General features: G+C 35.3%; 1 long non-coding RNA gene across 1 annotated transcript; it reads right to left on the bottom strand.

Moving 5' to 3' along the window:
- Nucleotides 1–34631: 34631 nt before the first annotated feature.
- Nucleotides 34632–44098, bottom strand: LOC135293944 (uncharacterized). Its single transcript, XR_010356064.1, has 4 exons — nt 43825–44098; nt 43387–43452; nt 39964–40064; nt 34632–37909 (listed from the first exon to the last, which is right to left on the bottom strand). It is a non-coding gene; the product is annotated as an uncharacterized LOC135293944 (long non-coding RNA).
- Nucleotides 44099–72089: the final 27991 nt, after the last annotated feature.

Here is a 72089-nt window from a genome sequence, read left to right as displayed (position 1 = left end):
GCATTTTTAGAGTAAAACAAGGTTAGCACATATATGGGACTTTATATAAATTTGGAACAATATAAATCCATATGCTTTCTAAGAAGAGACACTTTATTATAGCAAAGAAAAATGTGTTGATCTACACTGTAGTGATTAAACCATTTGTCAAATACTGTTACTGTTTGTGATAACATTTACAGGTCACACAAAAAAGTTTTCATCTCCCAACAGAATCAGTTATGTGAAATGGAATTCATTCCCTTGAATTCAGGAGACTGATTGAAATTATTACATTTGTCAAATTATATTAAACTTTTCCAGATTTCTTCCCTTTGTTCCACCTTCCAAAAATACGATATTATTGCCAACCCTTCCCACCAACCCCCCCCCCCCCCCCCAAAAAAAATACAATAGAATAATCGTAGACCTATGGAATACCCTGAGTTGGAAGGGACCCACAAGGATTATCAGGTCCTTGCCCTGCACAGGACCATCCCCAAGAGTCAGGACCATATGCCTAAGAGTATTGTTCAAATACTTGTCTCTGTCAGGCTGGTGCTGGGACCACTTCCCTGGAGAGCCTGTTCCAGTGTCCAGCCACCCGCTGGGTTAAAAACCTTTTCCTGATGTCCAGCCTAACACCACCGCTGCCCCTGCCCTCCTCCTCCTCCTCCTCTTCTTCTTCTTCTTCCCCTTCAGGAAAGCCACTAAACATGGTATCTGTTCAGTACAGCTGATGGCATTGTATTTTCCAGGTCAACATGAATGTTGCCCACACTCTTCCTCTTTCACTTCGTCTTTGCTTTCTGAGTCAGAAGATGAGCAACTGTGTTAGAAGTAGGGACCACTTACCTAAACCAATAAATTACTGCATCACACCCACCTTGAACCTCTATATCTACTTTCAGCAGAAGGAATTAGAAAGTCAGGGTGATGAATCTTGGTGCTTAACTTCCTGGCACTGCAGTATCAAGTGTCACAAAATCTGAAATTCATTGCTGAATTTAAACTGTGACCTTTAGAAAGTCAAATGTTCTTACATTCGCTGCTGCTGAGTGCATGAGTGTAAGCTCTCTGATGAAAATGTGGTTGCCTGTAGTTCAGAGTAAAACTTGACCTCTAGTTTTACAGTGACAAGCTTGATGCTCAGTTCCAAAATTCTCCTATGAGACTTCTGGATTGATTTTATTGATTATCTTTTTCGCTTTAGCAACAGGCAAATTGGCTTCAGAAAGTCAAAAATAGTTTTTTGTCTAACATACTAGAGTAGGAAAATACCAGATATTTTATAAGAAATGTGATTTATATTGAAATACACAAAAAAAAGTGTTCTACTAATGTGCAAAATATACACCTGATGAAAGTAATTAAGAGATTTGAAATATTATTGCAGAATAAAAAATACTGAAGCATTAAAATTTATTGAAATTCTCTCTCCCCTATTTATTACCATGCCTCAAAAAAACCCAAAACCAGAAAAAAAAAGTGAATATGTTAATATGTTCCTTATATGTTATACCTGTGCTCCATATTACCTTAGATAGATGACTGAATCTGTAACAGTTTAGAACTATGGAAAATTACCTAGCATGTTTGCTAATTATGAGGAGTATAAACATGAACATTTATAATTTCAGGCAACAGACAGTGCATGACTCTCCAGAACCTGTAAGGTACTAAGGCTTTGAAGACTAAAAACAATCAGCACACAATTTCAGTGGAATACCTCTTACCTATCGGTAGACATTTCAGTGTGAATGTGTTTGTCTGATGGATATGCACTATTTTTTTCCCCATCAGGAGTAATTTTTAATCCCGCTTTGGGATTTCATGTTGTTGTTTTATTGGGGGGGGGGGGGGGGGGGGGGGAATTGGTTCGTTTTTTGGGGTTTTTTTCAGTTCAATTCAACCAGTGTATTTTACATGTCTGCTTTAAAACAATGCATTTTGTGCTTTAGCAGTGCCTATTTTCCCTAACAGCTAAAAGTAACCTGGGGTACTACCTCAGATGTCAAAATCAGCATATGATCAGTGAATTCCTAACAGAATTTTAGTTAAACAGATACATGGACTTATTAGAGGAAATTTGTTTCCCTTTCCTTCCTATCTTTTACCCTGTGAAAGACCAGAAGACAGTTTAGTGTGTGTACAGACCAATTCTTTATCCCATTTACAAACTCTGATTAATAATAGACAAACCATACCGACAAGGTGACCATTCTGTGCACTCACAGTGAAATCACTGCATATCAGACATTCTAGAATTACTGCCTTTTCACAGATTAATTGTCCATGCACAATAGATCTCTCTGAAGTACCAGGCTTCTACAGCTTTTGTAACCACATAATATGGTCAGTTTGGATTTCATGAAGGAGATCTGTGGAATTTGCTGCCTTGTTGACAAAAGACAATGTCTTTTCTTTGCCTTTTGGAATTAATGTTTTAGGTCCTTTACTCCAGATGTTAAGACTCCCACAAAAATACACTTTTCTTCCAAGTTTTTTCAGTATGAGTCAGAGTTTAATGATGACAAAGACAAGAACCAGTCTGTAAAAAAAAAAAAAGTTACAGCAAGCAAAATTTATGCTTTAATCAGCATCTCCTTCATCTGCTGTGATTCACACATTTTGTTTCTGTAAAGCGCAAAGCAGTTTTACAGTAAAATAAAATATCTGTTTTTCACTAGCTGAAAACCAAGTGTAGATGCATTGCTGAAAAGTGTTCCTCCCTTTCCCCAGCTATTTCATGACACCAGACAAACAAAACAAAATAAAAGGTGAAAGAAATGCTTATAAACTTTCCTTATTTCCTTCAGATAACAACAATTCTGTGTAGGTCTAGGTCTGCTTCAGTGCTGATTCCCTGTGACTTGCAATGCTCTGCTATCTTAAACCATGCTCAAGGAAGTTAACAGGAAACCAGGACTTCTGTTTGACATATGAGTTAAAGCAAAAAAACACAAGACTGAGACAAACTGGTTTTCCACGTAGATAGTTGAAAAAGTAATATCATATCAAATGAGACAACGTGTGTTTATTCATATAGAGTTGGGTTTTTTCCAGGATCTGCATGCAAGCAGCATCTGCAACACAAGTGGATTAGAGGTTTTCTGCCTTTCTGTTTTCTTCTGCCTGCATACAGGTAAAATGTTTCTGTTAGCTCAGTACACTCCATCCAACTTGGTTTAGTAGATCTGTGCCCATTGCAGACAAGGGTAAGTTGAGCATACAATGAAGGAGTATAATCTCAGTAAGAAACTATGCCCTTTATTTTAACAACCTGAAAACTGCTTTGGAAAAATGCAGCTAAAAATCATAGTTTTTTCAGATTGATTGAGGAAGATTGACAGTATGATGGATTAGTATGTAGAAGATAACTAGGCTTCCTGCAATGCTATTTTAAGTTCTAAAATTCTGGTTTATTAATCCAGAATTGTAGGTAACTTCACTCTTGCCTTTAAATTGCAGTTAAGGAAGGAAGGGAGGAGTCAATAAAGCTTTATAGGTATAAATCCATAAAGATGACAAGATAGTAAAATAATGATGGTATCTAGTGGCTACAGTTAATAACAATGACACTAATAATAACCCTTATATCTCTTAAATGAAAAAAAACTATGTGTAGCATGAAGCTTATCTTTGTAATTGTCAGTTAAGTAAGGTCAAGACAGGTATTGAGCCAAGTCTTTCTCATTTTCCTTCCAAATAGATAATTATACATCCAGGAGAAATATACAGGAACTAGGGTCAAGATTTAAAGAGAATTTTAAAATCAGATTGTGAATGTTTGATTTTTTTTTTTAATCTAACTGTGGAATAATGATCTTTCCTATGACAACAATTGCCATGAGGACTCCTTGTTAATATGAAAGATATTATCAAGTGGTAGGTAATTAAGAGAGTCAATCTTTTACTGAAATGGACTAAAGTTGAGTTATTATCCAACTGGAATACAACTCTTTCAAAGATAGAATTCAGAGTATGTTATCTATAATGGGACAATCAAACTATTATTCTCAAATACTGCATTTCAGTTTTTATGTATATTTCATTCTTAGGAACATGGGAACCACCCTACTGTGCACTGATCTCTCACAGAGCTGGTTGAGGCATTCAGTAATACTGGTGCATCCAAGGAGGGCAATATTCCAAGATATGGACAAGAAATTATATTGGTTGCAGGAGAGGTTTGAGAGGATTAATATATAAGAACTAAAAGGAAAAAGTGCTTTGAGTTCTCTTCAAACAGTTGCTTTAACCTGAGGCTTTAAACCCTGAGGCAGAATGCCAAATATTAACACTGGCAAAATTCAAATCAGCTCAAAGAAATTTTGATAAGCTCCTAAAATTGCACCTGTCTCACTTGCATTTTATCTCAATCGTAGCACCTCAAACAAATTGTCTGGCAACGCAAGCACCTTTTAGGTTTTCCAAGCACCAGCCTTTACGTGAAGGTCACAAACACAATTTTAGACTATCTTAACTACAGGTATTACCAAAGAACAGAAAGATTAAGAAAGTTCTCTCTGTTTACTTCTGTGTTAAATAGGCTCACAGGGACACAGAAAAACCTTACATTTAACCAGTTTTTTGTCTAATTTACTTTTAATCGGAACCAGGGAAAGGAAAGGAAAGCTATTATTTTCCTTTTCTGTGCACAGGTGGTACGTTTTGAGACACAGCGATTTGGAAAGGATGGAAAAACACTTCAAAACTTAGCTTAGTGATGAAGGATTTTCTCAGTAAGTGTGATGTAGGAGACATATAAAAAGCACTTCCTCACAAGCATAGAATGTCTTGGGATACAAAGCATTATTGAGATTCAGTACAGCCTTCTGATCCAAAGGAAAATTCAGGAAAGGCATTGCAATGCTAATTGTCCTTTACAGCAGTTTGTTTTTGGTGGTCTCAAAGGTACCTTTGAGCTAATCAACCCCTTCACACTTCTGCTGCATCTGCTGGTTCATTCATGCCTGTTAGAGGTGCAGCACTGAATTTCACATTTATGCTTACAAGGTCAACAGAGTTGTTATCATGCAGCCAGTTCATTAGACACTTGTAAAATCTATTTCAGAATGTAATCCAAGGTAAATTCACTAAATATAAAAGACCGGGGAGAGAGAGGGAGATGTATATGAACAGGAAAGATAGCATTATGAAAAATTATGCGCTGTCATGCTGGGGGGCAAAGCTGCTTGCAAGTGCATCTGGACATCAGCTACGGGTGATAGCCTCTAAAAATGCAGAGGCCAAATTAAGAATAAGAGTACATTTACATAAATGTATTATTAGCCAAGAAATATATTGCAAATATTTTAAAATCTAATGAAGTTTGGTGAAGTCAGAAAAAGCAGCTTATGATTTTCAGTATGTTTATCTAGATTTATTTGACGACCCTGAAATATTTTCTTGTATCACAAAACACATTTAAGTAGAGTGGTGAAGCATTTTCAGACTCTTGTCCTCTTTTTAAAATCTTTCTCATACAAAATTTATGTTCTTAATAATTCCAACATTATTAATTTTAGGAAGATGCGCAAAGTTAGTTTATGGGGTAACGTGAAATAAATCACTCACAATGAAATTTCAGCTTAATATTAATAAACTGTAGGGAAAAAAATAGTCTTTTGAAAGGATCACATTGCCTTTGCTAGATTTTGAACAGATTCCTGAATAGATTGCATGAAGTTAAATGTCTCCTTTCTGAACAAAACCTTTCAGTTGAGTTGGCTTATTGAGAAGACTAAATTACTTTCACTCATGAAAATACTTGATCTTAGAATTTTTCTAAAGGACTACTAATTTTACATTCTCAAAGAAGTGTATTTAGTAAAAAAAAAAAACAGAGTACTGTTTTAGGAATATTTTTTACTACTTACGGACTCAAACAGCTTACTAGCATTATCTTATCAAAAGCTCACAATTCCCTTGTGAGAGGTAAGCATTAGATTCTAATTTACAGATATAGATAGTGACCACAAAAACCTTTGCTTTTGCCCAGAGCCACAGATGCAGCTTAAATAATAAGAGCTTAAATAATAAGAACAATGTTCAGAAGTTTCTGGTCTCTGACCATAAGTTTTTCTTTCTTCTAATAGTATGCTGACTCAGATGGGAAAAAAAAAAAGTACTTCTTAAAAAAAAATTGGTGATTTTCTTTCACTTTTTTGATGGTAAGAGTTAGTTAATTTCATAGGAAGTTTATATGAAGCTCAGATATAAGAGTAGTGTACTTATTTTCTCACAGTTTGTAATTTCACTGAATTGTGAATCCTCTTCGTCTTCAATAACGAGGGAAAGATTAACTTTTGCAAGCAGAAGACATTGAAACAGATTAAATACTCTGAACTGTACATTACTAGTAATCCATTCAGTCTCTCACATCACTTATTGTTCTCTGTGACATTTATACCTCACCCCTGTGCCTGAAATTCTGTATGAAGTAGAGGTCAGAAAAAAGAAAATGCAAGAAACAGGGAGTAACTGTAGCATATACATCCTTCTAGGGTTTGCTACTTGCTCCACTTGAATATAAGAGAATGTGACAGATCATCAGAAAAGCAGTCCTGGCTCTATTCACAAACTTGCTGGAACCCCAAGAATATTAGGAAGCTGAAAAGATATCCTTAAAACAGGTTTTAAAGTTCCATTTTGCAGGTTGAATATCTTTGAGCAGTTTGAATAAGTCTTAAAAAACTCTCCATTCAATCTTTTGTATATGTCAATAATATACAGGTCAAAACCAAAATCTTTTCATTGAGTTGCTGCCTGGCAAAACAGACCTAGACAGTTCTGGCCATCTTTAACTTCAGTCTAGGAAAAAATAACCTAATCTAAGGTAGGAAAATGAAAAATTGAAAAAAAGTGTGTCTCTAGATCAGGAGTTATCTTATACCTGCAGATGGCATTGTTGATCTTCCGCAGTTTTGCAAATTGCCTGAGTATCCCAAAATGAAAATGCACATCCACACACTCAGAGGCAGCTGGGCAGAGGTACCAATACATAGATTAAAATAAAGATCTACAAAAACAGTGATAATGGCTAGGAAAAAAAATTGCACTAGAAATCTGATTGGCATGTTAGTTAATTAAAATTAACAAGAAGGAAGAGCTTAAGGTCACATTAGGGATTACTTTCTGTGACAACTTTTCCAGAGGATTTCACTGTGGGAGGAGGGTAACACCCAATTTATTCATAGTCAAATAACTGTATTTAATCTATTGATGACACGAGCTAATGAAGGACAGGGTGACACAGCAAACTGATGAATGGATAAATTAGGTAAATGCATGAGGCTAAAACTTAAAGGCATATAGGTCTTGTATGACACTGAATACCTGCTTTGTGAGTACAGCAGTTAACAGTTTCCTCTCACCAGCAGTCTGACAAGGTCAAACTTTGATTACTCTGCTTTTACAAGTTTATGCTGAGGGAGATGTTAGCTTGCAGGAAGTTTAAAAACTGGAATATTGGACATTTAATGGTAATCTTAAAAATCCTGACTGGATACATCTGTTCACTATTTTACAGCTTGACTCACTATTTTACACTATACTGGGCAGTTCTAAACTGTTAACAAATCAGGCCTGCCTATCAGGAGACAAGATGCGCTGTAAAACATCTCTCATCCTCAAAGCATCTCTGCAACAACTTCAAAGTTAACAAATTGTTTTGTGTTGTTTTTTTTTTAAATACTATCCCCAAATGTAAGTGTTAGTATTTTTTCTTGTAGCAGACGATAAAAGAGAAATTATTTTTCCCCTGTCTGACAGGAGGATGAAGTTTCTGGTTTGGATTTACTTTGAGAATTGCTGGTATCTTATGTTTCAGGAATTCTTATTTTTCAATATTTTATCCTAGAGAAACTCCCCCTAGTCTCTAGAAGACAGAGGCAACTTCGTGCCTCAATATAATTTTTGCAGTGTATGTTTCATTAATTAGTATTCTACCCACATTGGTACTGAGAAGGAGTGCTTTAAAAAATACTGATAATGACACATAAGACTAAACCCAAAAATAAATAGAATTTTATTAGACAGTTCACTACATGAATATAATTCAGAAAATTAAGAAAGAATAATAGTTGACTTTGAAGAGGCAATTTTGCAGAGTGATTTGAAGAGTAAATTTTGAACGGTTATCTGCCACTTAAAGTCTTTGAAAGCCCCTTAATTCTTACAACTGCTGGCATATACCACAGAACTTGCAACATTTTACTTTTTAGGTAAATACGAGAAAATGACCACTCTACAGAGAAGAAACTTTACCTGAATTAACATATCATTTGAAGACAACTTTTCTCATGATCTAGTCATTTTTATAGATATGTAGAGGCTGAGGACATAGACTAGTACACTATTCAAACTCCCTGCATTAGGTACATTCCTGAATATACAAATGGACTGCATAAAGGTGCCTCGAATTTGCAGAGAACTGTGGAGATACTTGCATTTCGCATTGTCTTTAGCTTATTTTCTTTCTCCTTAGCAAGAATTCTTCATGAGAAGAGAGGCAGAGCTACTGTGCTGGAAATGTCATTGGTACCTATGGGGTATTTTTGTTGGGAAGGCTCTCAAAGAACCTTATTGATAGACTCCACTGTAAAACTATAATAAAGAAACTCACCAGATTGCTCAGCCTCTGCTATTTGCCAAGTAATGATATTTATTTGCAGATTTATGCAGAGTCACTAGTAAAAAGGTGATTATATACAGTCTGTCTTTTTACCCGGTCTTTATTTGTACATGGTTACAGTACTAAAATAAGTTAGGCTAATGAAGAGAATCATGTTTCAGGTACATTTTGAGGGGCTTTAGGCATTTAAATCAACACCTTTTTTGACTCTTAGGCGAAATCTTGGAGCACATGTTTTAATTGCAGGGTGAAAACCAAATAATACTGATTTGGTAATCCCCACTGCACAAATTCTAGAAGATGTCATTGAGAGAAAACCTTAGACATCCACATACTCCTTGAGACACAATCTCTCTTAAAAGAATCTGGAAAGGTTTTAGCTGAATAACTTTATAGAATTTGAAGTGCACACTAAAAATGCAGTGCATTATTTTGTAAATTCACTTCTGAAATGTAGTGACAAAAAGGAGAGGGTAAAGAAATTAAAGCAGTTTAGATAATGTTTTTTGTCACTTCAGTTAAAACAGCAGCACATATGTTGTGCTTTGGACATGAAAAAAATTGTAGTTCTATATTTCTCAGCCATGTGGGGAAGAGGTGATCTCTAATTTAAGAAGCAGATACTGTAATTTAAGAACGTATGATGCCATTACCAAGGAAAGTAAGCAAAAAACTGCATAACACAGAAATTGCTGCTGTGTCATGCATTGCTAGATTGTTACTCTAAGCATAAGGTCCGAAAATAAACACAAATTCTAAATGTTTCTTCAGTGTTGATTTAGGTTTCTAATCAGCCATTTTTGCAGCAAAATAGTATCAACATACACAGCACTTTTCAATTAACTGTATGGGTACATTTTACTGATTGTGCAGGTCTGCAACTGTGCCACTCTGTACTGCCAAGAAGTACTGATTCCATTGTAACACTCAATTAAGACACATGTCCAAATAGGAAATATCTGCTGTTCCACTTCATGCTGTATCCCTTTAGTATTAACAGAACATTACTTTGTCCTAAAAAATCTGATAGACTGTCTTGCAAATAAGCAGCAGAACAGAGCAGGACATGCAGTGAGGAAATATAAATCCATGTTGAGAGTTATATGCAAGTAAGCTTCAGCAGTGTAATTTTGAATGCCCTATTATTCACAATTTACATTACTGTGTAAATCTTTCCAAGTGTTTCAGGTTTTCTCCTGTGCTTGTCTACACAGTCTCAAAACCCCTGCTTTTTCTTGGGGATATAAACTGTTTATGGCTGATTTCAAATACTTTCTTGAATGGATTATGTGTTTTGGAGAAATCAGGTACAGAATTTGTTTTTCTGATGCCTTCACATTTGTGACATATGACGACTAATAATGTGTCTATGGTTCAGCCTATCAAAGGTGCATCAAACCATGACATAGCATCAAAACATAAAGCTAAAATTTTAAATATGTTCTTTGTTTTCTACAAGCTGGACACAAGTATTGAATTCCAGAGTTGACATTAATACTTCTTTGTAGTCACTGCAGTACTTTATAAATTCTTTACTTGGATTATTTAAGAAATTTAGATATGTCTCTGTAGAACCGGTATCTCTTGTTTCCCAAGGGAGCAGACAACAGTAGTGTCAATATTTGCTAAGATTTCTTTTTAATACCCTGAATTTTATGGACCTGCTGAAACAGATTATGAATTTTGAAACAAAAATAATCTACTGGCCAGTGTATGTGAAACAGTGACAGCCTTTTCAATGATTTTTTTTTCCAGTACTCCTTATTGTAAGCAAAATACAGCCAGGAAAATTAAAACCAAAAGAAGGTAGCCAACCAACAAAACAAGTCCACATAAAACCTGTGCCCAAAACAAACTAAAAAAAATAGCTGAAAAAAATCCTCTTATACTTGTGGAGAACTTTACTCATATTCTAAGCCTCACAGCTGGCTAATATATTTTTTTTGTTTAATTATGACACATGAGTTATAAGCTAATGGCAAAAGAAGTTCAGGACTACAAAAACTATTGTTCTGTAGTGAAAGATTCTTGCATTCAGAACATTCTGAAGTTACGTGTTTGGAAATTGCAGTCCTCCTCTGCCCTACTGGTGTACAGAAAATGATATTTTAAAGCTTAATCTTCTCTTTTTACTTCCTTTGCTTCCTACTGTTCCTTTAGTATTTTCCAGAAGTTTGGGTTTAAATCTGTCTTTAATAAATAGTACAGAGTATTCTTTTTACCTAGTGGTTATGATCTCATGGAAGTTAAATCAGGATATTTCAAAGATATGATTTATGAATTTAAACATCAGTACATCATAGATTGAATTTTTTTGTAAAAAAACCCCAAATGCTGTTTGAAAACCCCTTTTTTAAGCTGTACGTCCCATAAAGCAGTATTTTATCTAGTCTAAATATCTCCATCTCATCCAAATTCCCTAACACTACCCCATTTCTCTAATAAAAGTGCAAAATGTTTTTAAAAACATTTATCCCATCTCTGCTCATGCCTGATATGAATATTCAGTCATATTTACTCCTAAAGTGAGCTTGGCCCACATTAATTGTCAAAACTTTATATTTGCAAAGAAACTAAAATAGTATTTTCTCTTTTCTCTCTTTTCAAGGTTAGTCTCTTGTTTCCCTTGCATGCTATTTCCTCAGTGCTGACACCATATCCCAATGCTTATTTAATTTTCCATAAATTCACAGAAGTTAAGAAAAGACCTATCAGGTTATTTTGTCTGCCTCTGTGTCCACTTGGGATTGATCCTTATTGTTCCTTCAAAATGTTTTGAAATGTTTTGATCCATTTAAGATCAGTTAAAGTGTTGCATGTGCTGGGGTTTCTGGCATTTATTACCTCTGGGACAGTTTTTGGTTGTTTTTTGGTTTGTTTTTTTTTTTTTCCCCTGCAGTCTGATAGATTTTCTTTCAGGAAGTTTTATTAAATGTTCTTGGTTTCAAATTGGCATATTCCCTTTCACTGAAATGTGGTCCTATTTTTCTCTCTAGCTTTAGCAGAGCAAGTTAAATCAAGTCAAAGACTCTGAGTCACCTCATTTCCATTTAAACACTCTGTTTCCTTTGAACACTTAATAGTCTGAATTACAAAGACTAGATCCATGGGTTTCATTTTTTTATTTTGTAATAGAATACTCTCCTGTACTTTCTTGTATTGTCAGTTGCTCCAGTTATATTCTTTACAAATGTACTGTCCTTTATTTTCATTGATTTTACAACCACTTTATCTCATATACCCTCTGCAACTATTTGAGTTACTCAGATTCACAACTCCCAACTGGACTTTGAGAGTAAGCACTTTTGCAGTCAGTCTTAAAAGGAAAAAATGGAGTTCAAAATTCCAGAAGGTGTTAATAGGACTTTCCAAAGGTCTTGCGCTGAGCACTGTTCAAAGGCTCTAAGTAGTTACTAGAGAAAGTTAAAAATCTGGGGAAATTTTAACAGCAGAATACAAATTATATTTATCTTTTGAAAATTAGTCCTTAGTTAAATCCCTAAAGATGTTTCAGCTGCGTAGTTACACTGAAAAACTTCCTTATCTTCCTCTGTTTAATCTGTGGTCCTTTAACTGTGTATAATTCAAAAGGGACAGTACAGGTATTCCTCAAGAAAAATTGATTGACTTCTACAAGCATAAGGACCAGGACAAAAGAAACTTCATACAGTTTGTAAAGGGAATGTGCAGGAGGTTTTGCACCATGCTTCAGAATCTAAATCAACAGGTTGAGTACTGCTACTGGTGTTGGTGTTTAGGGGAGGTTTTTGTGGATGCCTGACTAAATACGAGCCAACATTATGCTCTTGTGGCCTATAACACAAATCACAAGCTGCATTGCTTTGGTAGGGCTGTGGTTTGTGCAGTAGAACTGTGGCTATTGTCCTTCAGTCACTGACAGTGAGGCTGCAATGGGAATAGCAGTAGGACACCAGCTGAAGAGAAACAGAAACTGGAAGGAATCACATGGAAGAATAGCAAGATATTTAGGAACCTATAATACAAGTCTGATGGAGACATGATAAGAGGGCTGGTCTTCTTTAGTCTGACAGAGAGGTTGAGAGGCTACGGAGTGATCTAACAGTTGCTTACATTTACCTAAAAAGTTGTTACAGTAATGATGGATCAAATTTTTTTCACAATAGTATCAGGCAAGAGATAGTAACCACCAATTATTGCTTGGGAGTTACAAAGTGGACATTAGGAAAAAACTCACCACAAGAGGGTAATGAAAAAGAAGTTGTTGTCCTGACAGATGGGTGAATCAGCCCCTAGAGTTTTTTCAAGGCTCATCTAAACAAATTTAAAGCTCAACTAGTCAGTCATTTGCAATAGGTCTCTTTCAATTAAAAGAGGACCTCCTCATGTCATATTTCATCAATGCAGAACAACCCCAATATAGGGAATAATGTGACTCCAATGATTCCAGAAGGCTAAACAAATGCTTTATTAAGCTATACTATATTACACTAATACTATATTATAACTATACTAAAGAGATACTAAAAAAAAAAAACTGAATGTCTAGAGACAGTCACGACACAGCTTTGATCCAACTGGCCAATCAATCCAAACAACCATCAGCAGAGTCCAATTAACAAATCACTCTCTGTAAACAATCTCCATAACACATTCCACATGTGCCAAACCACAGGAGCAGCAAGTAGACAGAAAATTGTTTTCTCTTCTTCTCTGAGCTTCTCACTGCCGTCCCCAGGAAAAATCCTGGGAGAGAGAATTATGTCTCTCTCTGCTCAGAGAATGTGAATACCACAATTTTTCATCTAACATTTTTGTGATTCAGAGAAATTCTGAATTCTGTAATTCTGAGAAACCTAGAAATCATAATGCAGACAGAAACAAGCTGATGTTTCCTGAGTTTTTTGTTGGAAAGTATTTTTGGTGTGTTGTCAGCACGCTTCTGTCCTGACTTATGCCTATCCACCTCCTGCCCTAAAGTAATGTCCTGAAGTCTCTGGATTGCTAAAGTGATGGTCTGCCTTGGGCATCAATGGATGTGAATTTATTTCTACTGGTTTTGTGCACAAGGTTTAGCTTAAAACAACTCAGAGAAACATTGCTGCCAGTGTGGACCTTAACCTTGAATATAACCTCCTTGTTCCTGTTGGTATGTTTAGCTTTCCACATAATTGTACAGGAAAATATCTTAATTGTGGATCATAACACATATTGTTGATAAAAAGCAAACTGATTTAAGAGACTACCTTGCTCACCAAAGTATTTTAAAGAACACTTTTCTCCCTCAAACTTATTATCCATTTCTACTATAGCCATCAAAGGTAATATTCCCATTAACTTGAATAGTTTGGGATCAAGCTCTTGTGCAGATTCATTAAAAAGTAATAATAACTGATGAAGAATGGGTCAACAAAATTTTGCCCCTTAAATTGTTTATCCTCTGTTTCTTTTCTAGCAATAAATGATACCAAATTTCCTAAACACAACCCCAAATGTCAGTGCTATCTTCAAGAAGAGAAATTTGCATTTTTTTAAATCAGGGAGGAATGTAAGAAAAGTATAAATGCTTTTCTTATTTGAGGTAGGTATGAACTTGCATGGAGCACTACAAAACCAATGGCAAGATGGTCTCCTTCATTAGCAGAGAAGTCATATGCTTAATTAATTAAGCCTGACACATATTTAGAACTCAGAGTCTGAAGAAGGTTCTGTGATAAGTTGCACAGAGCTGAAGCACATGGAAGTTGTAAACATCTGTTTGTTCTAGAGCAGAATAAAAAGGTTTGTGTTTGATAAAGAATATTTCTTTAGTGAGTTTGCAGATTTTTAATATCATTTGGAGATATTAATTGATTAGCTAAACTCCTAATTTCACTGTTTTTTGGAAATTTTATATTCCTGCTTCATGTCTGCAAATGTAAGTTAAAAATCTGGGTATCATACTATATAATGAAAAAGTGGATTTACCAGGTAAGAGAAACCCAGCATATTCTATAGTCTCAAAATGTTCTATAGGTGTTGGGTTATTAATATGCAGAAGAAACTTGTAAGGCAATAGCAAAATATAAATATATCAAGGCAGAGACTCTAAGTGACTTTCCATAAACTGCAGAGAAAGTAATTTCAAGAGCCAAGATTAAAAATGTTATAAATTTGGCTTTTTGCCATTTAGTCAGTGAACATAAGATTTGAAATTCATTTAGTATTTTATAAGGAAATTATATGTTCAAGGTTTATCATAGCAACAGTTTGAAATTACATTTATTTAAAATATAATAAAAATAAGATCCCTATCAGATATTTATTTTGAGGAAGATTTTAATAACTATAACAGAAGTTTTAATGTCTTAAGATATCTGGTAAGAAAAAACAGAATACAGGCAAAATTTTTGATAATTTCTTTCCTTTCACTTGTCTCCATCAAGCTCTAAAATAACTCCATCCTCCCAAGGAACTGTTTCTTTTTGGCAACCCTGAGAGCCCTCAAGAATTAGAGGGCTCTTTGAATTCTTTAAATTTATTAGACATTTAACATGTAAAAATATGTCCTGTTTAGAGACCATTCATATCAAATTTTCTCTTCATGCTTGCTGTAGAAAAGAAGTGGATGAGAAACTACACAAAACTGCTCCAGCATGATTCCTTTCCTGGAATGGGCTGGTGACAAAACAAGCCTGTACACAGTGTCCAGGTGGCCCTATTTGAGGAGAAAACTTGGAACAGCTGACATCCAGGGGTTTCTTTCAACTTCAATCATTCTGTGATTCCACAGAAGTGGCATTTTTTAATTTAAAACTTAAATAACATCAAAGCACCTTTGGTTTTTAGGGGGTGGTTGGGGTAGGATTTGTTGGAGAGTGAACTCTGATAATTCAAAAAAGACCACTATAATCTGTGTTTTAAGACTGATTGCAATGCAGCGGTGAAAATTATTTTGTTTGCAAAAAAATTATTTTATATATGCATAAAGGAGTAAAGAATTGGGTTGCTTGGTTGGTCATTTTTTTCCCCAGGTGGAATAGATGTTTATGTAGGTGTCATGGGATGAGGTCTTCTAAGGAAAAGCTATGTGGTGAAGTTCAAAAGAACAGAGGAATGATTCCATTGTGGAATGATTCCACAGATCACAGATCCCTGTGGAAGAAAGCAGTCACTGATTTTGTACTCTGAGAGTCCTAATGTTTTGGGGGAAGAAGTGCATGAAACAGAAATCAATCCACATCCTTTGGTATAAAGCTCCAGTGAAAAAGAGGAACATGAGAAAGTAACATTCATCTTTTCTTAAAACCATATGGTAGTAGATTTCTATTGCTATAGAATCAAAATTTAATTGTAAAATCTAATTATCAGGTTTTCAAAATGTACCTTTCTAAAGAGAGTCCACAAATCTGACATCAATATTTACAAGTTTTGCCTTCCTTCATGACTGTGATTCCTGTTTATCTTGTGTAATTTAAAGAACCAAATATAATTTGTTTATCTATGGTTACAGATTAAAGTTTATGTTCCAAAATTTGAAATTATAGTCTTTCCTTTAGAACAAATTGTCATTATGGAAGTTCTATTACACATTAGTGTTGCATTCTTCATGGGTTTTATATACACAAAATATTTTCCTATCAGACACTTTTCTTTTTTTGTCACTGTATTGGCCTCAATGTGAAATCAAGGACAGTACTTAAAACTGCAGTTAGCACTTCTAATTATTTTGATTTTTTTTCAGATCTCTTTCCAATTTTGTCAGAAGGATTTCTTTCTGTACTTCTATTTATGAAGCTGCCTGCACCAAAAGTCTGCAAGCTCTTCAAATAATAAAGTTTCCTGTAATTTTGATTCTTATTTTATGAGCTTTTGACACACATTCTTATTTTATGAGCTTTTGAGACACATTCCCAGCAAAAGTTACATGTTGCCTACATGTCATTTGTAGTTTAGATTCTCAGTGTGAAAAGTACCTTCCGCTAGCTTTTAAATCAAAATTACCACCAGTGTCAGATTCCTGGCAATCACAGCAATTCAATTATTTCCTGATAGTAGAATGACATATTCTCCTGACTATGTTTTTATTAAATACCTAAAAGCTATAAATCTCAGCAATTTGTCATTCTTCTGCATAATAATCTATAGTGTGTCAGAAAGCTTTTAGTCTTTTGTTGTAATAATAACTATATTTATTTTTCAGTACTTCATAGTAATGATCTATGTATAATGCCCTCCAACACAAAGATTGAAACTTGGTACAGTGTAATTGTAGCTGTTTTGTATTACTTAGGCACTTGTATTACTTAGGTTCATAATTTATTATCAATTTCATCCAAACATCTATGTGTAATAGTGTGCCTCAAAAACTTCGTTGGTGAACTTCCCAGACTGATGAGACCAGCAGCAAATATTGGCTTGACAGCAAAAGCCTAAGAATTCTGCTTGCATGCATGATGCCTACTCTTGCTAGCACTGAACCTGAAAACAAACCATAGACACTGCCCTGTTTGGTCCTTCCACACATGTGCTTTGCAGATGTGTCATTATCTATCTGCCATCTGCTTTTCTATTATGGAAAATGATATATATTGACAAAATCCTGGTTGTAGCCCACACTAGACATTTGAGGATATATAAAAAATGCTATTTTGTTTGAGTATTATTTTTTGGTATCCCTAGGAATTTGGTCTGTCACTTTTTTTTTGTTTGTTGGTTTTGGTGACAGCTGTAAAAGAGACAAATAATGCTCCTATCTAATAGGTAATTTGTTCTCCAGAAGGTTCTCTTATTACATGTCTTTTTGTATTTATACATAAACCTTTCATTTAGCAGTGAATTATTCTCTGTATTTTCTCCAGACTTTTCATCTTTGTAGCTGTGCAGGAAAATATTGCTTTTTAAATTTCTTAGATTAATATTCAATAACAATCTCTTCTTTTATATTGTTTATTTATTTATTTCTAAAACACTCACACTTGTATTTGACAGTGAAGTAATCTTAATTTGTTCATTTGTTCTACTACTCCCACACTATTGTAATTCAGCTCCCATGGAGCGTCAGCAGAAATCTATTTATCAGCTGCATCTTGTTCAACATACCATTGCAGGGTTCCTTATGATCAACAACAAAGATCGCATTCCATTACATTCTATCAGACATTCATTGGCTCCCAGATCACGACAAAAATTGTTTTTGTGGCATTGTCTGTGGCTTTCTCTTCTCTCACTTTTACTACCATATGTTTTTTCTTCACTTTTAATCAACCTCAGCATATTCTGAACAAGCAAAATCCAAATTTCTGTTTAGCCCCTACAGACTATTAATGAAGGTCTCATTTTTATGTAGTTTTTTCCATATAGCTTGGTTGTAAAGAAGTAGTATATATATATATATATATATATATATATATATATATAATATTGTCTATTGGCTTATGAAGGTAGATGATGCAGGAAAGAGGGGAAGAAAAGCTTCAAATGCAGAGAAAAACCTTAAGGATGAAACTGAAAGACAGGAAATATAACAAAGGTACTCTTTATAAGACCTTGCATATGAGTCTTAAACACATTAGCATGATTTGTGCTACCATTACTTCTGTCCCCAAAAAATCCTCAGAAAAAGAAATTTTCAAGCAACATCAAACAGACAGATGATTTCGAGAAGATCAAAAAGTTGTAATCAGCACATTTAATCAATGCTTCTGAGTATATTTACAATAGAGGACACTGTTTGGCACTGACAATGAGAATACTTTATCCTAGATGACTGCAGAGTCTGTGTGGCAAAAGGATTAAGTTAATTGGGGAGACTCAGAAGAAGCAAATCTCCAGGATCAGGCAGAATTTAAGCCAAGTTATGTACAGGACAACAGAACTAATGTCAGTCACAATGGAGGGAGATAAAAAATGAATGTCTCTAAAGACTAAGAAGGGGAAATAAAGAAGCAAAAGCAATATTATCGCTTGCAGCTGCAGAAATATAACTTTGGTGAGCAAAAACCAAGACTGCAAGTGTGTGCAGTGTATGAAAGGTATTTTATGAAGGGAAAACAAAAACACATTGAGGTTGGAGTTATGTTGATTTCCAAGTAATGCATTTACCAAAAATGGAAAAAAAAAGGTCATTGCTTATTTTATCCTACCTGCTTATTACTACAAGTCAGATGACTTGTCTTCCTGTGGAGACAATGTTAGTATGTACACACAGTGCCACTAAAATTCTCTGCATGAGACCTCCCATTCACCAAACCCAGCAGTACCCAGTAGTGAAGACTAGCCCTTAACACCACTTTGTTATGATGGATATTTCAAACATTATAATATGTAGGATCAAGATCTATTGTTTTTAGGCTATCAGTAGTGTTTCACAATAAGTAACATATAAGGTATTACTTTTAAATTTCAAGCCATTCAATGGAATTATTCCTCAAGGAAATCAGCTGCTGCTACAATGCATCACCATTTTATTTCAAATTCATAAATCTGTATTGATTTTCTGTGGCATATAATATTTGGGTAATAGCTCAAACAAAACCCATCTGGCATATTCAGCTGGGGATGCTGAATTTAGTGAATCAGACTGAAAAGTTACAATATGCTGTGTCAGAAACAACATGTCAGCTATTCAAGAGGTAATAAATTAAGGGCACAAAAAGGAAAGAGAAATAAAATAATAATTTAAATAGGAAAAATGAAGCAACAAAACAAAGTAAGAGTTTATTGTGCAAACACATGTACACAATAAAGGTCTAGGTTTGAGGAAGGAGAGCATGTAATAATTAATAAATATATGGGGTGGCATTTGATTTACATAGCCAAAGAAGAAATTTATTACATCATAGAAAGCAGGCAGATATTGCTTAGGTTTCCTAACCTGTATTCTACGTACTAACATGAGTGTTGCAGATATGTGATATTCATGAAGTTCCTGCAGTAGAAGGAATATCACCACATTTGCTTATCATTTAGTGTTTAGTTCAATGCTAAAGGCAGAAAAATAAAAATACATCTAGAGTACTTAAAGAACCTTCTATTAAAACTCAGAAAAATACATTTGTCAAGTATCACCCTCTGGCTTCTTTTTAGGAATGAATGAATATGTAATCTTTAATTCCTAGGCAGTTTTTCGCAAAATGAAGTTCAGCAAAATTAATCTGTTAGTAAGTAACAAGTAAGGAAAACTAAAGTACTTTTAATTTTTTCCTCTTTTAAAGCAAGTGGCACATGCCCAGTTAATTATATAGTAAGCCTGTTGTCACAACAAAAGTTGGTAATTGTGGTTTTGGAAAGGCGTAGTTAGAGGTATGAAACAATGGAGAATATTTAATCAGTCTCTTAAGTTAGGCTGGAACATGTATATAACAAATGCTGGTGTTTTGTAATGTGGAGTGCACCTCCAGATAACAGCATTTTATGACAATACAGAGAGAAATCAAGTACTATATGTGAAATAACCTATAATTTTCTTTTGTATTAGATGAGACCTACTCTGTCAGAAACATGGTTATAATATATCCATACATAACAAGTTTGGGGTTTTTATTTTGAAATTTTTGTTAGGTTGGTTTTTCTTTTCTTTTTTTTTTTTTTTTTTTTTTTTTTTTTTTTTTTCTAAAGAGACAATGAAATATAGCAGGGAACTTAGAGAGGATGGAAGCTATTTGAGAGCAATTTTTTAAGCTGTCTTAAACACTGCATAGGTGATAGCCTATATGCCTGAGCTAAATGGCAGTCAAATACAATGGGAATTTATATTACTGATTAAAGATAAAGAGATTTAAATTTGGGGAAAAATGAACCATACTTCTGCAGCCAACAAGAGTACATATCTTACCACAACTTCACTGAAGTTAGTAATTCAATGGTTAGATAAGATATTCAGACTAAGAAAAGAATACAAGTACCTTCCAAACACAACTTCTAATCCTAACACTATAAGAGCATGATATATTGGTGAATTAAGGTCTCTATTGGCACAATAGTCCTGTGCTTTTATCCTAGCTCTCAATTTATAACAATTTTTTACATTACCCATATGGTAAAAGATCATTTTTTCATCTTGGTAGCCCAATTGCATTCATTTATGTTCTTTTTAATGGACCTCCTCAAATTTTTTATTCAAATATTTTATACAGAAAAGAGTAAACCCAATACTACTGCGTTGCAACATTTAAATCAGAAAATCTTATTTAATAGTATTAATTTCAGCATCATGGTTGGAGACTGTCATCTGTCCTCTGTTTCATGGGGTTATCAGGAGCTTTTGAAGAAATATGAAAACAAGATGGAAACAATGAAGCACTTTCATTCTGAATTAATTTTGCAAGTAAAGAGCCATAGTGTTTATGATTTCTGAAAAGTCAGTTTCGTTCCTTATACATGAATAACAAATAACTGAACAGCAAGGTAACAGCAATAAAAATTCTATTTATGTCAAGAGAGAGCTTTATTACTGACTGTAACAAACATAAGATTCAACCCAGTAGAAACTGGGTTTCTCAGACTGAAAATTAGTGTGAGATTTTTGATGTCTTGATTTTTTGCTATAAAATACTTATACAAAGTTTAAACCAGATCCTCAACCTTGGAGCATGCATACTTAGGAAGAAAATTTTGTCAGTTTAAAGATCTACTTATTTTCTTTGCTGGAATGTTTCAATTGAAACAAAAATTATGTGGGAAAGTACAAAAATTTTGTTTTTCAATTTAAATTAACAGCTGGAATCCTGAGTACTCACACAGAGAAATATACATTGCTTACTAAAACCAGTGTGCTTGTTCTCATTTATTACATTTTAAATATACATCTTTGCTTCAAAACATTAGTTCAGAACTGAATGTTAACTCAAGGACCTGTTTCCCCCATTTAATTTAGTCATATGTTTGAACTGCATAAAGAATTTCTGAGCAAGCTGGTATATCCAAATTGACTAGCAGTGAAATAGCATTCAGAGGCAAAGATAATTCGCAATTCTGCAGCATTGGTTTGCTTGCAGCTTTTTAGTATTTCTTTATGATGCTTCATTAGACAGACACCAAATACAGCCTAAAAAGGTAGATAGGGTTCTAAATAATTTTTGTATTATTAAGCTAAATCTAAATGCATTGTTTGAGCACATAATTAATTTACAGTCACGTTTAGAACTCATCTCTTTTACTTTTTTCACTTTGCATTTCCTTTATTTTGGAACACATTTTCATGTACAGAATTGGCACCAGAGTCACAGTGTTAGAAATGAAGCATCAAAAGCACTGTCTAATGTGCTTGCAAATGAGGTTTTCCTCTGCTGAAGCCCAGACAAATTCAAGTGATGGTATGTGTTTATCATATCCTCATGACTGGGTCAGGATTTAACCTAGATATGGATCCAACTAGAGGGGCTGAGAAACTCTTCTGGACTCATCATTGCCAATATGTCAGAGGGCTGCTGAACCAAGAGAGCAATGGTAGCTCTGTGGCCTAAAATTTTGAATAATCAGAACCCTAATTTCTGTTAATGTGTCCCTGTTTAGTCACAGCTCTGACTTAGGTACCTGATTTTTTTAACGGAAAAAGTTGAAAATTTGGCATTTGCTGTATTATTTCTTTTGCTGTTAGCTGCTTTATTATTTTATCTATCTGTCTGTCTGTCTGTGGTCCTGTCTCTTATCTATTATCTATCTATCTACCTACCTGCTTATTATTAGTAGCACTTGCTTTCAAGTGTTAATGGCACCATGCCCATAAGGTTCCTATTTTTAAATAATTTTTAATTTCTTAAATGTACAAGGAATATATGACACATTAAAAAAACCCCAAAAAAACAAACCCAAACAAGGATAACAAAATATTAAAACTAAAATGACATATTAATATATATATATATATATATATATTAAAAGACAGTTAATTTTATGTGCCAAGGTTAGACCTTGGGAAGGGCTATTATTTTCTGAAATCCATGACCTTGATGAGCTGAAAGGACTTCTTTTCTGGAATGCATGTAAAATTGCCTCAATAGATCATGGCCAATGAAATCTGAGGTTGAAATAGGTGATTCATAACATTAGCAAAGGGAAATAGATATGTCATGTACTAGGCATAATATTAGAACTGTTACATAAAGAATTTGAGGCTAGGCTAATGTATTTCTTTACTCTTCCATGAATACAGACAAGGATTTGGTATTTTTTTTCAATTTCCCTTGTTTACCTCACTTAAAATTTTGTTTAAGAGAAGAGCAATGGGAAACTACCAAATCAAGCTACTAAATGTGTTAAAAAAAATATTTTTGTATCAGAGATATATTATTCAATTCCATTTCAGTTGAAATGAGCGAGTAATGGGACATGGCAAGAGGATAAGGTGCAAAATTCTAAAGCTTCATATGGTAATTTTAGGTTCGAAATCTAAATCAGATTTTTGTAGAGAATTATTTTTAAGGAGTTCTTCCTCTTTGCCTCACTCTTTTAGAATATTCAGTCTTATGACAGAAAAAAGAGATTTTAACTTTTCTCTGCAGGCAAAGCTAATTAAATAAAACAGAATACAAATTTCAACTGTAATAAATCTTACTGTATTAGGACTGTGTCACTTTTGTCACTCTTTCAATAAAGCCAGGAGGGATTGATCCCAAAAACTTTTTAATCACTGTGCATGACATTAGAAATATTTTTTTAATCTCACACTATCAAACTGATTGCTTAAACATGAAAATCTATGTACCCTATATTAACCAGTATGAGTTGGTTTGTTAGTGCAAAAGACAACTGAGGGACTGTCATATAAGCAGTTTCAAACGAGACACTGATTTGCACTGCTGCAATATTCAAAATATTATGAAATACAGTCACAGTATGCAACAAAGAAAATGGTGCATCTAAATATCCTAAAGATTTTATGGCATGACCATCTTAAATGTATTTATGAACAATATTTTCAGATCTAGGAACTATTTATATACAATTTTCTTATGGTATTCTTTATAGGCTTATGATGTCAACAAAGCAATGACTACAGTTTTATGTTAATTTTGTTTCTTATGAATGGCCCATCTGAGCATGGCAGGTGCTTCTTGACATGGATTTTCTGAAGATTTTAGTCCTTTAAAATCTAGATCCTGTGTCTGAGGAACTGAAGACAGAGTTATAATTTTGCATCAGGTGAAGTTGTCTTTCAAGTCTGCAAGCCAGGGTACTGAGGAGCCTTTTTTTTTTCTTTCCCGAGTGTCTATCAAGTGTTGCTCCACATGTTTGGAAGCTATAGTAGCATGGAGGTTGGAATTATATTCACACTGCTGAATCGATACTATTAGAAGTCCTTACATTATCCTGCAGGTCACTTACTATGGAGGACAAAGCTGTAAATCTGGTGAGGATCCTTTAGACACCAAGTCAAAGGTTAAAACAGGCCATAAAGAGCAAATAGCTAAACTGTTCCCATGGGAGCTTTCTATGCACAGTATGCTGCTGGGATATGAGTTTCCACAGCAACCACAGGCTCAGTATCAGAGCATAACCCTCCTAAATTATGCAATGTACTTATGATTCCATAAGCCTAGCTAGTGTATTTGTATGGCCTCCTCACCTATTACGGTAGTGAATATATTTTTCAGCTCTCCTTGCTTTACTTTAAAACTAGATTCCTAAGGAAGGTCATAAACCATAAGAGCTTTTGAAATTATGTAAGTGACTGGCATGTACGCATCAGATAAAGTAATGCACTCATGATCTTGGCAATTTCAGGAATTCATCTTTACATAGAAATTAAACAAAAAAAAAGTAAAATTAGCACTAATTTTTACGAGGTGTTGTTTTATCAATAATGGTGAGAAGAATTGGGAAAGGTTTCATTTTATTTCCTTTGTTCTTATTTATTTTTAAATCAATAATAAATATTATGTGTGGTACTATAAAGATGGATTGTTCTGCTAATATATCCTCACCTATTTCTCCATCAGCATATGGGAGGGTAGCCATATATAAGCAAATTTAAAAGACAGATTTATGGAAATGCCACTACTTATAATATTAAAAATGTGAAGATCTTTAAAAAAATTGTTGCTTCAAGCAGTATATAGTCCCAGAGCCTCATATAAATTATAATTTTATAATGCATCAATAATAAGGCTAATGACTTATTATTGTGGGACACTGTTACCTAAAGTCCTATTGTCAAAGCTGCTTTGATAAAGCTGAAGAGTTGAACTTTTAACCAGAGAGATTTAATTTTAAATAAATTTAAAAATAAAGGGGAATAAATAGGTGTGATTATTCCTGGAGCAGAGCTAAGTGAAGGAAATTTTAAAAAAATGGTTATGGTCTGTCTTGCTCCAGTTAGCAAAACAAGTTCATAAAAAAGTATATGAACTTAAACAAAATTGATTTCTACTTAAAATGCATGTCTTTAGACATGATATTGAGCATGAAGCTTACTTCACATGCACAACTCAGTTTGATGCTCCCCATATAACACAAATTTTTGTGTCAGGTTGGTGTACATTATATGGTTTGAACCATACAAATCTCAATAATCTATAGGAGATTGGCATTGAAAGCCTTACTGGGATCTGTAGAACTTGTACCAGACCTTTCCTTCACAGCTTCATTTTTGGGGGACAAAGAGAGAAATAAGTCCCATTCGGCTAAAAAGCTAAAAGGATGACTAGCAAAAAATAATTACATGCTAAATAGAAACAAGGATTCATACATCAATTCATACATCTTAAGCATATTTTCTTAGAAATCTAACTAGTAGGCAATGGGGACATTTCAAAGTTATACAATAGTTCATGTGGGCAAATTAAATGGATATACATATTACAAAAAGCAGAAGATTTGTTTTTGACCTGTTTATTTTTTTCCCCCAAAATACTTGTGTTCTACAGTTAAATAAATCTAGATCATATTTCATATATGATTTTCCTCCAAATCCTGAAAGTTGACTGGAGATCACTGGAAATCATCAACTGTAATCAGGGTACCAGAAGCACTATCTGACAAAAAGAAAGCCACAACAAAACAAAACACAACAAAAAAAAAAAAATGATAATGATAATAAAAAGAATATATAACTAAATACTTCTAACATGACTATTGGAAAAAATTAAAGAAATAAAACTAGGAGTTTTTGGAGTGCTCAGTGATTTTTTCTGACAATATACTAAAAATAAAAGCAAATTATAATGAACAAGAAAATCTAAACTATCAAAGCCAACATTCTGCTCTGTGCTGCAAGACGTTATTTAAAAGGCATATGTCAATAAAACAAATCAGATAAAACCTTGGAGGTAAGAATCAAGGAGGTTCAGTTTATGATTTCTTCCAGGACTAAGGAACTATTTAGTTTGGGAAGTTTAAATGATACCTAATTTTGGTTGCAGCTGACTCAACTTCTGAAAACCAAAGCACTGAACTTTGGTGTGTTAAATTAAGTTTGTGAAAAACCCACACAAATGATGCAACAAAAAAGAGTTATCTGTCAATTATTCATCTTTTATAAATCCCATGCTGTATTCTGTTTTAGAAAGATTAATATAACACTATAACACCAAAATATAACACTACTATTGCAAGCATTAATTTATTAAATACTGCACAAGAACTGCATTAAGTCTCATTTGCAGATGATACTGAAAGGAGTCCAGCACTAAATGAATCCGTCACTATAATCCAATATATGTTTAAGGCTTCAAAGCCACTTTTCAAAATGTCAGTCTTGCAAGCACATTGGTGCATATTTTTTAATTCAAAGAAGTTCTTCTAATTTTCTGAAATATTGAAATATCTGTTTATTTTCTGGGGTTTAGTGAAAGTTCTGTTGAATGAAGTGGCGGAAGGAAGGAAGTGGCGGAAGGAAGGAAGTGGCGGAAGGAAGGAAGTGGCGGAAGTGGCGGAAGGAAGTGGCGGAAGGAAGTGGCGGAAGGAAGTGGCGGAAGGAAGGAAGGAAGTGGCGGAAGGAAGTGTCGGAAGGAAGGAAGGAAGTGGCGGAAGGAAGGAAGTGGCGGAAGGAAGGAAGGAAGTGGCGGAAGGAAGGAAGGAAGTGTCGGAAGGAAGGAAGTGTCGGAAGGAAGGAAGTGTCGGAAGTGTCGGAAGTGTCGGAAGTGTCGGAAGTGTCGGAAGTGTCGGAAGGAAGGAAGGAAGGAAGGAAGGAAGGAAGGAAGGAAGGAAGGAAGGAAGGAAGGAAGGAAGGAAGGAAGGAAGGAAGTGGCGGAAGGAAGGAAGGAAGTGGCGGAAGGAAGTGGCGGAAGGAAGTGGCGGAAGGAAGTGGCGGAAGGAAGTGGCGGAAGGAAGGAAGTGGCGGAAGGAAGGAAGTGGCGGAAGGAAGGAAGTGGCGGAAGGAAGGAAGTGGCGGAAGGAAGTGGCGGAAGGAAGTGGCGGAAGGAAGTGGCGGAAGGAAGTGGCGGAAGGAAGGAAGGAAGGAAGGAAGGAAGGAAGGAAGGAAGGAAGGAAGGAAGGAAGGAAGGAAGGAAGGAAGGAAGGAAGGAAGGAAGGAAGGAAGGAAGGAAGGAAGGAAGGAAGGAAGGAAGGAAGGAAGGAAGGAAGGAAGGAAGTGGCGGAAGGAAGGAAGGAAGTGGCGGAAGGAAGTGGCGGAAGGAAGTGGCGGAAGGAAGTGGCGGAAGGAAGTGGCGGAAGGAAGTGGCGGAAGGAAGGAAGGAAGGAAGGAAGGAAGGAAGGAAGGAAGGAAGGAAGGAAGGAAGGAAGGAAGGAAGGAAGGAAGGAAGGAAGGAAGGAAGGAAGGAAGTGGCGGAAGGAAGGAAGGAAGTGGCGGAAGGAAGGAAGTGGCGGAAGGAAGGAAGGAAGGAAGGAAGGAAGGAAGGAAGGAAGGAAGGAAGGAAGGAAGGAAGGAAGGAAGGAAGGAAGGAAGGAAGGAAGGAAGGAAGGAAGGAAGGAAGGAAGGAAGGAAGGAAGGAAGGAAGGAAGGAAGGAAGGAAGGAAGGAAGGAAGTGGCGGAAGGAAGGAAGTGGCGGAAGGAAGGAAGGAAGGAAGGAAGGAAGGAAGGAAGGAAGGAAGGAAGGAAGGAAGGAAGGAAGGAAGGAAGGAAGGAAGGAAGGAAGGAAGGAAGGAAGGAAGGAAGGAAGGAAGGAAGGAAGGAAGGAAGGAAGGAAGGAAGGAAGGAAGGAAGGAAGGAAGGAAGGAAGGAAATTTTCTTGCTTTGTACAAATCCTAAATAGAGCTGGAATAAACTTGTATCAGTCACAAATGATAGTAATAAATTTACAGTTCATTGTATTAACTTATCACCTTTCAGGCTTCCAATCTTCCAAGCAATGTGCTAAATCCTTATATTATTGGGCACTTTAGCTCTCACTTGAATCTTTGATGCAACTGACTATGACATACCAACATTGTGAAAAATTTGCAATCAAAGCTCAAGTAAAAAGAAATTTTTTTGGTGAAAATTTGTACCCATTTTATTTGGCATGCTGTAGAAATAAGTTTCAGGAGTTAAGAGATAAAAATAGACCTTATTGTGCTCAATAAAACTTTCTGTCACAGACTTCCTTTGAGACTTGTAAAACCCCCTCTAATGCCCTTGTTCCATCCTCTCCTGTTCTGTGTTCTCTGACTTTTCTGTCATTCTTTCTTCATTTTTCCAATAAAAAGTGTCATTTCCTTAGGGCAAAAGGTTACTTTTTTCTTCTCTATTCATATTCAGTTCTTTTGACTTATGTGGGTTGACCTAATACAAAAATTGTTGGGGCAAAATGCAGAAAAAAAACAAACCTCCAATAATAATAATAGTAATAAGTTTGTATTTTTAATAAATATACCAGTTAATACAGATCTAGATTTTTTGAATTGTTGAAGCTACTCCAGATTTTCTGCAGCATTCATCTCATATATTTCAACAAAATATTTAACTTCTGAGGTCAATTTTGGGACAAAACAAAGGTTTCAGATGAGACTAGAGTATAAAAAAATATGTAACTCATATACATAAGCTGAGTACTTTTTAATATATAAGTGTTTTAATTAGGTTGTATGGAGATTTTTGTACGCAGTACCTATAATGTATGTGTATATATATGTTATTATCTTTGATTTTTTTTTTCATTGAGTGATAATGAAAAATAAAAGTAAGTTTTCCTATTAGCAGGCCCCTAAGCCCTCTGGCTTTAAGATGCTGCATTTGCAGAACTGACTTGCAAACATTACCTTAAGAAAATCTGGTTAATGATAAAGTTTGTCCATGATTAGTCACATTTTCCTTAGTTCTTATTTACAGCTGAATTTTAGGTGACTTTTCATCTATCTTTTATTAAAGATCTATGAATATGTTCAAAACAGTGCTGTAAACATTCAGGTAAAAAAGTGCTGGTTTTTTCTTCATTCTATTTTCTCAAGCTTGAAAGAAACTTAAAAGCTGATTGTCCTGTTCCTAAGGACACAAAGAACTAGAGATTTCTGGAAATGCATAGACCAGTTCTGAAAAAATAAAATTTTAAACCATAGGCCTGCATGGTGCTCATTTTCTAATACGGTATTTAAACAACATTTTCTTTTGTGATCAAATCTGAGTAAGAGATAATCTTTGTGTTCATATCAAGGGGGTGATCAGCTGGTGATGCCCACCCACTTTTGTACAGTTCTCTATGACTACCAAGTGTCAGCCAGGCAGTATGCAGTGGATATAATCTGAGTAAGATAAGCCAAGAGAAACAAAACTCCTATTTTTCAAAGTCTTTTAGAACCGGTAAAGATTTAATCAGCTCACATTGATTTTATGGCACTGTGTTCTGCTTCTTAATGACTAAGTCTGGTAGGTTTTCACTTTTTATCAATCCACACAAAGACGAGTGACATTAAAAAATAAAGGGAAAACTTGTTTTTATTCTTCATTACATACTGCAAAAAGTATTACTTTGGAGTTGGAAGAACAGAGAAAGCAGTTAAATTTATGATATCCATTAACAATCAAATTAAAAGTAGCATCACTATAAGGCAACATATAGAATCCCAAATGTATTGAAAAGTTCAATTACTGAATTTTCAACTTCTGCCTAGAATTTCCTTTATTTCATTGGGAATAGTAGCTACTGAAAAGACAAATAAAACCTGCTAGGATTTATCTCATAAGATTTATTTATTCACTTTTAACAAATCAGCAGGAATATAGGTACGGTTATTGCCAAAAGGATTTTAGACTAGAGTCTCCTGTGACAGAATTGAATTGCAAACTTTAATTATCTGTTCTGAAGTGCTATACTATCAACAAATATAACTGTAGAGACTAAATCAGTAAGTTTTTTTAGTCAAAGTTATTTTTCTCCAACTTATGGCTATTGGGATTGCTGACACATTTTTCCATGTCTGACAAAACTGAAATTCAGTCAGTAAGGTTCAGCTGTTTTCATATTTGGCTGCTAGGTGCTCCAAATTATTAAGCTATAGATAATAGTTTCTCTCTCAGATGTTCTTGAAATCTCACATGAAAACTATTCTGATGATGTACAGGAGAATTGAAATGTATGTTTTATTTTTAAATGTTCCTCTGGAAAATTATATTTGCTCCTTGATTTCTTCACCTAGTTCCCTTCACACTGATTAATTTTGAAGGTCAGCCTTGGAACAGGCATTTCAAACTCTGCAGATGAGATAGAGAAAATCTTGAGAGGGCTTCTTTACACATTTCAGAATAATTTATGCTATTCAGAGTATAGGATGTCCAAAGGTCTTTTGTGTGGAACAACTCTCAGCTCAGAAAATCTCGAGAAACAGTAAAGACATCTGAAGTCAATCCCAATTCATGCTCCATGCTCCATCTAATGCAGCTGAAATACAGCGTTTTTCAGAAATCTTCATTTTCCTGTTGGTGTGGCGTGTTCTGTATTCCACTGACACATACCAGATAACTTTCAAAATCAGCAAAGAACTGTCTCTTTCCCTGTTCAGTTTTCTGGATCTGTATATTTTATAGAGATCTTCCAGAGTTATAGGATGCAGGACAGGGCAGGGAAGGGAAAGTGATACTGCTCACTCCTGTGCACCACTGGGTGGAACCAAGGAGGAGTAGTGAAGGTGAAAACATGCATATGCATGAGCATGCAGATGACATGTGGTGCATTCTTTAAACAAATTCAAACAAACAAAAGGAAATCAGCTTGCTACATCATCCCTGAAACATTTCTTTGTAGAGCAGCGTCTCTCTAACAATGTACGAAATTCTGAGTGCTTCCCAGTGGTGTTTGCATTTCTGGCCTTTTAATTGATTTTATAGTAGAAACCTGCTCTCTTCTTGTTCCTTGCAACATGTACTCTGTTTCATTTGTTCATGTCACATTTGTTTAATGCGATTTACTTTCAGTTAAGACATTGTTTAGGTAGACTATGAATGGCAAAACTGTCCACGAAGCAGCAGCTGTTCTAGTAAAGGAACAAATATATCTTAATACAATTTCACTGAACACCAAAAACATTCAGGAGCGATATACTGGCCATTTTATATGCAGTTGGTAGAAATCTCATGAAGGACTTAAAAAAGATTGGGGTTTTTTTGACATTCAACTGTGTTAATTCAATTGTTATTACTTGCAATTTTACAGTAATAAGGATGGAGCCCCCATATTTCTTAATCCTGTGCTGACACATAAGCTCACCTCCCAAGAGATTTTTCTAAACTGTGAACATATAACAAAGATAAATTTTAAAGAGAGTTACTGTAACTGGATACAAAAGGTGTTTGTGTTTATATGTGGCTGTAATAAAAATGGAGGAATTCTGTCCTTTCAACCCCTGAGTTGCCAAATTTTGACAGTATCAAGCACCCTGATGCCTATGTTAAGGAGCATTCTCTCTCTAGATATGTAGAGACTTGATGATCTCTGTATCCATATCTCTTTGTAGAACACTGAAACTATATTTAATTCAACAAATGAAAGATTCAATCTGAAACTAAGAACAGCCCTCTGGATGAAAGAAAAAATGAATTTGCATTTTTAAGGTGGAAGATCTAGCCAGTAAAATAAAAGAGGAAAACAACAAAATTCTCTCAATCTATTGTACCAGAATGGTAATTAAGTAGTCTCTTAACCTGGGAATAAGGGTTGTCACATAGACTTTAGATGAAAACATTTCCATTTCCATGTTTAATCAATGCCTACATATTTTTTATTAGGAAATCACTGTCAGAAAAAAACAATTTAACCACCACACTTCAGAATGTCTCTTCCACAAATCAGGCATATATAATTGTTCTATGCAAATTAGTAAAACTATAATTATTGTAATTATGTCTCACACAGCTGGCATTAATTATTGGTGGAAACTCTCTACAAGCTTTCTAGCAACTGTTGTGTGCACTGAATGACAGAAGATTCCACTGAAGAGTTCAGCATAACCGCATGCTAAGGAGTCCAATTATGTGACCAAAAGTAAGACATCTATGTCCTGAGGAATGCAAGTTAAATCCTTTCCGTAGCATTGAATCACCAGAGAAATTACTGAATCACCAGAAAAATCCAAAGAAATTGCTAAATGTTAACAGAAAATAAATATTTTTTCTAATGTTTAATAAAGCATTAGTGAGTGAAAAAGTTAGGAGACGACATTAAAAAAAAGTGCATAGCTTGCTGTTTCAGAGGGCTTATCAGGTGGGGTGGATGTGGAACATTCCAGTGAAAAAATAAAGTACAGTCAAAGTCAAGAAAAGTAGCCCTACAAGAGGGCTCCCTCTGTCTCCCCTTCCCCCCCTTGCTTCTTTTTCCCTACACACTTAAAATTAGAAAATAAAGTCTGCATTCTTGAACTGGCATTTGGTTTTGCTTGCACCTTGGTTGGGGCAGAGGACGCTAACATTGAATCATAACGCTTACCTTGCATTCCTTGTCATCTTCCCTCATTACTTAAAATAGATTAATTGTGGGACTCAATGTTATGGTTGCATGCTGCCTGATCTTCGATTACTAACAATTGTGCTGCACTCTTTGAAATTGTTTCTGTCTTGAAATTGGGATATCTGATAACCCTTTTGCTGTGTCAGCCTTGTATAAACATGGATATGAAGGGTAATAAATGTTTCACCCTTGCCTCCTACTCTAGCTTTCCTTTATGGCTGATCATCTTATTTAGCTATTACATAGTTACCTTCTGGTTTAATAACATTCTTTTGTAGAATTGCCTTTATTATTTCAAGTAAAATTTGATAAAATAGAGAGAATAATTTTATTTTTTAACTTGTATTTTAAATATTTTCAAAAAAATGATGGTTAAATACAAGATGAAAAATGAAATATTATATTTGGATTTCTCATATTTGTATGGTTATTAATTGCCTTCCCATTTCCAGATACTTTAAAAAAAGCTCTTAGCCTTTCTGAAATTTAAATTTTAGTTTTCTAGTTTCATCTTCATTTTATTACTTGTTTATTTTTTTGGCTCTTTTATCTTAAAATGAGAACAATTTATTGTGTTCATTACATGCCACATTGATGAAGACAAGTAATTATTGCATACATAGTGATACATATATTACATAGCTGCATGCATTTTAATGACATTTATAGCTAAGATAACAGTTCATATTAAATTAGTATCTTGAAAATTCTATTTAGAATAGGGACTCATTGTAATGAATAATTTTCTGGCATCAAGTGTGGGAAGGTAATATATGGAAATATCTTTTGATATGCCCAAGAATATCAATGCCACAGTATGAATGTGGGTGTACTTGATTTACTTAATCTATTTTATTATGTTTACTTAATCTATTTTTGTTATATTTAGCAAATTGCCATTCCAGAATTGGTATGGAGAAATTCTGCGGGGAAAAAACCAGTTAGCTCAATTTATACCAAATATATCTTCTTGTTAGTTACTTCTAGAAGCAACCACCAGAATATAGGCAGGATAAAAAAAAATAAATGTTCTCTCAGTTTTTATTGGTAGCCTTCTCCCAGCACAGTGGGTTCATGTCCAAGAATGTGCATGTTTAACAGATTGCTTCAGACTCTAAGTCATTAATCACTTCCTAGGAAACGAATATGCTACACAGAATTTAACAGTTTAATACTATAACTGAATTATATTCAATTTCTTTAACATAAGATGACAGAACCATCAACACTATGTTCCAGTTACTATTATTCCTATTGACTCCTTCACCAGACTCTTTAGGCGTTGCATAATTTCTTAAGGCAACATGCATTATAATCAGTGAAAAGGTGTGCTTTCATTGCAATCAGAACTAGGCAAGGCCTGAATTTGAGGATCTGATCCTAAAATTGTTCAAAAAGAATACAGTATTTTCTGATCATCATGTGTTTCTGCATATGATACTATCTAATGTACATATTGGTAGATAAGGAGGATGCTAACCATTTATTTCTAATTTTGGTAATTTTTGTGGGATTTGTGACGCACTTGTTTACACTTCATTTTCCCATCACCAATCACCCTTGTCTGCTGATGCTTTGTCGAGGAAAACTTCAGTGAACTTCTCTGAAAAGTCATTCCAACCTTGACTATTTACAAAAATGTCTAGTTATCTCTACACTCTACAGTTTTTAGAAAGAAAATGAGGCCAAACTGGCAGGGAGTAATAATTTCTAACAATATTTTTTTTAACATGCTGTAATTACAAAAAATTTAGTGAACTACAAGAAGAAAGCAATCCCAAAACCAAGGGTCCTATTTGTTACCCCAGTTCTTGAGCTTATGCAGTTATACACCTAATCTATAACACATCACAGTGGAATGTTGCTGTGAAGAATCTCAGTTTTGGTTTTGCTTCAGCGAGGTCAGAACTGAAACTTTTGTTTCTTTTTGCAGCTTATGCATGGACACCTGTGGTGTTTTCTCCAACTTGCGCCACTGAGAACATGTTGAGACATACACTGCAAACGTTATTAACCTTTCCTTACAGTAAGGTGCTTATTTTATGAGCCTTTTTTGAGAAGTTAGTCACACTAAAAAAAAAAAAATCAGCCTTTAAGGATAATAACAGTAGCTTTATTATTAGACAAAATACACTTTTTATTAACAGAAAAAAACCCAAAATCCAACAGGCCTAATTATTGTGTTGGCCCAATCATTGAAGACAACATATGCATCTCATTTAACACAAGTTTTTTTTCTTTAAATATTTGAGAACTCTGAAAATCTGAAATTTCTGATCAGATAGCCTCTCTGATCACTAAACATTCTTTATAAGTAAAGAGACCCATCCATCAGAGGATCCCACATCTTTACTAGTTACACATTTCTCACTGACTGAAGCTCAGTTGCGAAATAGCAGAAGGAAGATTGTTCATCTCCTGCAAATAATTCAAGGCACACAATTTTAACTTGCTGCCTTTTTTTTTTTTTTTTTTTTTTTTAATTACTAGTTTCTTATTGTACTGGGCTGAATTGGTTAACATGGAGTGTGAAGGTAAGATATGATAGAGAGCTTTTCTTTGCTTGTCTATTTCACCATTCTAGCCAGAACTCACTTGTGCTTTGCTTTGGTGACTTAGGTCTCAAGTACCAATAGGAAGGCAGAGACAGACCACAGAAATTGACAGAGACAGACCACACTGCAGTCTGCTAACTGACAGAGGAAGAGCCAGACAGTCAAGACTAAGAAAAAAAGGAAAAAATCTCTAGTGTGAGGAGCTGGGGCACTGGGGTCAGCTACAACCATAAATTTAGCTTCTGCAGAGGCTTGCTAAAAACTACAAAGACAAAAAACATTGAGGGGATGAACTCATATTATTTCAAGCTTTTGCAGATGGTTGATTCTCTAGGTATACCACATTTATGACCACCAGCTGAAGTATTGTCACTCACCTTGAAAGAGCCAGCCTTATTCCACTAAAGGCCTTGATGATGCCCTTTTATGCTCTTTTCCAGCTTCTCTTACTTTTTTTTTTTTTCTTTTCTCACATACACAGGTAGGTATTGAATGAATTATTTGAGAGTATTGTTGAGAAAGAATTTCAGATGATTGGGAAGTAAGAAAAAGAAGTTGCTCCCCGGATGTATCCTATCTAACTTCTTCTACTTTAATTTGATATTAGGTTCAATGTCACATCAAATAACAATTCAAAACTGCTACTAACAATGTTCACTTCTATTATTTTTCTTTGGACAGCTGTTGGAGTGCTGCAACAGAGGTGCTGAGAGTGCATCATATAGTCTATGTTTTCTATTCCTTTTGAAAACTGAAAAGTATAATGAAATTCTATTCTTTTTTATTTGTCCTTTGCTGTGGTTAAACAGATAAAGAAAATGAGTGTAGAGCTCCCCTTCTGCCCAATATATTATGTAATTTCTGCTACAATTTTGGTTGTTAATATTTTCACAGACATGAGAGATTACTGTAATTACAACATACCATGGTTTGTTTACTTATTTTTTTCTTACTAGTCTCACATTTTTATTACTGCCTTGGAATGATAGAACATGGGTAATATCCATTTTAGTTCCTTCATATAATTTATTAATTTTTTTTTTACTGATGGTTTAATATTTTCCTTTTTTCTTTTATTTTTTCCAATAGCTTCTAAACTTTTGAAAATAGTTACAGTGATAGAACCAGCTTTCTTTACATCAGATGGCTACATTTAGAAAAGTTATTAGCCCACATGTCTATGTTACAGAATGGTGGGAGGAAAAAGAGGCAGGTGGAAGGCAGGCAGACATACATATGGAAAAGGAGTAAAATAAAAAAATTAAAACAAAAAACCAAATAAAACTATTCTACTGTAAAACAGATACTCTAGCCAATCACGAGGTTTTGGGAAATATTTTTAAATAATGGGAAGCGAAAAGGAGAAGATCACCATTGAACAGGGAAATGAACGAACAAAAAGAAAACATCTCTCCTTTTCCTTCCAAGAAAAAGGCTTATTCCAGCATTACCTATTGTGTTTTTCTTTTAACAACCCTTGATCTGGCAACTGGTCACAGGCATTCTTATTACAAGGTATGCACATGAGAATTATGCAAAGCTTATAAAACAGAACAGAACTGGTTGAAGTGAAGAGTTTGAAAGTGGCAATGCCTTAAAAATATATTTTTAATTACTTTTTAAATATAATTGCGCTATAGGACAACATGGAAAAGTGATTCTTTAATGCGTCATTAATATCTTTTCCTGACAAAGATTATCCATCCAGTTGTTGAAGATGTCTGAATGCTACTAATTATACATTACTACAACTTCTCCCACTACTTTTCTAATACCTGCAAGACATTTACATTCATGAGATAGATACCATTTCTGGTCAGACCTCGAAAGAAACTTGTTTCAGACATGTAAAGGTAATAATCAAGCATGCAGACAGCAACAAAGACTCATCAGTCACCTCCCATTAGCAAATACCCATAGAACTCTTCTGATTTATTTTGCCAGGCTCATTTCCCAACACATCTAAGCAACCTCACTCCAATTTAATTTCAACCTAGTAGCAGATGCTAGTCTGAAAGATGATATGGGAAAGCTATTTGTAACTCTGCCAACATGAACAATGAACGTAAGATTCTTTTTCCTTTTTCTACATACAGACATGCCTAGTCTTTCTGACCTTCCTAAAAGGACCATCAACCCCACTTTACCATTGTGGCCCCTAAATAATAAAACAGCTTTTCACATTCTCAAAATGCAATGAAATTTCTTCCACTAATTATAGTACATGCTTCATAATCAGAGATTGTTAACTGATAGGACAGCTACTGGTATCTAGTGGAAAACAGAGGCTCAGCAGACGCTCCTGGTGCCTCTCTCCTTATGAATATTTGAAACATTAACTTGCTTTCTCGGGGAAGTTTCAACAATGTCAACAAATTAAGTTCCCTGTGCCATATCCCAGCAGACAGGACAGAAAATAAACCAAGAAAGGTCAGTCAAGGGGAAAAAAACAAAGAAAATAAGTTTTTTTCGTATATTAAAATGCAGAGGCAAAAAAAAATAAATTAAAAAATCAGGTGTTAGATTAGAGTGTTCTATCTCCTACTAGCCTGATCATTTTTCCAGTGAGCCAGACAGAGTCGCCTGGTAAAGCACCTTGTGCTTGTTGCCAGGCTCTCCCCAGCCCCCCCAAATGCAGCAGTTCTTTGAGCTGCTCCCAGCTGCTGCAGTGACAATGTTCACTGTGATAATCATTGTTTCAAAGCAGCTGTGGGATTTCTGCTGGGGGACATTTAGTCTGTCCAAACATGTTCTAGATGGAAGGATTTCAAATGTCATGTCTATTCACCCAGGAGTTCATGTAGTAACTTCTGCTGCAGGCTTGTTTCCTGAGGGCTGTCATGTCATGAAACTGCCAGCACAACTGGAAGATGAAATCTTAACATGAGCCCAGCTGAACACTTCATAATCTTGAGGACTTGGTCCTGAGAGCTGGTAGCCCCAGACAGTTGCACACCATAGAACTAAAACCAAAACAAATATAGGACATTCAATAATCCTAGAGAAAATGGAAGTGGCGGAAGGAAGTGGCGGAAGGAAGGAAGGAAGTGGCGGAAGGAAGGAAGTGGCAGAAGGAAGTGGCGGAAGGAACTGGCAGAAGGAAGTGGCGGAAGGAAGGAAGTGGCGGAAGTGGCGGAAGTGGCGGAAGTGGCGGAAGTGGCGGAAGTGGCGGAAGTGGCGGAAGGAAGGAAGGAAGGAAGGAAGGAAGGAAGGAAGGAAGGAAGGAAGGAAGGAAGGAAGGAAGGAAGGAAGGAAGGAAGGAAGGAAGGAAGTGGCGGAAGGGAGTGGCGGAAGGAAGTGGCGGAAGGAAGGAAGGAAGTGGCGGAAGGAAGTGGCGGAAGGAAGTGGCGGAAGTGGCGGAAGTGGCGGAAGTGGCGGAAGTGGCGGAAGTGGCGGAAGGAAGGAAGGAAGGAAGGAAGGAAGGAAGGAAGGAAGGAAGGAAGGAAGTGGCTGAAGTAGCGGAAGGAAGTGGTGGAAGGAAGTGGCGGAAGGAAGTGGCGGAAGGAAGGAAGGAAGGAAGTGGCGGAAGGAAGGAAGGAAGTGGCGGAAGGAAGGAAGGAAGTGGCGGAAGGAAGGAAGGAAGGAAGGAAGTGGCGGAAGGAAGGAAGTGGCGGAAGGAAGGAAGTGGCGGAAGGAAGGAAGTGGCGGAAGGAAGGAAGGAAGTGGCGGAAGGAAGTGGCGGAAGGAAGTGGCGGAAGGAAGTGGCGGAAGGAAGTGGCGGAAGGAAGTGGCGGAAGGAAGGAAGGAAGGAAGGAAGGAAGGAAGGAAGGAAGGAAGGAAGGAAGGAAGGAAGGAAGGAAGGAAGGAAGGAAGGAAGGAAGGAAGGAAGGAAGGAAGGAAGGAAGGAAGGGAGTGGCGGAAGGAAGTGGCGGAAGTGGCGGAAGTGGCGGAAGTGGCGGAAGTGGCGGAAGTGGCGGAAGTGGCGGAAGGAAGGAAGGAAGGAAGGAAGGAAGGAAGGAAGGAAGGAAGGAAGGAAGGAAGGAAGGAAGGAAGGAAGGAAGTAGCGGAAGGAAGTGGTGGAAGGAAGTGGCGGAAGGAAGGAAGTGGCGGAAGGAAGGAAGTGGCGGAAGGAAGTGGCGGAAGGAAGTGGCGGAAGGAAGTGGCGGAAGTGGCGGAAGTGGCGGAAGTGGCGGAAGTGGCGGAAGTGGCGGAAGTGGCGGAAGGAAGGAAGGAAGGAAGGAAGGAAGGAAGGAAGGAAGGAAGGACGTTATTTCTGTAGCGCTTGGAACATGGTTTTTAAGAACATATTTGAATTGGTTCATTGTCTCATGTGGGAGTTATAAGAAATCATGGAAAAGCAATGAAGAATTTCATGATTCATAGAAGAATAATTTTAATGGAGAACTTCATGCAACAGCAGTATTGCTTCCTGTAACAGTGACATATATTGTTCTGGTTTTCTTCTGGAAGTATGAAGATAAATGAAAAAGAAAGTACTTGATGACATTTTGTTACACTGATGATTTTATCTATGAAGAATTTGCAGCAGCTTTGCCAGAGATCTGGGAGCTGAGACTGCCCTTCTTTTTCAGGGAGTGGTTATTTCCCATTAAAATACCTCATATGCCTTATGAACCTTAGCACTTGCTTCAACTTCAGTCTTTTTTGCAGGTGGCTGATTATTTCACTGATACGTCAGAATCTCTTGGTTAAATCCTCTTTTAGTGTCTCTCCAGAACCAAACTGCTGGATGGGATTGAGCTCTCTGCAGTGTACGGGTGGCAGTCATTTCCCAATTCCCTTAGCTTTGACAAAAACAAATTCTACTATTGCATTTGAAATTATCTGTCTTGGTACAAGACAAAGATGCTATATTTTACCCTCCTAACAGTCCATTCTTTGAGCAGAGAGTGTACAACCCTGTACAATTTTGAGGATGCTGTCAGTACCACAGGACAGGATCACTTGGATATCTTCATGTATCACAATCTTTGGATTGCAGCAAAGGTAGGACTGCAATTCAGTGAGCTTTAGGAGAAGCAGTGAAGGCAGAAAGATGGCTGCTAGCTTCACTCACCTTTGAAAGAACTCACAGTCCTTTTCCTTTTTAACCTGTCAAATGGGAAGGGAAAAGTCCAGTCCTTAGAGGTGACACCCGGGAGTATGTGGTAAATCATGCTGGAAAGGTAGAGGAAACAAAAGAATTCATTTTGTCATCTGACAAAGTCATGTGCTAACCCAGAAATGTGCCAAAACTGGCTTTGATCTTCTATTGTATTGATATATGATTTGCAAAGTTGTTTGTCATTGTTGTCTAACTTAATTAACCTTGCATATAGTGTTTTCTGCTGCCTCTCCTTGTGTTTTGTGGGCTTTTTATTTTTTTTTTCAATTCTCTTTGATCTATGTAAGCAAGTGGAATCCCTGAAGCAGTTGAAGAATACTAATGTATATACATACCTCTTCCTGCAATATTATGAGATCTGTTCCCAGTGGCCTTTTAATTCTTCCTGCTTTTTCCTCAACATAGGAATTCCTCTCTTACAGCCACTGCAACATGTTTCAGTAAGTAAATCTTGTGGCTGTGCTGTCTGGCAGGTGAATAGTGGTTGTATTCGCAGAACATCACTTCTATCCTGACTAGATAGAATATGGTGTAGGCATGACTGCTGTGAAATTCCCTGAAAATTAGGAAATTTTGCCTCTGTTTCTACAGAAGACTCATCTAACAAAGACATGAACAGCTTGTGGATACTTGAGAGTCTCAAAAACTATGTTAACTTTTAGAATTGGAATGCTGCAGTAAGCAAGGTTGCCTAATATCAAAAATGGGGTAAGAGCATGGCAATGTAAAAGTGAATGCTTAGATGAAAAGTTTCAGTACACCTAACTAGGACTTTAACATTTATATGTGCATAGCCAAGATGAAAATCCAAGGTATCTTGGAAATATGAATTCCTCACCCCAGGTTCTGGGCACCAGAATGCCATCTAAAATATTTCAAATTCCACTCTTACTATTTAAAAGTTGACAATAACTTTATTTGGACTATCTGACTCACTTCTCACCTAAGATGTTCCACTTGTAAATCCTAAGTATGCATATCACCATATTTTTTTGTTGTTGTTAATTGTGTGGTAATTTATACTTATCAAAACACACTATTTGCAAGTGGTAGTTAAAATTCACACAATGGCACTTCTATTTACGGAAGGAAAATGTGGTTACATCTCAACATATTCTGTTAATGGAATCAGAAAGCAAGTTCTATTTGCTCATAGGCTTTATGTTTACACCAAATACTTAAATGATTAAATCATCTTTTTTAAGTGTAAATCCATTCTCTTTGCCCCCTTATAAAGACAGTGATATTAATACAATGAAAGGTGAGAGGATAGCTTGTGTTTGTTGACTACTAATTCAGCAATATAGCTTCTGGAAAATTTTGTCATTTATTGCTGCTCAGGAATTTATAACCTGGAGAAGCTGGTGATAATGGGCTTTAAGCCTTACAAACTCCCAAAACCACTGGATTAAAGAATCTGCTGTATTCTGCGTTGTCCCTGAAGCACACTTTAATGGTTCTGCTGAAAGGGTATCAATCATACAGGAACCGTTCCACAAAGTTACACTGAGGCACTCCAATATTGTTAAATGTTTTCATTTTCTGTAATGCAATACATTTGTAAAACTCTATCTAGGAAGCCTAGCAATTAGAATCTTGGCAGCAAAAATCATGCAATCAGTTTTGCTTTGATTTTAATTTCTGTAACTTTGAACTCCTAAGTTTTATGGAGCTCACCTTCATTTTCAGACATTTTTGTTTCATCATTTTTTTTTCCTATGCTTTTCTATTCACAGGTGGGAATTGAAAAGCAGGTATGATTTTCTTTTCATTTATAGGTGTGATATTTTGTTGAATCTTTTTTTCCAGACGTGATCATTCATGCTGGTTATTCCTGAATGCTGGAAAGTTTTCTGCTTTTGGTTACCCAGCAGAAAATTTGTATTTTTTCAGAGAAAATACTATATAGTAAGGTATTTTCTTTATGGAACTTCCCTGACTGGGAAAGTTAATATTTTTTATATATCATTACCAGTAATAAAGCATTGAAAAGGATGAAGTCTAGAAAAAATTTATCAGTCAGTTGACTCTAATTTCAATTAAAAAAGCAATGATGTTTATGTCTTCAGCCCTTCCAAAAGCTTTTTCTGCAGTTATATTCATAGGCTACACAATTCAAAATTGCCTAATTAATGACTTTCAACTAATATCACAATCATGACAGTGAGACTATAGTCAACTATAATATGTGAGGGAAAGAAGTCAACTGTAAACATTTGAAGTGATGTATTTTAGAAAAAAAAAATTGGAAGATACCTCGTTTTACTTCTCAAAAGCTTTGCACAATGTATTTAAATATTATGAGCAGATATAAATTTTCACTTAGAAAAACTTGGAATTGAGATACCAATTTGCAACCACTAACAAGGTCTTTTCAGGCAGGTTAGCCTTCTAGTTTGTTTCACAGTCTTAAGGAGGTTTATCCTTTAGATTCTAAATTCTGCAGATTTCTAGAACATGCAAGTGTCTGCTACAGGTTCTCTCTTCTCTGACTCACATTTCAAAGAATAAATGCAAAAATAATAGGAATTAGAGCCAGTGTAATTCTATAAATTGACATTGTGCTGTCAGATAAACTCTAATCCATAAGGCTATTACACCAAACCTTCTGTTGTTTCTGAGGCCATGAAGTAAATGAAAAAGAGACGAATTCTCTTATGATGTATAAAAACAGGATAAATTATAAATGTTGGCAACAATGACTGAGGGTAAGGTTTCTGGAAAACATTTGAATTTATACAAGATGCAGTGACAAGATTATATCATTAAGATAAAGCCACTGTACTATGCAACAACATACTAATGTTTTAGTATGGCTTTAGCTGTCCCAAGATGTTTGGTCCTTTTCCATTCAGATACACCACCTTGAAGACAGAAAGTTTCACCAAAGAATTTTGCAGCAGGATTTTAAAACAACTCAGTAGCACAGGGTCAACATTCACACTGGAACTCCTGCCTCTACAAGCTTTTTGGAGGTTAAGTGTGTTTTTTCTTGGTTTCTTTTGGTTTTGTTGGGTTTTTTCCTCTAATGAAGATTTGCATATCTTATTTCTCTGTTACAGTAAACTCAGGTTTTAGAGTATAAATCTGAGATAGCTGTAATGTTGTTTAAAATTGACATAATTTCAATAACTGTATTTTATTATTATTATTATATACTATTAATTCAATACAGGTTTTCTGATTATTTGAAATCTGCATCTTTCTTCACTTAACAGAATAAAATATTGATTTATCATTATATCAAGATTCTTAAATAATTTTGTAGGAATTTATTTGTGCATATTTTAAATTATTGTTTTATTGTTCAATATTTTGAAAATGCACCATGGTTAATTTATATTTCTAAGATATAAAGTGCCTTCATCATCTTACCTCTCTCAGCTCCAACATTTCTGTTTCTCTCTCTCTTTGATTTGTTTGCTTCCTGAGGCTTCAACACTATAATGTAAGGAAATGGAAAAACAAGGCAGATGTTTGTCAGTTCTTTCTATTTTGAGATCAAGGAAAAATCCTATAATCCAGGGCTCTTGGGAGACATTTTGGAATAAAACGAAAATTTATTATTATTTTTTAATAAATGTATTTTATGGACATTTCCTTCATATTTTTAAAAATTACTTATTTGTTGACATTATAAAACGCTATTTATAATTGCTTACTTGTGCAATTCCCAGTATTTAAAATATAACTTTTAGAACAAGGAACATGAACTTAATTGATTTCAATTGAAGCTGAGAATTGCGCATGCCAAGTGGAGGGTAAATGTCATGATCATTTTTAGATAAGATGTTCACCTTCATCCCTGCCTACCTGTGTACTTAACACGATGTCCTTCCTCATCAAAGCTACAATAGCGTGGGACTTACAGGGTACAGGCACAAGTCTCAGCCATTTTTAGGTTCCCTGTTAGAACAAGGCTTAAGTTCAGCAGACACTCTGTTCCCTGATTTGTGTGGAGAAGGAAACAAAAAAATGTGTTGGAGATTGCCACATGCATGCTGTGCTCCAACATATATTTCTTGTGGACAGAGAGGGGACCAGGATCTCAGAGTACCCTGCAATCACTGCCATCCACTAAAAGCAATGGAAGAATCCTAACCCAGATGTAGTAGAATTATTCTAAAAGCAAATTTGTATAAATTATACACAGGTAAGTAGCAACAGTCCACCTTCAGATAGAAAAGCAACATTAACACTTAAAAATAAGTTTCTGCATTTAGTTAACACAGTAAAACAAGCAGAAAAAATATACAAACAAAAGAAGTTAGGATTATGCATTTTTTACTCATGTTATGGACAGTAATTTTACTTATATTCACTTCTCTTATCTGACACATGGGAGCCAGAGGTAAACTTTTATATATATTACTGAGAAGCAGGTACATCAGGAAATCCCTGGTTTGTGTTTATTCAATTAATAACTATATTCATATTTTCACCATAATTAGCAATCTAATTGCCTGTATTAAGGGTGTAAATCTGCAAACACTTGTGCATATGAACTCTACTTCAGTTAATACCCCAAGAAAAATTGCTTCCTTATTTACATACATTGTGACATTTCTATCTGATCTTCAGCTGCTTTTGCTTTGTTGTATATAAACGTTTCCATTTCAATTGACTTTTTTAAATTTGAAAAGTTTTCCGTGCTACAAATTAGGAAGTATATTAAAGAAAGTAATACATTTCTTAATCTCCAAAACATTCCTTCAAACAAACAAGCAAACAAAAAAGCCCAAACAACCCCTCCTCACATTAGCAACAACAGGAAAAGACATTATACAACATGGCCATGGTATTAAACATAGCTTGCTACTCAATTACCAGCAATTACTGTAACAGATTGCATTAACCTGGCAGGATACTAAGCTGATTAACTTCTCTCCATGTTGAAAAAGAACCATGCCTTCTGCGATCCTTATGTCTTTTTTTTTTATTTTTTAATTAACCACCTATACTACCTCTTACCTTAGCCATTAACAGTCTTTAGTGAAAGTACTTGCTAAGGACTTCTTGAAAGTCTAAATACAATATTTCTCCTGTTTTTTTTATCTAATACAGGATTACATTGGTCTATTCAGACATTCTAAGAGGACCAGAAATGTGATTTGTGATTTGTTTTGTCCCTATTCTCATTCTGTTTTATACCTATGTATTTTTTTATTGCTTCAGTCAGTTTTATAAATATTGAATCAGAACTCATTGGTTTGTAATTCCCTGATTCATCCCAAATACCTTGGTAATAAAATAGCTACATTTTTTGAATCTACAGTTTCTTTCTCTACTGTCATAACTGTGTGACTGATTGCACATCTTTTTTAGTAAATAAGGCATTTCATTTTAAGTTCCCCCAAAGAACTCTCAGGTGAGAACCATCTGCTTCTTTGAATGTTTGTTCCTTAATATATCACTTTTAGCTCCATCTGACTTCTCATTATCTGAAAACAACTCATCTTCATTACCTGAAAAGAGCAGTTCCAAATCACATATCTTCTCAACTTCCCTATGCTGGATGTTGACAGAAATCAATAATTTCACATCCTTGCAAGATGCTTCTCCTTAATTTCTCCTTAATTTTTTTTGTTAATCCAAGGGATTCAGAGGTGTATTTTTTTCCTAAAATGATACAGTCAAATTATTCTAATTTGGGGTTTATAATAATATTCATCTTCCCTCTGAATTATTTTCATTCCTACTTTTTTTTTTGGTAATATCAATTTCAAGTCAATATGCTTGACAAAACACTCAGAGACTGAACTCCAATCAGAAGAGAAATATCTACTCTCTGGTGGCTATATTTTACTTTCTGCAAAAATCCCACTGAGGACCTTTGGCAGAGTATCTCTCCAAAGCAATTACAAATCTTTATGTGGTACATATAATATGGTGACAGATTTCTATAAATAAAAGAAAAAAAAAAAAATTTTCCTGCTTTGTTCTTTGGGCCCCAGGAACAACACCATAAACATCAAAATTGAACTAGCAAACTGTAAAGGTTGTTTTTTAATGTTCATAACTACATTGTGGAAAATCAAGCTTGCCAAATATGTGTTATTTCTCACTTAAAACAAATACACTTCTTGCTAACACATATCTAACAAAATTTACACTTTTGGCTAAAGTCTCTGATCCATTATACATTTTCATTGTATGAGTCACAAATAGCACATTGTCAACCTCTTAGATGAAGAAAAAATATTCTGTTTAGTGAATTCCATTAATTTGATTCTCCATGTCCTTTAGCATGCTGAACTCTCTTACCAGGTGTTCTGAGCATAAATATAACAAGAATATATGCTAGAAATTTATTGGGTTTAAATTGTTGACATTTGGCAGAAGGAACAGGATGTTGAACATAATAGTCTGAACGGAAAAAAATCTTTTTAAATGTGAAGTTCTTTTTAAGTAGATTTTTGCCTTCAAACACTTTATTTAGTTTTGAAATATTCATTGATTGAGGTTATTTGTATGTTTGTATGTTTATTCCAGACTTTCCAGTCTATATTTTTTCTTCTAAGTTATTCCAACTACCTGTTTGTAATTCCTAGGGGTTTTTTCTGCCACTTTCATGTTCAAGATTTTATTTGCAAAATTGTCTGTATCAGGAACATGAGGATATATCCTTAATTGTATGAAATGCCTTCTGTGCATTGTAAAACACATGCATTGTGACTTGTTTTTTTCCATTAACTAATGATGCTTTTTTCCTTTTTAATGAGAACATGGGCAATGTTTGGTTTAGGTTGGTTGGTTGGTTTCATTTGTTGCCCTCCCATTTCTTTTTCCCCCAAGGTCAGCTGTTTAGTTGTTAATCCTGAGTGATAAATCATTCAGAAGTTTTCTAGTCACTAGGGAAAGCCTTTCAGGTTGGCTGTTACCTCTAAGGACATTTTTGGATAGAAATGAATGAAAGTCAGTGCAAGCCATTTTTCCAATAAAACCAGCCAACTTTTATAAACAATCTTCCTTGCGTTACTACTATCAAACATTTAGGATGCAGCAACTGTAGCTAAATAATGAGGTATTGAACAGCTATTTGAAATGTAAAATGAGTATCACAGGACTTGCAAGATGTAAAGGCAGTTAGCAGATGTCTAAGTCACTGAGGAAATCTGTAAGAGATCAAAGAGTGGAGAAACTATGTCTGTGAAACCTTGAAGAAGTTATGTCACCTCACCACTCTATAGTGATTCAAGTATTTTCTATATATTGAGTATTAATACTATTTTTAAACTCTGATGTACAATGAACTATTGGATAATAGGATTGCATGTTTATCCAAATTAAATTTTGATCACACCTGATCTAAGGCAGCCCTGATGTAAGTGTGAAGAAAGTTGTATCAGTTGACCTTCATAGGTCTGTTCCAAATTCAATTATTTTTTGACTTCATAATATGTCTTTACCTTTTTCCAAGTCTTTTCAATTCCAGTATAAAATCTGAAAATACTAATAATATTATCAACTTTTCTTGGGCTTTTCATTACTAATGACCTCCAGTATTTCTCACTAAGTTTGTGTTTTTTGGTTTTGATTTTTTTGTCATCAGTTCAAAAAGCAAAGCAAAATCAGTACTTTTTGTCTCTTCAGATAAAAATTGCAGAAACATTGAGTTATGTTGGATATACATACATTTTTTGTGTTAAAATAGACTATACACAAAGTTTATTGCTGTGGGTTCAGAACCTTTACTGCACATGTCCTAAGTCATGCAGGATGTATAATGGAACAGAAGAGAACCCAGGTCTGAGAAATCCACCCAGAGATGAGGGAAATTATAAAATCCTTACATGAGAAATGTATTTTTCAGGAGGCCAGGAAAGTATTTTCTAAAACATTTCAAATCACCACAGACATCTACTTTCAGGTGACTGCATCACATCCATGCCATCCATAATAGTTGTCACAGAACTTTTAGCCATTGTTGAAGAGGCTGAAAATCTCTGGCTGAGAAAAACAGTAATTAACTTGCCTAGTAGGTACTAAAGCTGTTTCCTACAAAGAGTATTTATTTCTGAAGGGCAATCAACTAAATGCATGAGAATTCAACAGAATAGTAAAACAAGTAAAATAGTTGCAGGTTTGTATACAAGACAAGGCTATTTTATGCAGTATTTTTAAATGCAAGTAAATAAATTAAGGAAGAAATGCTAAGATACACAATTTCTAAGTGTCCTCATGAAAACATTACCCAGGATAGACATGATTGGCAAGTGCTTCAAGTCCATGCATGTACACATGGTTAATCCCATTTCAGTAACCACCTTAAATCAGGTAGACCTCATGTGATCAAATTCATTAATTTTGCAAGTGTGATATTCCCTTCCAGCTACACTTTTGGTCAATTTGATGTGTAGAAAAGGCCTGGATAACTCTCTCCTCACTTTCATATAACAGATTCACTCTCTAAAAGCTGTAAAGCTGATGTAATATGTTCAATGGAGAATTAACACTCTTGGGAGGGGAATAATTAATATACTATGTTTCCTGCAACAGCCTATATATGTAGGAAAATAGAACATACCAAACAACCATTCTGTGTTGCTTTGCATCTTCTAGACTCCAATACAAATAGGTAATTTTTCTCCTTTCTTCCATTCTTCACTGTGCCATATGTGACAGTTATCCACTTTCTGCAGTACCTTCACACCGCAGGAATTGGAAAAGCAGTAGTGGTACTCACACTGAGGAGCTTATACTGCTTCAGTTGCTCTGGTGTATTGTGAGCCTCATTTTGCAGGATGTATGCAAATTTCTTATTTCCTTTGCTGATTTCAAATGACCTGACCCCAAATCAAAATGCTATCTGAACATTAGGCTTAATCCATTCTTTTCATGCTTATGTTGTGCTGAAATCGCATGTGGTTGCTCTCATTCTAACAGTATTGCTCTACTGAACTTCAGTACACTTACTGTTCAGTATTTTCTCCCTTTTTAAGCAAAAGTAATTAGGTACTGTCTCAGGGACAGCAGCGATAACATACTTTCAGTTAAAAAAAAGTACTGATTACATAAAACCATATTTTCCCATTATTACATGATGTGCTGCAGTCAAAGCTATGCAAGACTAACTGCTAAAAAAGCTTGAACAGTAGTAAAAAGCATGCATTTTATTTTTGTGAATGATATTTTCCAATTACAGTAATATATTTCCTTTCTTATTTCTCTACTGTCTTAGAAAACTTTGCAAAGAAAGTGTCACATGTAAAATTCAAAAGGATGTAGATTTTTTTTTGTCACTGATTATTAAATAGCAATAAAACTGGATGGCATAATCTTAAGCTGCCCTGAGGCAGGTTTAGGTTGGGCATTAGGAAGAATTTCTCCACAAAAAGGGTCATTAGATATTGGAATGGGCTGCCCAGGAAGGTATTGGAGTCATCATCTGTGGAGGTGTTCAAGGAAAGACTGGATGTGGTACTCAGTTAGCCACGTGCCGTGGTGTAGTTGACATTGTGATGTTAGGGCATAGGTTGAACTTGATGATCTCAGAGATCTTTTTCCAACCTAAATGATTCTGTAATAATTAAAAATAATTTATTCTAGTAAGCATATATTGCACAGGGTAAGTATTTAGATGTAAGGACTTCACAAGTTATAATCCAGGGAAGTTGTTGTAATAAATATAAAAAAATGTATACTACTATTACTACTCTAAAATTACACTTGCAGAGTCAACACTATAAAACAAGATATAATAAAGAACTTTTTTTTTCTTCTTTTTCTTTTTTTCTTTGCAGAATATCAGGGTTATATGATATCTGTGGGGCTTCCCTATTCCCTCATACCCAAAGTACAATACACGTCTCTAGCTCCCTTTCCACACAAATCTCTTCTTCCTTATAATGTTAAATCTTCTATTGCACTCAAATGCAACTTTTGTCTGCATGAGGGCAACAGAGAGAAGCAGTAATGACATGAACCCAGAAGCAATCAAGCGTACAGCTTACTAACTGAGTCATGCCAACATGTCAAATCTACTTTATCTCTCTCTAACACAAAAGGCACTTCAATTAATTTGTTTGTTACAGACATTCGGAATTGGCTATTGCTATTCCTTGATGTGAATCAGGAGGCAGTCAAATCTCATCTGCACATTTAAGTGATACTTAGCTAAACCATCTCATTACTGTGGGCTTTTAAACCACGCATTTTTCTTTCAAAATTTTCCTTCAAAGCAATAGCTTAATTCAGAAAGGGACATAAATAGTATATCTGTCTGGGGCTAATGCTAAGAAAGGGACTTGCTGAAATCCTAAAAATTCAGTTTCAGTTGCTGCCTAAACCTGCAAATTCTTAAATATATAAATTGATGAGTTCTGTTTCCCTTGCATTTATAGTGGCTTTTTTCCCTCCCATAATCTTCCATATTTCTGCTCCAGGATAAAGCTCCTTATCAGTTAACCAGTTTCCAAAATCCGTCAGGACTTAGAAATTTACTATTTTTATTCTAAATCAGTCTCCAATGTAAATGTTTAATGTTTAACTCACAGAAAGGACAAAGATAAGACTTAATAGTCTAGTAAGTGGATGTTAAGAACTGGTATAAAAAAATCCCAAAACAACAGATCAGAATTTATGTACTCTAGCTATATGCATCTAGTACTTACTAGAATCTAGTCACTGGGAGATAGTCTCCTTTCATAACCAGTAGAGTTCTCTTCATTTTTCAAAAGCAGTTAATCTGATCCAATTTAGATGATCACATTTAAATTAATGTAAATTGCTCCTTTGAAATAAATGAGACTCTGTCTCTAACAACCCTAATAACAGCAGTCCATAGAAAGTTCCTTTTGAACCCTCAGTTCCCAGAAGATAAGGGGTTACTGAATATGTCTCAAACACTGATAACCAGATGGCTGAGAAGCAAGCCAAAGGCTGTCAGTAACAGCAGACAAGAATTGTTGGTAAAAGTCAAGGATCGTTGGTACTAACATGCTGTGAGAAAGAAGTTTTGGCTGGAGAAGGGGGGACCAGGTGGAGATAGGGCAGCATTTTCCATGAGAAAGAAAATCAGCACAGTACAGCCCAAGCTCAGGAATGATTAGGGAAGTAGGCATAGACTATACAGTGTGATTGGGACCACAAAAGACCCCCAAAACCCTCTGACCCCTTTCCAGAAAGCCCTAAAAGAACAGACTACACATGACAACTAATTAGCATATGAAGAAGGAAACCTCTTTGGGGTGGAAAAACATGTCCTTAAAAAGGTACCCCTCATGGCCCAGGCAGTGGCCCTGGACCCTGAACATCTCCTCAGCAGGACCAAGTTAACTGGATTGCAGCTTATTAGCTGAATTGATGCTGAAACCAGAACTGGCATCCCCTTAGCTGTTTTGATGCTGCAACAAGGGCTAGGGATTTATTTTTTACCATCTCTTTTTCTCCTTCTTTTCCTCTTTTTTCTTTTTGTCTTTCTTTAATTCATCTCTCCCTTTTTAACATCTTTACTTTTTCTTTTCCCTTTCACCATATCCTTTTGTCCAAAACCCACTGCCATGGGCCCATATAGTAGATCAGAGACTAACAGAACAATATCCATGTCATGTGTGTAATTTACAAATTAAACACTCTAAGCATTTCAGGTCCCTCTGACCTTCATAACTCCTTTTGACTAATGAGCATTTTTGAATCTTAAGTGTTTCCTTCCTTTTAGGGGAGAGCCACACACTGTGATGTGTGATGTTTCTAAAGAGGAGTGTAGAAGTCAAGCCTGTGTTTAGAAATCCAAGTGCATAACAAGAACCAATGTATTTCACCTCTAGGTTTTCTTTCCTCTCTACCTTATTTGGAACAACAAAGGACATCTAGCCCATGGTGCAGATGATCTATTTATCATTAGTCTGTCTTTAAAGTACTATGATCTAAATGTCTTAACAATTAAGTTGTGTAACATTTCTCTAATAAAGAAATACAGACTGGGTAAAGTTGTAGTGGTCTTGCTGGGGAAAGTACAAATAGTCCTACAGTCTGATAGTTTAGATAACAACTGGTTGAACATCTGGACCAATTTCCTTGTTTTGCTACTCTGCATATATTCCAGTAGAACAGCTTCAAGAAAAACCATAGCTCAAAAAATATTTGGTTAGCACATCTGCTCCAAACAAGGTAATGGAAATATACACTCCTATGTCTGCTATTCCACAAGACTAGGTGTTGCTCTAATCAATAGGTTAAGCCTCAGCCCTATGTTTTCAGGGGTCTAGGAAAGAAGTCTGACCCAAGAAAACAGAGAGATGAATCCCCAGTGCTCCACACAATTAGATGCCTACTGCTGTAATGAGGTACAGAATAAATCCTTTCCTTCTCTTTGGCAGTTTGTTTCTTCCAGCTTCCCATTTGTCATAAGTTAAGAAGGAAGTGAGTTTTTTGGGAGGTTGTGGTCAAACCAATCAGTGCTTGGATTTGAATATTGGCACCTGGTTTGACCACTGAAGGTATGGACTGCCTCTGAGAACACAGGGGGTTAAAAGCAAAAAATGTCATGACTTGACTCTGGCACAGTGCCAGTGCCTCCATGAAAATACACTTTCTCTAGCGGCTTCTCTGAGATGTAATCAGGAACAGAGCAAAGCAGGCTCCAACTTAGGAATAAAGGAAACAAACTTTATTAACTACAGCATCTAAAAAAAGGAACAGACACAGAACTAAGAAGGAAAACCCTCCAAATACATTCCTCCTCCTCCCCTCCATTTTCTCCATAGCATGAAATAACACCATAGATTTCCACCCCGTCACCATCTCACATACTCAACTTTCAGTCCATCATCACCCCTCAAATAATCAACCCTCAAATCCATCAGGGAGAGAGGAGTCCCCCCTTGCACCATAGGCTTCCCCCAGAAGCACAACTGAAACCTCTTGTGCTTCCATGTCTCTCGTGGCTCTGCCCGGAGAACATCGGCCCTCGTGACTTCTTCCCCCCCAGTGCTCTCACCACTGCACATGGGCCAGGACTGCTTTTAGCCTTCCCCATTTATGCTCCACCCAGTTCCAAAAACAGCAGTCTCTCAACTTCGGGACACCAGTCCCCCCCCAAATTTACTCCCTGGGGCTGAGGGGCCTTGTGAACAGAGATCTTCCTCTCCATGGAGACAGAAGGCATCCCACACCCTCCTCAGCCATCTCTGTTCTCGCCACTGCTTCACTCTTGACTCCAAGGCATTGCCTCCCCCTAAATACAGTCTCCGGGTCACAGGAAAAACATGGGTCTGTCCATGGCCATACAAGAAAGAGTCCAGCTCAAGGTCACTCCATCATCTCTTCCCACCTAGGATTCTTCTCACCTCTTTGGACATCTCTCACATGCACCAACTTTCCTCACACTTGCCCATTTCGTCATGCTTCATCTCTCTCTCCTCATTCTCATTCGGGAGGATCAGTATTTGCAAGGTTTCCATTATTCTACAAAGGGGTTAAAATCTTCGCCTCTGTCTGCCCAGAACTCCCACAGCTGCTGGGCACCTTCTCTCACCGCATCCCCCACTTCTGGCCGGCTGTGCTGCCAGTCCATGATATTGACTTTCAAGGTTCAAGGAATCACAGGCACTGGCTCGCTCTCTCTATCTCCCGGGGGGTGTGTGTGTGGCAGGTGGGGGGCCTGATGCTTCTCAGGGCTCCTCCACCCTTCCATCTTGCAAGGCCTTCACCCCCATCCTCTGCCCGAGGCTCCGGCCTCCCTCACCCAGCCCCGTGGCTTCCCTCGCCCAGCCAGCCCTGGCTGGGCAGGGGAGCTCTGAGCTCCTTCACCGACCGGGACCAAGAGAGAGTTCTCCTGGGAGTTCTTGCTGTCCATGGCACAGTTGTTTAATTTCGTAATTGATGTGAAATAGACAGAAAAGTTTTCTATAATATGAGTTGGTATTGTGCACAAATATTAAGTACCCTACTAGAGAACTGTGTTAAGTCCTGAAGAGACTTGGAACTTATTGTGTTTTTTCCACCAGCCCCAGTTATCAGTGTACATAGAAAGTGTTAGGAGCTTACTTTCTCCTTCTATAAATAGGAATTCATCCTTGGCAGTTTACTGCTTGAGCAGGGTACAACTCAGGCAATAGATTTCATAAAGTGAAAATATGCCCAAAAATTAAGCTCTACCATGTCTAAAATTATTCATAGAATTAACCTAAGGAATTTGAAACTGCTTTGGTTAATTCTTCTTATGAGGAGAAACACCTTGCAGCTTCATGAGGTATCAGGGGAAGCAGGAAGATGAATTTATTTGTTTCAAAAAAGTCCAAAGTGGAATTGAGAAAAGGGCAGGAGGTCTTTAAACCATATTTTATTTATGACTTTTGTAAAAAAAACCCCTTTTTATATCAAAGCGTCATGCCTTAAAGGACAAGTAAACATTTCATTAGCGGGACTTATGTAATGTCTATTAAGATCATGCAGAAGGGAAGGAACAAAAAGTTCAAACAGAGGCTAAAGATAAAGGAAGTTTTCTCTAAAACTTCACAAACTATTTTAAGTGATGTTTTTGAAGCTTGATTTGATAAATTTCTTTTAAGCAAATACACCAATAAAGTCTGAACAGTTTATTTTATGACTGCTCAAATAAAACATTCTAATATTGTTGCCTATCCTTGCAAGTTTCAAGGTAACCTACAACAGATTAGAGCTGTCAAGCCTCATGATGCTTATTATGTATTGTTGCTCTTAAGTTTTCCTATGAATCTATTAGCCTTTTCCTTTGACATTTCTTGTTCTGCATGGCTGAATGTACTTATAAGACACATATTGCTTTGAAGGTAGTCTAAGTAGTGTTCAGGTTAAGTTAATTGCTAACAAGCTACATTTATTCAATTGCCTTTGTTTACACCGCAAAAGAATATTGTTATCCTTGGTGGTTTCCTTAGTTTCCTTTGAAGTAGCTCATGTATGAGCATATTAATTATTTTCTTCTTAATAGGAACAATGAGGAATTGTGTTCTGGATGCTAATAAAGTAGTTAATGAATTGGTTTTTACACACTAAAATAATAACAAATAAATGTAATAAAAGTGGTTTAAATATTTGTTTCATTGAACAGGGAAAAAATATTTCAAGGTACATTTTGCCTGACCATTCTGTAAGAAGATATCTATAGGGAGATTAATAAATTTCTACAAATTATTTTGCAAAGAATGGAATAAAATAAGCAATCAGGAAAAGAAATGGGGGGGAAATAGATAAGCCTAAACAAAACAATATGACTATTAATACATACTGCAGATTTATAAAATTATGTCTGCTATTATTTTTAAGCATATATTTACAGTTGTCTCACTTTTACTATTTGCTTCGCTAAATATTTTTATAACTTTTTCCACCTTACAGCTAATGACATCTTTAAAATCAGTAGAATTGTGTAACTGATGTATTAACTTTTTGAAAAATAAAAAATTATATAAGAATTTTCCATAGAATACTATAAATGTAACAGTTAAATTGAATAGCTACGTAAACTACATCTACAGAATTTATGCTCCTGAGACGAGTATCACAGTGCAGATACTCAACTGTTAAACTTAATTGTAAACTGAATTTTTGTAGTTGATAGTTGGATAGCAATTTACTTGAATTGGGCATCAGACCCTCCTTGGCTAATTTTCCTGATATGAAAGCACGTGATCTGTCTTGCAGTATAATGAAAATATGGAGATATTTCTGTTAAGCATTTACATTACTTGGTCTCAATGGCAATACTGCACTAAATAGGATGTTAATATAGTAAATGAAAAACAGTGTATTTGTTGCTTTCATAAAGCTTTATAGTATATGTGATACTTTTCTATAACTTTTATAACCCTCTGCATCTCTGCAAGAGGCCAGTTGGCTGATGTTAAAAGAATGCATAAATTTTCTACATTGCTTCCCCTAGAGTATATGGCAAGAGTTCAATATTTGCTGCTGACTCTATTTAGTAGACAATAATTCAGAATGGAAAATTACACAATACATGCAGGTTGACACAGTTTAACATAATTGACAGTTTGCTGAGGGACATCCAGGCTGGATTAGCTGGCACAGGGAATAGCTGTCTATCTGAAGGTGAGACTGAGGGCACCTACGAAACCATGATATGCAAAGGTACAGCAGCTTTGCAGAGATTGCCTCTCTCTTGACCTCATTGCAATAAATACAGAGCGTCCCATGTTCACTCTCTGGGCACTTTAGTAGCATAAAAATAAAAACAACCAAATGTAAATGCTCCTTTTATTGGGATATAAAACTATCTTGTGAGATATTAAAACACTCATAACACATTTGTAATGTTTCTAAAATGCTAGAGTGTTATTCAGAATTTGACAGCTGGGTAGTGCAGCAACAGCAAGAACTGAAAAACACATAGCAGCACTTGTTCTGTTTATCTTAATAATATATGTACACTGTTCATATATGAGCTTTACTGCAGTAATATTTTTGTGCCTTTTGACAGTGCATAAAAACGGTGAAAAGAAATGTAAAAATCTGAGAAACATAGCAAGTACTATAATTTTGAAATATGTTGCTGTATTTTATCTAAGGAAGGAGTGTAGAGAAGAACCTTGGGCCAAGGATTAACAGCAGTTTACAAAGAAACCAGCTGTTATAACAAATATGTCAGGAATTGTTTAGGCTATGTTTTTACAGAAATTGTTTCAGGCTACAAAAATTCTTTCAGGCTACAGAAAGCCTGAGATATTTGATAACTACATAAATAGTGGGTTTGGGTGGATGAAAAACTACATTGTTGTTGCTGCTGTTTTAATTATTTTAACAATATTCTCAATTTCAGAATGTTCAGTATGGAATTCCAAATGTTTATTAAAAAAAGAATTCACTTGATAGTACCAGTTATTAACTGAATCAAGTCCCTTATTTCATAGCCCATTTATCTCAAAGAAAGTAATATATCTTAAGGTCTGTTTCCTCTGAATAGAACAGTAATTCAAGAAGGGTAAAATATATTGTTGAAAATGTCTTACTGTCGCTTACTTTGAAATCCAGAGTTATCTGAAATGTTGGCACATAACTTGTCGAAATACAGCCAAGTATAATAAAAGAAAAGTACCTTGATAAAGACAAAGAGAGTGAAAACAAATTCAGGGTAACTTAGGTATTTCCTCACTTACTAAATACTTCAGTAATTTTAAAGGAGTGTTTCCCTAAATTACAATTTAGGATCCTTTTTTTTTTTTTTAATCACTGGCCTATGTCATATAGTGTTAGGGATCAGATCCATAATCAAAATTATTAAACAGGAAAAAAAAACTCAAACCCCATAGTGCTTAAATTCAAGATGGAAATTGAAAAAAAAGACAAAAAAAAATTTAAAAAAATTTTAAAAATTAAAAATTAGATGTTCAGTCTCCTGAAGCAAATAGCACAACTTCCAAAGATATAAGTAACACAAGAACTTCACTGGCTGAACTATACTGAGAAGTCAGTTTGGCAGAACTTAAAGCTTTGATGCAATTACCAGGATGACTTAGTGTAACTGGCACATAAAAAAAAAAAAAAAAAAAAAAAAAGTCCTTGTTTTCAGTATTCCACAGGATTATTTAATTCAGTTCTCTTAAATGTTTTCCAAATGCATTCTCATAAAATGACAAGAAATGTCTTCTTACTACATTAATAGAAATTTATTTCATACCTCAATATATATTTTATAATAGAAAAATTATTTTCTTATGCACAAAAAACATATGTGTAATCACTGCCATCAGACAAAAATTCAAAACTCAAAAAATTAGGAATAAAAATACTTATATATGCATGTCAGTGTTATATTTCTAATGCAGAACAGAGAAATAGTACATGCTTTAAACATATGAAAATATGTTATGTAGAAAGTTTAACTTGAAGCAAATAAAATGAAGAATTTCAGAGGTTTAAATTTCCAGTACATGGGATATGCAAATAATTTCGGAAGTTCTCTTAGAAAATGAATTGTGTGTGTGTATAGAGAAAAAAATAAAGGGATCTTATTTCCAAATTCTTTCAGGGACTGAAAAAAACCCAGAAATGACAATTGAGGATTGCATATCATCCAAAACACTCTTCTAATCTAAATTATTTTTCAAATTTTTGGTTCCATGAAAATAATTCATTCAGGTAAAATAAATAATAGGCCCTGTACTACTCAGTTTCATGGAGTCTTAAGGATTGTTTTTTGGAAAATATGACTTTAAATTTAATCAGGCTACAAGAAAAACATGTTTATGTGAGGCATTCCTTCTTAGTTATCAGCCATCTGACTGGGAACTATCGTGGAGCAAGGTCCTTGTGAACTGTTAGGATAAAATCAATAGCTGAGGAATACATTTTCTGTATTGCAAGATTACTTGAAGATGTTTGAGAGATCCAGGGACTAATTCATTCACCCTCTGCTGTGGGAATATAATCAGCTTCTCATAATTGCTGGTCTTATGAAATTTTCCTCTCATACTGAATTCCTGACTCAGCTGTAGTATTTATTCAACAGAAAGATAAGTAGTAAGTTAATCAGCTCTCTCCAGAAATCTCTAAAGCAATTACATAATTGTTTGACATATTTGATATCTCATGCAAACAGAGGTGCTCAGTTCTAGACAAGCAAGGTAAACTTTGATATTTCTGCAGGTTATAGGGGCTTTCACTACACATCAACATGTTTCTAGTAGAAGAGAACAATAAGGAAGACTTAAGAAAAAGCCAGAGCAATCAAAAGCAGCTGAGCAATTGAAGGGACATCTGCTAAAGAAGAATCTTCTGTTAGATTGCCTACTTTTCCATTTAACTCTCCTTTTCAATATCAATAGTATAATATCAGTCATAGAGATCCTGCAAAGCAAACGCATTCTCCACTTACATTGTTGACATTTCTCATAGAATTGCATCTGGATATCTTAAAAAAAAGAGCACTACTTAGTGGAAATATCCTTTACTTGGAAAAATAGCTGAACAACCCCCCTTTCCAAATATTAAAGCATGAGGAAAATAAATGTTGATAAAAATAAGACCAGGGGCAGCACAAGAACAAAAATTATTTTTACTTGTAATATGAAGTTACTTGAAGACTCAGACATTGAGGTGAAAATCAGAGTAGAGCATTCCAAAAACCAAGGTTCTTCAGAAGAAAATAAGAACCTATACTGGGAAAAGAATTTCTTAGAAATTTTTCAAGTGTCATTTGAGCCTGCATGATTGACTGCTTTTTGTACCTTCAAAATATTTTCTCAGATTACTAAAATAAGCAAATAAAACTCTGAATATACTCATAAGCAATTTTGAACAATTAAATTATTTTATAAGGTCAATTAGTGTCTTTTCAAAAAGTAATTTCCTTTTATAAATTTCCTGAGCACTAAAGATGAGCCCTCTAAATCATGTCTTTAGACTTTCAGCTTTTCCCCACTGGTCTCCATCCACTCTTCAGATTTTAAGATTAAGAAATCTTTTCTTTTTCTTGTCTTGAACAAAAGGTTAGGAATTTTCTTACTTAGCTGCAATCTTGCCTAAACAATCGGTTGCATTTTTTTTAGGAAAGGAATGCTAAATAAAAGAAATAATAAGCATTATTGTTGGGTTGAGTGAATCTATGACATAGACATGTTGCATTTCTGTACTGCAAGCTCTTTCCAACATGACCAGCATGATAACTATTCCTGAGTACATACATCAAAATATTCCCTGATTTTGGCAGGTTTGTTAATGAAAACCTATCCAATAACTTTAAATATATATGTTTGAAGACATGTCAATGTGGCCTCCAAAAGTATTTTTTTAACAATAATGTCAGGAGCAAAGTCACAACCCTTGACCATGTATACATAGAAGAACTTATTGTTTTATTATCTTTGAGCAGAATTTTCTATGTATTTTTCCTTTTTTTCAGTAATTTTAATTTTGATTCCCTGTACAAAATTTTCATGTGGACACCAACACAAATTTCTGAACTATTAGAAGACCAATATTATATTGATACCCTTTTTACATATAGATATTTATGTGTGTTTATATTTTGCAGAGCAAAATATCACAGAGGTGGTTTACATTTATCAGTTACATTTCTCAATGAAGCAAAAGTACTGAAAAATCTAAAGGAGTTCTATTGTAGTCAGTACTCCTATTTATTTTCTTGGCAGCAGCTTTATATATATTTGAGACAAAGTGTGAATGACAATTTAATTCCAACAAATATGAAATAGAAAGTATAGTAGGAGTACTAACATTACAAAGTCAAGCTTTGAAAAATCATAGAGAGTATGTGAATGGCTGCTTATCTATCTAATAACCTCCTAACTCCTGTCCTAATATATCCATTGTGAAACATATTTTCTTTGCATGCACTTTTTTCTCCCCTAGGAACCCAGTTCCATAAGTATTCAGGATAGTCAGTGCTCACTTAGTATGTACAAGTGATTCTTTAAATCCTCCTCTACAGCTTCTGTCTACAGAGACAGTTTCTATCGATACAGTCTCTGTTTACAGAAAGCTATCTAAAAAGATTCTCAATTGTTTTACTACCAAATGTTTAAACTCTTCTCTGAATACAGCTTTTCATTTGGTTGCTGTTATTTTCTGCATTGCTCGTTGTACAAGTGTGCTGGTGTAGAGTTACTTTGCTTCACAGTGGCTGGAATGGAGCTGAGTTTGGATTTGTCCTGAACATAGGGTTGATAGAAAATAGGTGGAGTTTTGTTGTTGCTGAGCAGGGCTTACACAGAGCCAAGGCCTTTTCTTCTGTTCGCACTGCCATGCTGGTGAGGTTTTCGGGGTGCCTGGGAATTTGGGAGGAGACACAGATAACCCTAACTAAACAAAATGACATCAAGCCATATGAAGGGGAGAAAGAAGGAAAAAGAATAATCAGAATGATTATGTTTGTCTTTGCAAGTCACCACTGCATGTAATCGGACCCTGCTTTCCTGGAGATGGCTGAACACTTGCCTGCCCATGGGAAGCAGTGAATTAATTCCATGTTTTCCTTTCTTTGCATGCACATCTTCTTCTTTCCCCATTAAACAGTCTTGAAATTTTGAACTCACAAGTGTTCTTAGTTTTTCAATTCTCTCCCCAGTCCTGCTGTTGGGGGAGTGAATGAATGGCTGTGGGGACTTGGTTGCTGACTGGGTTCAAACGAAAATAAGAGGATAGTTCCATTCTTCCTTAAGAATCAGGTCTCTGGCAAAAATCAAGGAATATAGGGACTGATTAATTTTGGGTTGTAAGAAAAAACATAGCAGCAGGTTTTCTTCTCAGTACTGCATAGCAATTAAGACTGCAAAACAGAACTGGCAATACCTAGCATGGCAATTCCTTCTAAGACACTTTTGAGGCAGTTCATCAAAATTCTTTCAGCTTTTCTCAACTGCTTTATCTTACCTCTTGATTAACTTCCAAGCTGAGCTATGTTACACCTAGAATCTGGGGAAGAAGCAAGTGAAAAAAATCCTACATTTAAGAGTAGGAAACTTGTTCATAGGAAACCTAAATTCTCCTCCTGCGGGAGGATAGCTTCTCCAGAACCAAGAACAGAGCTTTGCTAGAGGAGCTTCCCATGATCACTTTAGTCAATTGATTTGGAAGTTCTTGTACATTCTGTTGGGACCAGGAAACTAGATTTGTTTCACAAGCCAGTATCTTAATTATAGTTTCTGTATTAAACATGATGTGCATATATGTGCACGCAAGCACACATATAAACATAGGTACATGTGCATGCATGCTGTACCATGATTGGTTTCATAAATGAGAAAAAAAAATAACAATCCCAAACATCTGTAGGGATTCATCTGTTTCAGTGTACAGCTATATAAAATCAAAAGGTGTAGAGATGTATAAAATAAAGCCATATTAAAAGTGCCTAGTTCTTTCTTTAAGAATATCAAGATACTTGAAGTGCAGTTGTGAGCTATAGTGACTTGCTTCCCAGAATCTAAATGGCAAGGAATTGTTTAAACACATGGTAACACCGCAGCCGGGATGTGGCTAAAATGCTATTCTTCCCATAACTCTGGAAAGAGCAGTACTGGAGCTGGTGCAAATGTGCCTGTGCTACCACACACATCAGAACTCAAGGGCCTCTGGCTGAAAGAAATAGCATCATATTGTGACATTGTACTCTTTTTATATTTACAACTTTAAGAGGAAGCTTCTGATTTTATTTTTCAATGTTGCCTGTGGCAGTAAGCTTGGAAAACATAGTTGTATCCACCAGCCAAATAGCTGCAGACCGCAAGAGATTTCAAAGTCAGTTATGGAAACCATATCCCGGAGCATTCCTTGCTTTTAAATAATAGTCTCTTAGCTGAACATTTTACCTTATTTCTGCAGTTATATTCCAGTGTCCACATTATTTCCATTTTATTTTATGTGTCCATACTCATGATAATCAGTTAAAGACTCAGCTAAAAACCCTTAGGAAAAACATGGTAGTTTGATGTGCATATACACATTGAGCTATCCATTCTAGGCAGTGTGGCTGGACAGCAGGAATATCCTCTTGAGCTGGGATACCTCTCAGGGTTGCTCTTTGGGTCAGACAGAACTTCTAGTAATGGCAGATCTTTGGATGAGCCAAATTTGAACTGCTCTTGAATTGCTGCTGCATTGCACACCAGGTAACTGTCCTTGAGCAAAAACACTAAAGGTCTGAATTTCTGTAACTGACACTTAAAAACACTTATCCAAAGCAGAGATATCCCTTGCCTCCATTTCTTCCATTACATATAAACCATTGTCCATGTCTGAGACTAAGATAGAACTAGCCACACCTAAGCTCCATCTGGAGTTTAGAAATTGACAGAGTCCACTCTGAATCTCACAACTCTACAGGAGTGTGCCCTTTACACTTTCTTGTCTACAGTCTCTACATCAATCATTCTAGCTCAATTCTAATCCAATTTTCCTGTGTATGTTTCTTCCATGCAGTAATAAAGTGAACCTTTGCCAAACTGCACTTTGACATAATATTAAAATGGCTTTTGCTAATACCTTTGATGGTGATCCTTTAAGCAATCTAAATCATTCATTCCTGACAAACTGGCATAGTCAGCAGGATCCTAAATCAGGATTAATGACAAGAACTAGGGGAGCAGAGGTAACACAGGTATGTAAATCTGAATTTCAATGGATTGTATTTTCACTTGATAAATCTTCTTTTAAAACTCAGAGTCAGAGCCCATTACCTACCTCACTACACTCCTGCAGTCCACAATAAACTCCTTCATGTCTCCCCAACAGGGCTACAAAATTGCCTTTCATTCACCAACATTTTTTTTTAGTGGAAATATTTTAACTGAATGTCTTTCTGTAGAACTTAGAGTCAGTATGCTCTCACTCTAAAAAATAATCCATATTTGACAAATGCAGACTCAGAAATACAAATTACCATTTAAAAAAGTTAAAAAGAAATTATTAGAAAAGCTAAAGTAATAGATAACACCCTTACTTTATTTTAATGAAGAACTTCACTTGCTAATATCCTGAAAAAGATATAGCATTGAATGAAACAGGAGTTCAGCATCAAACTACAACCTCAGGTCTGAAGTGTGTGAAGTTTATTAAGATATTATAGTTGTACAAGAGCCTGGAAAAAGAAATATTTTAATACTTACTGAAGTGGCCTGAAGACACATCTATGTAATAGATGAAGTTTATGGATTATTAACTGAATAGAAGGTGAAAATAAATATGAATTCCAGCACCTGTGCACTTTAGATCTTTTATTGCCGAACAATACACATACTATACCAAAAATGTCAGCTTAAACTTTAAAATGGTAGTTTTATTTGTTGCTAGATTGAGGACTTTTTGACTTCTGTTCTGTTAATCCTAAGTTATTACTCTTGAAAACTAATATGACTCAAATATCTTCCAACTATATGTATAGATTGAACTCAAAGTGTATGAGGCAGATTATTTATAGTACTATAATAACAGAGCTGATATTGATATTAATATTGCTTCAAGTTTTACCTAAGTAGCTGAGTATGAAGAAAGAAAGGAGGACTTTGTACATATTTATCAGCTAACATTCTAAGAGCTTTTACTTTCTGCCTTAATGTATTTTTCAATTTTAAAATTATCTTCTGATGCAAAACTTTCCATATTTACATAAATATTTTCATATTTACATCAATTATTGGATGAATGATTGATATTATATAATCTGATAATTAATTTAATATTTTCTGAGGTTTATCCATTAATCAGCTCTTTATACAAGTAACATGTTATATCTTTGTGTCATGACTGATATTACAATACAAGGAGAAAACCAGAAGTGCAAAAAAGTAATTACAGTTAAAGCAAAAGCAGCTATTGAAGATAACCTGGAATTTTAACCAAACTCTGATGCAGAAAAAGGAAATATGAAAAGAAATGTTGGACCAAAATTACTTGCCATTTATTATTTTACTTCAAATTTTCTTTTCAAATCAGTACAAACTCATGTGAACCCAAAAGTTTAAGGTCATTTAAGCACCGCAGTACATCAGACAATTTGAATATTGCATCTTATCCATTATGTCATCACCACTCAGCTTTCAAAAGCACATATTGATTTAGCATATATATGGATGTTTACATCTTCTAAATATGTTCACCTCATGAGACAAAAAATGGTCTTTTGCCAGAGAAAGTAGGACAGGTGGTGGGTAGTAGGAACTTCCATCTATGTAATTTTTTTATGCAAATATAAAAAAAAATTATCTAAAAAAAATTTTAATGAATAATTATTTTAAAGTGCAGGAAAGCAGGAATGTTGAATAAACATTTTTTGCACCCTATTTGTAGTAATTATTCACAATGTCCTCTGAAGTTCTATTTACTGATGTTCCTATGCTGTGCATTTAAACCAAACTACTGTGTAATATTATATGGCTCATTGAACTGAACTTTGGAAAATTTTCCACCAAATTGGCAAATACATACTGTGAAACACCTCCTGACCTAACCTGTCAAGAGTCTGCTCTGTATGGGAAGTTGAGGGAACACTCGATGTCACTGCCTGTGTCATTGAAGCTGTTGAAAAGCACCAGTCCCAAGACAGAGCCCTGGGAAGCACCACTCACTGCCGGCCCCAACAGCTGTGTCCCTCCGGCTAATTTTTTATCCACTGATTAGTCCACCCTTCGAAGCCTTCTTTCCAATTTGGAGATAAGGATGACCTGTGGGACTGTGTCAAAACCCATAGAGAAATTTAGGTAGGTTATATTGGTTAGACTTCCCTTGATGACCATGCAGCATCCTTTGGGGTCAATTTCCAGAATCCTATGAAGTAGTTTTTACCATTTGCATAGAAGAATACAAACACAGTTAACTTGAAAGGAAATGCAGTATTTTGAACTTAATAGATTTTCAGTTTGTTGCAGTTTGCAACTTGCAGAAAGTATTACAAAAGAACATAAACCTGTAATCTCTTAATTGTTTCCTGTGGTTCAGATGACTGTGCAGGGAGTTTCCCACAACAAAATTATTTAAAATCTTTGTAGATAACCAGTATCTCTAATACCTTTGAGATAGAAAGTAAAAAGGATCCAGAATAGAATGCAACATGAATATAAACAAAAGAGTTTTATCCATCAACTCCAAAACTCCAAAATAATGGCTTCATAGGAAAACTTTTTCTTTTTTTAACTGGAATAAAAATACCTGTTACATCAGAGGTGGTTGGAGACTTAGAATATTGAACCTCTTGCTGTTGTTGAGCATATCCCGATTCACTACTTGTGAGAGTGGGATTTTTACACTCTGTCTGCCATATATTAAGTTGTTGGTCACTCCTAAAGACAGAGATCTCAATTGAATTTGGCAGGAAATCATTCTGCAGGTAGACAGACATCCCTAGCAGAGAGTTATCATCAAGGTTTTCCAAGATCTTAACAGAAAAAGATGTATATAGATTGGGGAAAAAGAGAAGGAACCTAGGTCTTGGTAAAAGGGAAGAGTACACCCAGGATGAATGGTACTTGAACAGGGTTATATTTTACTGCAGGAGACCAGTTGGTTCCTTAGATGAAATCAAGTTCAGCAATGACTTTCTTAATCAATATATATCTGACCCAAAGAGAATATAATAGATGTAGTTTTGTTTGTCTTCTGACTGACATCTTAAGCCCAGTCTTAAAAACTCCACAGAACTGGATAGAAAGCAGTATAGAATATTACATTTCTTCCACTGTTATGAAACATTGCATGAAAACAATGTCAGGCTATGCTAAAACTGGAAAGACATCTTCAGCTTGGAAATTACTTCCTTCTTTCAGAGTAAATTTTAATATTTAAATTTTAATATAGGCTAAGCATTTAATTATGTAAAACCATCGCAGACTATGTTGCTTTCCTTTGTGTTTCAGGAAAAGCATATACTCTTTAGTTTATATTCGTAGTCAACCTAACAATACCTATTTGGATCTTTTTTTTAAATTGACGACTGTTTTTCTGTTTTTCTATTAAATATCATCAAATAACTTCTACTAGTAACATCTCTTCTCTGAAGTTAATGGAATGCACAAGAGAATTTATCTTCATATTATAGTATCATTTTCCACAATGCTCATTGATATATCGGAAAGCAGTTTAATTACTATTCTATCTTCGATAGAGCTTGAAAAAATGGCTTTGATATTCATATCACAAACATAGCTATGTATTTGAGTCTCAGTTTCATTATCTCCTTCTGCTTTTTTTCCACAGATTTGTTTTGTTTTGTTTTTTTCTTTGTTTGTAGCTTGGGTTTTTTAGAAAACACTATATTGCAGGGGACAAAAGAGAAGCCCCGTATTGACACTACAGAAAATAATCAAGTTGGTCTATGAGTTCATCATGACATACTTTTGATGCCTTATGACTAGATTTCTAAAGAAAAAGGTTTTGTTTAAGAAGGGTTCATGAGTTATGATTGGATCCTTTTTCCATATTTTACTTTGAAGTAACCACCATTTCTTTTTACTAATTAATAGGTCACAAATTCATAGATTTTGGAATTAAAATACATAATTGTAAACATTTAATCTATTCATTTTGCAATATAAAACATATCTTAATTTTAGCTACTTCAATCTCTATTGAGGGAAGGGTCATTGCTGGGATTTTAAGCAATTGCAATCTTGTGCATAGAATGAAATTAAATTTAATAGCTTACGTGGTTGGAAACTTGATTAGCTGTTTTGAAAGAAATAACTAGAAGGCATCTGGTATATCTAGGAGTAGAAAGATATATGATGTTGACAGACAAAAAGGAACTTCCTTTTGGGTTTTGTTAGTTGAGGATAAGGCCTCAGGATAATTTAATCTGCTGAATCAGAGTATTGTTCAGAAAAACACCAGTCTAATTTGATTTTCAGTACTGTAAAGAGCCTGTATTACCTGCAGTGATTAAACTGATTATTTCACAATGAAATTCATAAATACTATTGTTGAGAAATAAAATTGCTCCATGACATGAAGGCATGTTGTGCTGAAAGTCAATAATGTGAACAACTTCACTGTTAAATGAAGGTTTAAAAAAAGCTCATGAAGGATCATCTTGTAAAGAGCTGTGTGACATAAATGAGGTTTGTTTTGTAAATGAGTGGATTCTTGGGAAGAGGCAAAGCCAGAAATTTGCTTTCCTATGCACTGAAATTCAGCTCAATTATTTTATTGAATCGATGGTTTTGCTGTTGGGTTTTTTTTCCTTTGTCACTAGAATATAGGGGTATTTAAAGGGTTCTTTGGTAGCGTACATGGTTTCCAAGATACTTAAAAAAATTATCCATTCACATTGTAATTGCAGCATACAGCTCATTTTAACGTAAGTTGCACTATGATATCTTTATAAAAAGTAAATTGCTTGTCATTATTTCCACATAGTAATAGAATCTACAGTCACTTTTCTGTTCTGTGATTCTTCTCTCCTTCCAGAACAGATGTGGATAACAATTGTGTATGTTACTCAAATATCTTAATATTACTGAAAGAATTAAAATTGAATGGATCTGCATTATCGAATTATTTATATCTGCAGTGCCTCATATTGCCATAGAAGTTAAGGCTTACAGAAAAACTGTGTTCTGTAAGCTTTTCCATCAAAAATTAAAATTCCAGAAGTTATTTCAAGAATGCTTCTTAAGCAAGAATTTCTTTTTCCAAAATAGATGGATATGGTCTCTTAATTTTCCAAAACACTGGCTACCAGTTCTAAGTAAGCTGGTGAAAAATTTCAAATATCATGACAACTCTAAAAACATAATATGCTGGTGAAGAAACTGGGTCATTAATTCAAAATGTCTTACACTCCTGTTTTCTGACCTAATACTGAAAAAAGAGAAGCTAAGGAATATCTTGATATGGTCAGAATGCCTTTCTAATCAGAGTGCAGTAAAAAATCTCAGAGCAAGGTCTTTTTCTTCTGGTGTATAATATGAAAGACCTAGGGTTATCTTTGCAAGTGAGAGTACTACAAGTTTTTGGTTTTTTCGTTTTTTTTTTCTAATTACATATTGAATCACCAATATTATACACATAGAAAAAGAGTCATCTAGGTTGAAAAGTCCTTCCTGAGATGATCTAGTCCAAGCCCCCTCCTCAAGCAGTAACAACTAGAACAAGCTGATGATCATTCTGCCATTGGCAAAAATTCCTTACTTTTATGTAGAAGGAAACAGCAACAAGAAAGACAAGATAGTTTTTCAAAATACAAATCCTGATTTAACTATGCAGAATGCAATCTTTGTTTTGGTTGGAAAATATTATTTGCACAGACAATTTTAATTTATGCAATTAACGAAAGAGGAACTTCCTTTCCAGAAATATAGATATCCTTGTGTGAACAACTGTATTTATTCTGGAAATGTCCACCCTGTTGTCCTAGTTGAACAGATGTGTGGCATTTAGGAGGCAGGCAGAAAACAAGAGAATGTTTTAAATTCATTGCCTTTCTTGAATATGAAGAGCTACACAATCAATTAACAGAACTGGAAGAACAGAAATGAGGACTAAAAGGAATGCTTAAAGAACAGAGCAAGTCTTATGCCAAGATCCACCTTCTGACATTTAAAACATGTTCTACATGACGTGTGGAAAGCCAATGTCTGGGTAAATATTTTGGGTGGTTCTAAGCAGTACTCCAAATAACTATGTCTAAAGTACTGCAAGACAAGAATTTAAATTTAAAGGAGCTCACAGTAACCTTCACAGATAGGACAATACAAATGAATTTTGTATTTTTAATTCTGGTGTGTTTTCTTTTGTACTGTTCTTCACTTTGTTTTGTCTCTTTAACATCACAAGGAACATCTATGTTTTTTATTTTTCCTTTTGTCAGACTGTGTGTGTATCAGCATGAAATATTTCACAGATCTCCTTCACCATACAGCAGTTCATAGAAGCCACTGTTCTTTGGGCTTTAAACTACAGGTATGCTCAGTATACCTTCTAGTAGAAATAGATTGACAGCCATAATTTAATATGTCAATTTAAGCATGTCAAAAATCCAGCATATGTCAAAAAGTCCATTTTGCCTTCTTTGACTTGATTAATCAAAAAAAGTAAGGGTTAAATAGTTCAACAAAAACAAAAAAAAAGAACTTGCATAAAATCTTGTGAAATTTTAGGAATGCAATAGTTTCTAAAAATATGAATATGCATGTGATGATCAACAAAGATCTTTACTAGTGTCTGGGAAGAATTCTAAAATCACTGTTGTAATGATAATGTTCCCTTTTAGGGACTACACTCTTTTCTCTGAATTTCATCTTTTCAAAATATTATTGAGTTCATTTCACCTTTTTTTTTTACCTCTAGAGGAGTGTATTTTATTCTGTAAACTATAAAACTGCCCAGGGTTCTGCTACTTCAGATGTTTATAACTTCTATTGTGGTGTTTCACAATTTGTAAAAGTTAATCCTTTTATCATTTTGATAAAGTGCTGAAGACTTCAGATGGAATAAAATAAATACGGGAAGTCTGAAGATAAACAGGTTGATAACTTCTGCCTAGGAAAAATACATATAGCAACATGTTCTGGTGTTACTTAAAACAACAAACAAAAAATGACCAACCAAATAAGAACCACAAAGACAAACAAACAAACAAAAACAAACAAACCCAGCCCTGACTTTCTTTTTCTGGTTTAATTATGTTTTTCTTTTGTAAATTTTCATCATGTCTTGTAACATGATTAACTTTTCCAGTCTTCACAAAGTTATGCTATATATGATGGAGTGCTACTGGAAAACACTATCAAAACTTCCATGAGAGGCAAGGAAATACTTAGAAAAAAAATCTCACTCACAAGTGTTGCATTTAGCTGGTTTGAGTATTTTTTTTGGTATTGCTGTAGTTGTTTTTTCTAACGTAGACAGAATATGAATCAATTACTGTTTCAATTTGTCACTGTTCGTAAGAACAGAGGTCACGTCAACCAAGATGCATTGAACAGGTAATACCCACACAAGGCACATATTATAAAACCAATGAACTTACCTTCATAATTTCATAATTGCCACTTTTCTACTTCTCCCTTGGCTCTCATCTCCTTGCAGCCACCTCTCCCTGCACCTCACCTCTCCACTGCTGCTCTGCCTCTGAAGCTCAGCAAGGATGGCTGTGACCTTTAACTCCCCAAATCAGGATTTATCATGACCCCATACCTCTAAGTCTTCCATACAATATCACTTTCCCAGGCAGCTCTACTTGAGCTACTTCTGTGTGGCCTGAGAAAACTCACTGATGGTCCACAACTATTACCTGAATTCACAGCAGATCCCTCATGAGACTAAATCTCTCTCAGCTGCAAGCATACACTGCACTGGGAAGAAAGGCCTGGACATGGATCTACAGACAGTGTAAATGCATTTGCATGCACTAGCTTGAGGATTGCCTGTTTCAAGTACTGTTACAATCCTGACTGGCTTTTTTTTTTTTTTTTTTTTTTAATTCTTGGTGCCAGTCCATCCTCTCAAGAGGAAACAATCTTGATGTCTGCAGAAAGAAACTTCTATTTCATAAGTTACATGGCTGCGTTTTTCAGAGAAGAAAAAGAAGAAAAAAACCTACAAAACACTGCTAATACAAAGTTAATTTATTGGTAGCAAGTAGCTGAAGGTAAATCTCCTTGTGATTATGCAAAACACAGTCTGAATTAACACCTTATTGATTAGTTGAAAAAAAGAAAGCTGGCAAAAATAATACAAGGTTCCCTGCAATAATTTAAAAAGTAAATCAAAGTAATCTTCAGATTTCCATTCCTTCCCTTTGGGGACTGTCAGAGAGTTTTTTAGCTGCCCATAACCTCATGTTGACTATACATTTTCTTCCCTACATAAGTCAGTCAGCAGTCTGTCAAAGCTCCTGAAGCACCACGTGTGCAAATGTGTCAACCTTTCTCCCCTAATGTTATAGTTCCATATACTGAGCTAATCATCATTTTACCTTATGATCAATAAATACAAATAAATACTTCTGAGCATCAATTAGTGTATGCTTTTGCAGGCAGCTACTTTAGGATTAAAAGAATCACTCCTTAAATGCATACGCATTTATCCCTCAACAGTAAAGGGTGACTATAATGATAGTCTCAGTGCCTGACTCAGATGTCTGTGTGCTTTTTAAGCACCTGGAATTAAGAGGTGGATCCCATTTAAATTCCTAAAGAGTTTTCTGAGCTAAAACCAGATCTATGAAATGAAAAACTCCAACATCTAATGTGGCTAATTTAATTCAGTTTCCAGGTAAAGTTGCCTCATATCTGGTTAGTAACCACAGAATAGATCTGCCATTTTTGAACCAGTGGCTTATCATAGAATTGTAGGATTGTTTAAATTGGAAATGACCTTAAAAAAATCTGGTCCAACCCCCCTGCCATGAGCAGGAACATCTTCAACTAGAAATTTGCATTTCTTTAGCAATAATAGTAATTTAAGTAGTCTTTCTGCCTCTGTGGAGTGGCTGTTTGTAGATGTTAGGACAGTAGAAGAAATTATTAAAAAAAAAAAAAGCATAAATACTAGTTTAAATAGATGTTCAAAGCATCTGTAAGACAAAACAGTGCTCGACCTAGAAACCTGAAGTAATATGACAAGTTAGAGATGTAGTCTTTGTAACTGATGTTTCACATTAACAGATACAAATTTCAGGAATG

The sequence above is a fragment of the Passer domesticus genome, chromosome 2 (genome assembly GCF_036417665.1).
Source record: "Passer domesticus isolate bPasDom1 chromosome 2, bPasDom1.hap1, whole genome shotgun sequence".
Classification (NCBI taxonomy): domain Eukaryota; kingdom Metazoa; phylum Chordata; class Aves; order Passeriformes; family Passeridae; genus Passer; species Passer domesticus.
This window is presented reverse-complemented; position numbering and strand designations above follow the sequence as displayed.